The sequence below is a fragment of the Amborella trichopoda genome, chromosome 1, assembly GCF_054954075.1.
Source record: "Amborella trichopoda isolate Santa Cruz 75 chromosome 1, AtrichopodaSantaCruz75HAP2 v2.0, whole genome shotgun sequence".
Classification (NCBI taxonomy): domain Eukaryota; kingdom Viridiplantae; phylum Streptophyta; class Magnoliopsida; order Amborellales; family Amborellaceae; genus Amborella; species Amborella trichopoda.
Genome location: NC_142336.1, coordinates 41,173,015 through 41,245,103, shown reverse-complemented (window position 1 = coordinate 41,245,103; position 72,089 = coordinate 41,173,015). Strand labels below are relative to the sequence as shown.

General features: G+C 34.1%; 2 protein-coding genes, 1 long non-coding RNA gene and 1 pseudogene across 3 annotated transcripts; 3 read left to right on the top strand and 1 right to left on the bottom strand.

Annotated features, from left to right (window-relative positions):
- Nucleotides 1-6,624: 6,624 nt before the first annotated feature.
- LOC18425654 (uncharacterized protein At4g22758) lies at nt 6,625-8,323 on the top strand. The gene is made up of 3 exons (XM_011631079.3): nt 6,625-7,139; nt 7,373-7,568; nt 7,946-8,323. Exons 1-3 carry the CDS (start codon nt 6,972-6,974, stop codon nt 8,122-8,124), a joined length of 543 nt encoding a protein of 180 aa, XP_011629381.2. The 5' UTR covers nt 6,625-6,971; the 3' UTR covers nt 8,125-8,323.
- Nucleotides 8,324-16,417: 8,094 nt separating this feature from the next.
- LOC110006499 (uncharacterized) lies at nt 16,418-18,209 on the top strand. The gene is made up of 3 exons (XM_088854999.1): nt 16,418-17,035; nt 17,255-17,491; nt 17,917-18,209. Exons 1-3 carry the CDS (start codon nt 16,910-16,912, stop codon nt 17,920-17,922), a joined length of 369 nt encoding a protein of 122 aa, XP_088711125.1. The 5' UTR covers nt 16,418-16,909; the 3' UTR covers nt 17,923-18,209.
- A 2,234-nt stretch (nt 18,210-20,443) lies between these two features.
- On the bottom strand, nt 20,444-20,960 carry LOC105421935 (histone H4-like; annotated as a pseudogene).
- Nucleotides 20,961-34,163: 13,203 nt separating this feature from the next.
- LOC148783833 (uncharacterized) lies at nt 34,164-35,343 on the top strand. Its single transcript, XR_016046929.1, has 2 exons — nt 34,164-34,429; nt 34,967-35,343. It is a non-coding gene; the product is annotated as an uncharacterized LOC148783833 (long non-coding RNA).
- The last annotated feature ends 36,746 nt before the right edge of the window (nt 35,344-72,089 follow it).

Here is a 72,089-nt window from a genome sequence, read left to right as displayed (position 1 = left end):
TGAATCACATTTAAATCACAAAAATTCACGAAAAAAAAAAGTTTCAAACATTTTTGCAATTCCAAGTGGCTCATTTTGGGCTATTTCAAATCCGAAAAATCGTCAAATAAAATTCAATTCAAATGTTAAATGACTTTATTTTTTATACTTTTCTGAATTAATATTGAATCACAATAAGATTTGGATCAATTTGAAATGATTCAGCCGAAAATCAAAGAGATTGCAATTCATAGAAATGGGGCTCCAATTCTAAAAATAGAGCTATTGATCTTCTAGATTGATGATGAACAACTAAAACTACAACTTTTTTGGGACCTAAAAGGCAGATTTTCAACAAGAATTTGACAGCGAGAGAAGCATTTGGGTGTTCAAAACAAGCCTTAACAATTAACCTTGTAAAATTGTGGCAATTCCTAAAACACAAGCAAAAAACAGGAATCGTCCAATTCTTGTGGAAAATTGCAAGGGCGAGCCCCTGGTCCATAGGCATTGGAAACCGATGGCCCTCTTGTTTCGAGTCAGGCGATGGCCATCGGACAACGATTGTCTAAACGCTATAAGAAACACCAAACTTCTTGCACATGACATACAATAATAGTTATTTGTTTTCAAAAAATTAGGTGTAGGAAAAATAGAGCCCCAAAAAGTTGTCTAAGTGAAAAAATATATGGTTGGTTCAGATCTTAATAACTAAAAAAAGTAAGTTTCCAAAAACAAATGTGAGTCGGTGGGAATTTGAGCCAATGCCCTTTGTTAAAAATGGAGTCGGAGACTTCATTATAGAACGACTTCATTATAGAACTCGTTAGTACTACTGTAAAAGCCCCAAACCAAATCAAATTCCAATCGAGTAGTACACAACAAGACCACTTACTACTAATATAAGAATAGTGGAAGGTCATAATCATTCAAATCGAGCAGTTGAGGGTGCATACAATCCCTAATTAGATTTGCAATGCAACATACCCATCCAACTAATAATAAAAACTATCCACAAAAACATAAAACAAGACAAGGGAACTTCCTCTTCTTCTGAATAACTCAACAAACAAAGAAAAGGTCCAAGCCCAATTAGAAATCTTGGAGATATGCATCGTATTTTATGTAGGGAAATATATTCAAATATCTATGAGAGATGAACTATTTAACATTCTATAAATATCTTTTGATTTAAATTCAAAATACACATACAAATGAATACTTGCAAATGGTTGTGATCAATAGATTTTATACTTTTATGGGAGTACATTGTCCATTTACTCCATTAGGTCAAACTCAATTTAAGAATAATTTTAGGACCTTAAATTTTGCGGATATAACCTCTTCAAATTCAGGCTAAACTCAGTAAAAGAATTTCCAAATTGCACTCTCAATGCACTTGAAAAAAATAATATTGCAAGATTAAGTAAAGTATCCAAGTTTTGGAGGGTGAGATCTAGGTGCTAAACAACTCAAAAAATCAATTTCTTTTGTTTTGAAAATAGTTATCTATCGATTCTTGGGTGGTTCTCAAAATTTCATATTCAAAAAATCCTATCAAGTTGATCTACTAACTTAGGTAGTAAATGTACAGTGCATACTCCCACGGAAGCATAGAGAGAGAGGGGAGAGGAGAGAGAGAGGGGAGAGAAGAGAGAGAAGAGGAGAGAGAATGAGGGGTAGAGAGAGAGAGCTCAAATTGCATATGGAAGAGGGAAGAGTGGGTCTGTGGGCTTTCACATTTTCAATTACTCACATGGTGTATTCATTACTTCTGAGTTTCAAAATCCGAATTGATGGGGGTAGATTGTCCACACCATGTTTGTTTGTTGGATTGGTGGAGGCCTGATCTGGATTGATCAGAATCGATGATCTAAAAAAATATAAAAATCAAAAGAAATTTTTTTACATAGAGTATTGTATGGAGGATTTAGGGAGAGAAAAGAAAGCATTATATATGCTCAATATAAAAAAAGGAAAAAGATAAAAGAAAAAAAAATGATAGGGAGTGTTTTAGGAGGGGTGTGGGTTAATAGTGATATCTTCATTAATTGTTTCGATCCTAACCAATTTGTTGTTCATATTACAATCCGAATTGAAAATTTCTATGATTTCCAACACTAGATTACTCATAAAAGGAGCGCCCTAGTATGCTCCCACAGTATCACATTTTGAACTTGCTTCCTCAAGCAGAAGGTCACCTTAGGCTGGTGTTTTGTCAATTAAATTTTTGGGGTTCACTAATCACCTAGATGAGTAATTAAAAAGAAAAAGAAAAGATAAAAACAATTTAATCTAGTTTACACCTAGGTCCAAAAATAGAACCTCTATACGCATATAAAATATTTAATGCCAAAAGGATTCATGCTCCTGAGGGAGCATACTGTCCATTTACTCCCTCAAGTAAAACACACAAGAATTTTTAGGACCCTAAATTATGGGGATGTAACCATATCTATGATATACCCAAATTATGGGAATGTAACATTATCTACGATATGCCAAACTCAATATTAAAATTTTCCAACTCGCATTCTCAATGAGTTTGAATAAAATGAAGGTAAATATCCCCGTGGACTTCATTTTCAACTTTTATTTCTTCCTAAACTTAAAATTTCAAACCTATCTTCTAATCTTCAAATAACTTTATCTATTTTTATTCAAACTTTTAACCCAAACAAATTAAAAAGACATCTTTTTTCTATCTCTGTCCTTGTGTGTTTCTCTCTCTAGACTGTCCACGTTTAGGACATCAGATTCTCTCTTTCTATGCCATCCTCTGTCTCTCTGAAAGAGTGTTTAGAAATGGATTTTCCGGCGAGGTCCCTGCAATCTCCTTTATCAGCTCTAGTGGAAACCTCAAGGCCTTGAGCCTCTCGAGAACAATCTCAGTTTTCCGGTGGCTGAAATATTTTCATATGGGTCAAGCTTTAAGTTTCAGAGCCATGAACCTCTCGAGAAACATCTTTTTATAACTCTCTCTCTTTACTTGTTTCAATCTCTCTCTACATATATCAAGAGCGAGGGGTTTTCCTTTGAGTTGGTATTCCTTTTTCTAACCCCCAGAGATGAACGCATCGAGATCGCTAGAAAAGTATTCGAAAAAAGAAATGGGGTTTCTTTTCCAGCATCGATGGTGTTTTCCGTCGGACGGGTCAAAGGGAAGGTGTAGTTTTCCAATGAGTAGGTACCGAGGGAGGTGTAGTTTTCCGGCAAGCAGGTGACCGGGGTAGTGTAGTTTCTCGATGAGTGGGTGAGGGGGGAGATAGAGAGAGAAAGAGGGGTTTAGGAGGTTGATGGGGGCAGAGAGAGAGGAAATCATGCCAAGAGAAAAAGGAGTTTAGAAACAATGTTTTTTTTAAATTTGTTTGGGTAAAAAAAACTAATAAAAAATTAATAAAATATGTTTATGGGATTAGGAGATATAATAGAGTGAATTTCTATATAGTAAGATATGTTTTGCAATCTTAGGTCAATGGAGAAATAAAAGTTGAAAATGGGGTTTATAGAGATATTTTTCCATAAAATAATACCCCAAAATTGAATAGAAACCATCTAATTTTTTAAGAATGACATCTACGCATAAAAAAACTTAAAATTCAAAATTTTTTCTTTTGAACATTAGATGATTCCCAAAATTTTTGAATAAAAAAGATATTCCTAAATAAATTATCTACCCAAGAGAATAAGTGTACAGTATACTCCTGCAGGAACATAGATATACAATCATATTTAAATCTTTTGTTTTCCTTTTGGAAGTTCCGGTGCGGTTTGTATAGAGCTTAGGCTCTAAACAATCAAATTACAACCTACCTTCAAATAGTGTCAAGAAATGTGGTTTAATTCTTATAAATCTTTGTGATAGCCTTAAAGTATATTTTTATATTTATTTATAAATTTTAAAGTTTCAAAAATAGTATAGATCGATATATATGTGAAAACTTGAAAATATTGAAAATTGATAGTCCAAAAGTACCTTACAAAATACACTATATCCAAAACTTGCAATCTATTTTTTTCTCATGTCCTTGCATCTTGATGTCGAGATGATCAATTTAAATATATTTTAGCATTAAAACAACATCTTTTAATAAAATGTTTGAGGTACGTTCAAATTTGATTGTTTAGAGCCTCGGCTCTGTATAAACTTTTTCCTTAGAGTTCCCAAGAGTTGTGACATTACTGTCGAAGAGAGCTTTCCCACGGGGCAGAATAAAGGATATGGTCCCGCGGGACCGTTGTTTTTAACGACTGCCCATTTTATATGCGCCAAAATGACGTTCCTGATTTGCCGGTGGGGTCCTCCTTGCCTCGTAGGTCAGCAACCACATAACATATTTGGCGTAGTATTAATTAAGGACGCGGTTAGCATGTGGGCCAAGCCCGCATATGTAGAAATGCGGGCTCCTAAATAAAATTATTTTTAAGATAGAGTTTTTAACTTAATTTTTAAGGATACACATATCTCTAACAAATAGATCATATTAAATAGATAAAATTTAAAAATTAGAAATAATAATCCTATTATTTAGACTGTTCATTTCAATTGTTTTTAGATGAACCAAATATTTGCATCCATCTTTAATGTGGATGCCGTATACTTTTGAACGGCATATGTCAAAATGCGATTCAACACGTACGAAACAATTTTCCATTAATTAATCCATAACTAGAAATCAAGACAAGTTTCTTTAGGAGCTGTACGCTAATGGGCAGCCACAGATCCCCTAAACCTCCACATGTTCCACTGCACCCATAGAGCACTTATTTGGCAGCCGTCTGTGTAGGCTTCGCGCCGCCCCAACCCAACCCAGCCCAACCCAACCCAGCCCAACCCAGCCCAACCCAACCCAACCCAACCCTGATCCTTGAGGAGATTTGCAAAAGGAAAGTTGCTTACTGGGTGCTCCTTGGAAGTTTGGAGTGGATTGAAAGTTCTTGGGGTGGGATGTTTGTGAGAGTGCTTTGTGGGGAATTTTTGGGTCTTCAGTGGTGGGTGGTTTTGGATCCTTTGAGTTTGAAGAAATGTTTGTTTGGAAGTTTTGGTTGTTCATTTATGGAAATAGGGAGTACAACTTGTATTTTTTTTTTTTTTCTTTTTTTTGCTTTGTACTTTTGGAGTTCGTCTCCTTTGATTAATTAAACTTTTATTACCGTTTAAAAAAAAAAAAAAAAAAAAAAAAAAAAACCCTATACAGCATTTTTTGAGCCCCACCCGACATAATCTTTCAAGTTTCCAACATATAGTACTCTTCTCCTCTCTATAATAAATTCTCTCTACTCTTTTTCTATAATTATCCTCTCTCTCTCATGGATTCATCTTTTGTTTAATGAACCAATCAATTATTTTGCCATGTCAAATTGAACTGTATACATACTGCTCTCTCTCTCTCTCTGATTGAGCCTAGGCTGTGATTTAACATGTCAAATGTGAATCTATATTTCTCTGCGTTCTTGGTACATGAAATATTTTATGTTCCGTATTTCTTGCATTTTGAATTTGGAGGCAACCATGGTTTCCTTTTCATCAAGGGTTGAAACCAAAAACTTAGGATATCTAGGCTTAAATTTTAAGATTAAACAAAAAGTTTTAAGCAGCATAAATTTATGGGAACTCGCACGGTTCAATATAGAGCTGGTGAGGCCAATATTGTCAACCATATAATGAGAGATAAATTAAATATGAATAAAAATAAAGACATATCTATAGAGAGAGTTAAATGCAACACCTCTAGAGAAATAAAGTATTATTTAAAAATAAAATGAAAATAAATAAATAAATTAAGAAATTAAATTTCAAAAAAAGGGAAAAATAAAAAATTAATAGGTACGATCCCCTATCTTTACAAGTGCAAGTGGCATTGGAGATTATAGAAATACAAAAATAAAAATAAAAATAAAAATTGATTTAAAGATTTCTATTTTATTGCAATGAGTTGCATTTTAAACTTCATTTTGTCTACAAAATAAATATAATGGTCAACAATACTCAAATATGAAACAAGTTATCAGTGTTTACAACTTTAAAATAAAATATTAAAAATCCATAATGTGATACCTCAATCTTTTTGGAAACTTAAAATATAGATTTTAAGAAATATTAGTAATTTATGAAATAACTTTAAGCTCAGATTGGGCCAATCCACCGATTTGGATTATCAATTCGCTAATCAAGATCGATTTCCATATAGTCGATTTGGATCACCGATCCAAGCTTTCAAATATTGGGAGCAGTGGTTGAAAACATCGATCAATGGGGTGGATCGTTCACCCACATATCCATATTGGATCGTTCTATCAACGACTCGAATCGGTGATATAAAAATATAGAAAAATAAAATAAAAAATTAAAATTTTTTGGTGAAATTTTAGAAGGGACAAAACATTAGATAAATATCATGAAGAAATAAAAATATAGAAGGGAGGGTTTAAGGAGAATTGAAGCCGGAACCTATATCGTCTCGAGAGGAAGTTGGTCCGGACTTCTGGAAACGCGCGAATCGGGGGGAAAAGAGATGCGTTTGCGCGTCCGTACATAGGTGCAGATGGGCCCACGAGGTCCATTCCTAAATAGGTTTCGAGTCCCGCTGGACGACCAAGCCTCCTGCCTCACACATATAACAATAATAAATAAAAAAAAAACCTGTTGCATTGCCCCTTAATACGATTCCTCTCTCCTGATGCCATGCCCACGTTCTGAGTGCTGCCTTTGGTTTTGTTAATGGTGGAGGTGGGTGTAGTGTTGATGGTGCCTCATTCTCTCCAGTCCCGCAGTTGCCTCTTATTCCATTCCTCTCCAAGCTTGAATCCTCGGGCAGCTGCAACAAGTGCTGCCGTTACCGATGTCGCCTCGATCCTTTTAAGTTTTTTCCACTAACATTAAATTAATGCCCCAATTTGTTTCCCTTACCTAAATTAATTCGTTTCCCTTCTCCCTCTCTCTAGGTTCTGCGTCTTCTTCTCTTTCTACGTAGCTCTTTCCCTCTCTAGACATGGCGGTTTCTATGCCCTCGAACCAGGTGAACGACGGGAAAAAACCCATGGGAGCTAAACGTGTAAAGATGGGGGGTCTATTGAGGTCTCTTTCTTTCGATGTATTCCATCATTCTTCTCCATCACCTTTTTCCCCTACAAAACAGACATTCCGCAAAAAGAATCAGGTAAAATCTGTCTCTTTTCATTTGTTTCTTTAATTTTCTGTCCTTTCCCCCTAGCTTCTCTCTCATCTCTCTCCTTTTCTTTGATTCCCTTTTTCTTTCTCTTTCTTCTCACTTTTTATGTTAATTCTTCTCTCCCTTGGTACTTTTTTTTAGTTCTTGGAATTAGTTATCCCTTCCTCTCCTCTCCAGAAAAGATTTTGTAATATTGGGTATTGGGTTTCAAATTAGTGCAGGTTGCAAATCTCATGCTTATCAGCATCAATGTCCAGGAGAGCACAGGCCCTTTGCGTTTTCTTGTTAGGGTGGATGATACGGTTGGCTCTGTTATTGACACTGCGCTTCGATCCTATGCTCGCGAGGGTAGACTCCCCGTCCTCGGCACTAATTTCAACAATTTCTACCTCCATTGCGCCAATTCTGAATTCAAAGGTTTGATGCCTCTCGTTATCAATTCCCTTATCGATTCCAGTTAGCATGTTTTCTATTTTGCACTCCATCTCTCGTTTATAGCTCCGATGGCTGAGAGCTTTTCTGTTTGTAGTGAATCCAAACATATTGGTTTACAAACACAAACTCTCTTATAGTTTTCTCGAAAAACCAGACCCAAGATAATTTATCTGCCCCATTTTAATTACTCTCTCGATCAGATTATTATGTCGTCTCATTATTATTCCCCATGATATCCCATATTTGTAAATGCTATTTCCCTTTCATTTTCATTGTTTCTGATCCTGTTTAAGGTTAAAACCACACATTCTCTGAACGCAAAGGTTTCAATGGGTTTGTGGATGTGATTTGAAATGCAGCTCTGAGTCCAGTAGAGCCCATCGGGATGCATGGAGGGAGGAACTTTGTCCTCTGCAAAAAGCAGCAGCAGGAACACATTGATGAAGAACATCAGCAACAAGGAAGAAGAGGAGGAATGCTCAAAAGGCACTGGAAGCTATGTATCAATAAATCTCTCTCCTTCAATCTTTCTCACTGAGGTTTCCCATATAAATAGTGTTATTGCATTATAATTTCTCATTATTTTACTATAAATATTTAAATAATGAGAACTTCTCGGAATGTTTTTTATTTATTTTTATAGTAAGACAGTGCAAGTTGTTGTAATAAAGTAGATCTTTTGACTACTCAAATTTTTACAGTGAATAAAAGGACTTTTTATTTAATAGAGACAAAAAGAAGGCTAGGATCTTAATGACTTATTGTATTTTTGGTTAATCAAAATGGTAATTAATTACCTATTGTTTTTTTAGTTAGTCAAAATGGCAATTGAGACAGGAAGGCGTTGGGGTCGTAGTGGTAGCATCTCTTTATCAATTAATACCTTTAAAATGTAACTCCCTAATGTATTGAAAAAAAAAGTAGGGTTTGTCTTACCCACTGATTAATAAAAAAAAAAAAAAAAAAAAAAAAAAAAAGAAAAAGAAAAAGAAAAAAAAAAAGAGAAAAAAAAAAGAAAGAAGGGCAGTTGAAAAATAAGCTATGACCCTCTATTTCTGAAGTAAACTCCGAAGTTTATTCACGCCGAAAAACAAAAATTTTATTGACGCCAGAAAGAAGTGATCGAGAGAAAGAGAAATTGTCACACACGGGTAGCTGAGGGAGGCAATCCCTTCCATAAAAAGGGTTTAACACTTATACCTCATTAAAGCATGATTCACCTACTCATACCTAAGTTAAGGTATTTACACGTGGGCTGGGGGTGGGGTTGAAGAGTTCGAAAAATGGAGAAGTATACAATGAGACTATTTATTTTTAGTACAAAGTGATTACAAATAATAATAATCTTGTAAAATTAGTTGGATGAATGATGCTATTGACTAAGCTCAAACTTCGAAAGAAATTTTTTGAATTTTGTGACACACTCAAGCTATCGGATTTCACATTAATTGTATGTCATATTAATTATTATTTTCTTGTATCAAAAGTATACAATACCTTGAAAATAAAAGGAAAATGATTTGATAGGGCTGCAACCCTATCAAAATAAGTAACCTCATAACTCATCGGAAATTGCAAGTCAAGCATTAGAAAACTTTTATATTGAATCATCTCGAGTTGAACATTATGGTTGTGAAAGGAATTAGGATTTCAAACTTTAAAAATAGTATGTATTATAACAAATTATCTAAACTGTCTATTTCACCTTAAAAATAATTGTTCATAGATCCGCAAGATCTATATCTTTTTTTAGTTTCAAATTTTATTGCTGGTGTTGGAAATTGATTTTAGAGCCATCATAGAGATTTTCGTCACCGAAAATATTTTTCAGATCAGGATTTGAAGTGTGGCTCTATTTTGTTTTCATAAAGCCTAGGCTCTATAGAAACCTCATCTAAAATAAAAATACCAAAAAGATAAAATATGGGGTGGTCCGCTCCATATTTTAAAAAAGAGAAAAGAGAAAAGAGAAGTGTGTAAAATTCTCTGATTCACTGTAACATAACATTCCCTATAACAGAACAGTTTCAGTTTTTTTTTTAATTTAAGCCTGTTTTTTAATTTAAGCAAAGGTTTTTAGTCTTATTTGTATGCATAAACGATTTGAAAATAGGCAATTCGGATTGGAATTGCTTATCCAGAGAGGGAAGTGGTAGGGGTTCCCAGTCAAAACCGGAAATCTATCCTGTTCCGTGGGAGCCAACTAGATTTGTGAACCAGTTGGTTATATCTGCCTCGTTCCCATAAATGTTATTCCTTTCATTTTTTGTTAGTTTTTATTGATTAATTCTTTTGGACCGATTCACATCCTTGGGAATGATGAGAATCGGTGAGATTGTCGAATCGGACTGGTTTCCCTAGCGGCAGGTTTACATAACCGATTCAGCTTTATGCATTATCCACAAATGAACAAAAACAAGGGTATAAAAGAACATTCTTATTTTTTTAAAATTTAGGGTTTAAAAAAATATTTTTATTTTTTTAAAATTTAGATAATACTTACCATCTTTACAATCTACTTCTCTACCCAATTTGTCACGGTTTTCCTTTTTGTGGCGGAAATAATCTTCACAACCCCTACTTTATCACGTACCTCGTACGTGAATATCTCTTAGGCCATGATGTCAATGAACTTACTTATTTGACTATCATAGCCTTAATAGAACTGTGATGGTCCTTCAAAATACAAGGGAATATCAAGGCTCTAACGGAGCGAGCCATGATTCTCACTTATCATAGCCTACTCGGACCATGATGGTGCATTATGTTTCGACAGACCATCACAGGTCTATTAAAACCATGATGGTCCATGAATAAGCCCTTTGATCATCATGATCCCATTAGGACCGCCTTGCCATCAAGAAAGATTGGGATGAGAGGTCCTTGATAAAGCATCATGGACCTAATAGGTTCATGAACAACATTTCTAGCAAAAAAAAAAAATTAAAAAAAAGAAAGGAAAATCGTAACATAATGCATGAGGATATAGATTTTAAAAATTTTAGGTATTAAAATAGAGATATTTTCTATAACTACCTTAAAAATAAAAACTTTAGAACATAAAAATTGTAATATTTCAATTTTAATGTTTAAATTCCGACGATTTCACCTTTGATGTTCGTTGATCTGGTGAGCAAGGTATGCTGGCTTCGCCTCCGGGTATGCGAAGCAAAACACATTCACAAAAGACAAATGTTAACAGGATTAAGGTCAGCTAAATTTAGTTTTTATTTTCCAAATTTTCACAAATTCAATTTTAAATTTTTAAGAAATTTCTTCCAAGGCTATATATTGGTGGGGGATTTTGGGGTTTCTTTCGTATTTCCTATTCAATTGAATAGTAAATATATGAAACATTCCCAGTTGGTGTTTCCGTGGAGTGGATCCTCTACTTTGCATATCTGTATCAGATTGGTCTGAATCGGCGATCTGAAAAATATTTAAAAATAAAAAATTAAAATCACCCATGGGGTTGGGGGAACCTAAAAATATATTGGAAAAGCTTTTTTGTTAAAAAAGATTAAAATGAAAAGGAGGTTATCAGAGGGGGACTAGGCCATTATGGACAACTTTCCATAACCGGTTCAGTCTTGGTTGATATTTGGTCTAGATCAATGATTCCCAGTCTAGATCACTGGGTTTTGAAACACTGTTCCTAATTATTATCTTATCTTTATATTTTATTTACTTGTTTGTTTTCAGCCAATTTTTACCCATCACTTGTTTAAATCTAGAGTGAAAAAAAGATAATCCCAGCTTGTGAGCTCATGGAAAGTGTGTGTCCAACCGTCTAAATTGAATTTGAGTCGATCTAATAGCCAACATAATAGCTTACCAGATCATATTTTTTTAAAAAAAATATGAAGGACCTCAATAAATGAGGGCACACGGGCCATCTGACCAATGCATATGAAAAATTAGAAAGGAAATACACAAAAACAAATTACTTCATTCTTATCCGCCATTTATCTACTTATGTTCCAATATGAATGGTTGGCCTAATACTATTCAATCAGTCGTAACATAAGTCTTATCATTTCTAGGGGATTTACGTGCATTGCACTTGCAATGTAATAAGATATAAAGGAAACGAAATACTTAAAATTACAAAATTCAACAATATAATTCTAGTATATTTATAGAAGGGAAAAGTTTATATAGAGCCCGGACTCTAAACAATCAAATTTGAGCCTACCTCAAAAATTTCATTAGAAGAGGTTGTTTTGATGCCCAAATATCTTCAAATTGATCATCTCGACATCAAGATGCATGGACATGAGAAAAAATGGATTTCAAGTTTTGGAAATAGTGTATTTTATAATGCATTTTTGGATCGTCAATTTTCAAGATTTTCAAGTTTTCATAGATCTATTGATCTATAAAAATTTTTAAGCTTTAAACTTTATAAATATATAAAAATATATTTTAAGGCTATTACAAAGATTTTCCGTATTAAAACCACATTTCTCGACACTATTTGAAGGTAGGCTCTAGTTTGTTTTTTTAGAGCCTAGGATCTATACAAATCGAACCTTTTATATAATGGGGAATGATTTCATGCAATGGTTCTATAGTAATATAATGAAACAACCTTTGAAAAACATGTTAGGGTCATTTCTTTGAACCAAATTTTTAAATATACAATTATTACATTTTAGTGAACACTCACAAAAAAGAAAAATTTGGGAACACACCATAGAAAGTGTTTTTCTCAACGTAATAGGTCATTCATTTTGGTGAGATGCTTAGATCTTGGCATTAGAAATATACTTTTCGTTACCAAATTTTTTAAATGGCTCTATTATCATTATATGAATAATGTTAAAAAAAATCATTTTGAGTTTGTAAATCATGGATCTAGAAATTCATCAAATGGATGGTCCAGATTTATTATTTGAGGGGACTCATTTTGACCATATATAGGATGCAAATTGAATTTTGTTTTTCAAATTGATTTCTGGGATGAAGAAGAAGCCAACCCCAAATAGTTAGAAAAAGGCTCTGGTGATGATGATGATTATTGGGATGAAGAAATGATGTATGCAATTTTTGGGATTATGTAAATGCTGCTAATATGGTCTTCTAGAAGTGTGGCTTCGTTATATTACAATGTCGCGTTAACATGAGATTATTCCCCATAATATACGGTATAAAAAAACACATTTTGTCAATAAATTTAATTACAAAAAACAACTAGTAAATATCTATGCATTATCGAAGGAGGGATTCAAAAGGACTAAAAGCACATTGAAATAATAAATGGCAAATACATGCAAATTAAATTTTAAAAAGATGCAATTAATCAGAAAAACAAAACCCCATTTTCATTGTAATAACCAACAAATACATGCAAATCCCTTTCCCCTCAAGTAAATTAAATAAGAACCCTAAGTTCATATCATTAAAAAATGCTAAGATATTTGGTTGACCTTAGAAAAACATAATATATTTTTTCTTTATTTAAGGGAAATGTTTCTATGTGGCCCCAACAACATGTAAGTTATATGTGACCCCACTTGTTAGCCGTTCGATTTAAATTGAACGGCTATGATTGTTCATACCCCCAATGTCACGCCAAATGCTGTTTTATTTTTCTACAAAACATTTTTGGATGAAATTTTGGGCGTCCCATCATAAAATTAGGGCGAACTTGAGAAAAAATAAAAAATAAATATTTTCTATAAACATAAATGACCAAAATGCCTCTTGAAATTTTCAGGGGTATTCTAATAATTATTCATCATCAAAAATATTTTATTTTTATTTTTATCATGTGCACCCCAATCAGATCTATGCATGCCCCAATATTTGCTTTAAAATGATTTATAGAATAAAAATTAAAAATAAAAAGCTCTGAGCTGTCCGATCAAGATCTGACGGTTAATAATCAATTTGTGACATTGTGACTCAAGCCATCTTAGCCATCTATTTAGATCTGATAGCTGAGACTGGGGATCCCACACATTATATATTTGGGTGGGGTTTTCATTCATGTTTTTTAAAGGGGATCATAATAACATTTTGCATTAAGAAGGGGGGAACATACCTGGACATTGAAGCAAAAATATTGAATGATAATTGAAGGATGGAATGATTATTACAGCACTGAGAGAGGAGAGCAATAGTGGATTGGAGGTTGGGGGAGTTGGGAATGAGCGCAGTAGGGGCCTGTGAGAACAGTGTGTGGGTTCGAGAGGGAAAGATTGAAACAAGGAAGGGAAGTGAGAGAATCGGCTCCCTTGTGTACAAAATAACTCTTTCATCGGGGTTAGAACATGGATTTCCGACATGCTTGTGGCTTCACAAGTAAATCGAATCGGAACTCCAAGTTCTTACTTGAAAATTTGAGAAATATAACAATTCAAAACTCTATATTCTGGTCTTGTGTTTTGACAAATAAACTAGGTTGGAACCCATGACCTAGTTTTGTGATAAACTGATCAGGTTGGTACTCTGAGTTTTGATCTGTCCTGCGAGTTGTGACCCAGGGGCATTTAGGATAATAAAAAGAAGAAAAAAGTGGGTATGGACTTGGACTGTATCATATGACAGATTTTATAGTTCTACTGGATAGATCTCTAAATTTGCTTGATTTGAACCAAATCCACTTGATTGAAACTATTTTTAAAAATTTATAATTAGAGATAAATAGATTGTTGTCCATCCTAAGAATTTTTAACATCAAAATTGTTTCGTATGACAAAGTTTGGACATGCAACTTACTTTGATTATTTAAAGTTGCAACCTTATGTAAACCACACCCATTTAATATAGCATAAAAATAAATAATTATGAAAATTTTCCTTAAACTAAAAAGATCTTTCCGAATATGTGCTTGCTCAGAGGACTAGGTATTCATTTGCTATAGAGTTTGTATATTATGAGACCATTTACCATTGTCGCAAAGAAGTCACAATCACTCATATTTATTAGAACTCAAATTGGATATAGTCATTCTTGACATCAAGATGCATGGACATGAGAAAAAAATAGATTTTAAGTTTTGGAAATAATATATCTTGTAACGTATTTTTTAGACTGCTAATTTTTAAGTTCTCATAGATCTGCTTGATCTACATTATTTTTGAATCTTTAAATTTTAAAATTAAAGGCAAAAATATATTTTAAGGCTATCATTCTCCATACTATTTGAACGTGGGCTCTAATTTGATTGTTTAAAACCTCGGCTCTTTACAAACTGCGGCCATACAATATTTTGCCACGTCAAATTGTCAAGTATATACGTACTGCTCTCTCTCTAAATGATCCTAGGCTGTGATTTAACATGTCAAAGGTGAATCTATATTTCTCTCTTCTTGGTGCATGAATTATTTTAGGTTCTATATTTCTTCCATTTTGAATTTGGAGGCAACCATGGTTTCCTTTTATTAAGGTTGAAACCTAAAATTAGGATATCTAGACTGAAATTTCAATATTGAACAAAAAATCATTTAAGCAGTGGCACGTTTGGTTTACATGAAATTATTTTTAGGAAAATATTTTCATATGAAAAAATTCTCTCATGTGGTTAAGTGTGAAAATATTTTTATGTCAATTAGTTGCCAAATGCTATGAAAAGATATACTAAGACCAATTGGTATGAAAATATTCCACACTTAACAACGTGTAAGAATTTTTTTTCAGGTAAAAATATTTTCTAAAATCCAATCTCACGCAAACCAAACATACCACAGGGTCCCGATTGTTTAGAATAGGGAACTAAATTAGGCCCATAAATTTATGGGAATCGGCATGATTCAATATAGAGCAGGTGATGCCAACATTGAAAAACGTATAATGAGAAATAAATTAAATACCAATGAAATAAATATGTAGTTCTAGAGAGATACCTCTAGATAAATAAAATGTTAATAAAAAAATGAAATGAAAATAAATAATTAATTTAAGAAATTAATTTTCAGAAAAAAAAAAGAAAAGTAGGTATGACCCCTATCTTTACAAGCGTAAGTGGGATTTGAGATTATAGAAATACAAAAGAAAAAAAAGGGATTTGAGATTATAGAAATACAAAAAAAAAAAAAAAAAAAATTTAGAGTGATCTATTTTATTGGAATGAGTTGCATTTTAAACTTCATTTTTGTTTACAAAATAAATGTAATGGTCAACAACATTCAGATACGACACATGTTCTCAGTGTTAACATATTTTAAAATAAAATATTGAAAATATGTGATACCTCTGTTTGTTTGGAAACTTAACAAACTGATTTTTTTTTAAGAAATTTTAGTAATTTATGGAAATTTTTAAGGCCGGATTGGGCCAGTCCACCAATTTGGATCGTCGGTTTACTGATCAAGATCCATTTTTATATGGCCAATTTGGGTCACCAATCCAAGTTTTCAAATATTGGGAGAAGTGGTTAAAAAAAACCGGGATTAATGGGTGGATTGTTCACCTACATGTCTATATCAGATCGCCATATCAGTGATCCGGATCAAGTTTTAATCAGTGATCAAAAAAATTTAAAAATAAATGAGAGAACAAAAATTAAAAATAAAAGTTGATGGGATGGAAATTTAGGGGAAAAAACATTAAATAAATATAGAAACATAAATAACATATATAACGGAAGGTTTCAAGGGGAAACCTATACGGTCTCCAAACCAATTTGGCCCCGACTTCCGGAACAGAAATCTGGATAAGAAAACGACGGGTTTTAAAAAGCGAATCGGGAGGGAGAATGTTGCAAGGGCGTGGGTACATGGCGGCAAGGAGATTGGGGCCCACAGCTAAATGGGTATCTAAACCGGTGGACATCCTACCGACTGCCTCAGACGTATAAAACCCCTTTGCATTGTCCCTTAAAGAATACGATTCCTCGCTCTACTTTTGGCCTTCTCTCTCCTCATTCCCATCCCACGTTCACGTTCTTGTTCTTGTTCTTGCCGATCCTTTTACTTTCTCATGCATTTCTCTTTTTCGTTCTTTTACTTTCTCTTGCTGCCTTTGGTTTGTGGATGGTTGGTGGATTTGTGTGTGCTGTTGATGGTGGCTCATCCTCTCCCTACCAGTTCGAGCGAGCCAGTCGCGCAGTGGCCCCTTATTTCATGCCTATCCAAGCTTTAATCTTCAGCGTCCTGCAACAAGGGCTGGCCTTACCGCTGTCTTGGTTTAGATCTTTTTTTTTTTACTTAAGCCCTAACCCCTAGTTAGTTTCTCCTTAGGTTACATTTTCTCCCCTCTCTCTAGGTTTTCACTTAAACCCAAACCCCGAATTAGTTTCTCTCTAGGTTCTGCGCCTTCTTCTCCCCTTTCTCTAGGTTTTGCCTCTTCTGTGCCTTTTTCTCTTTCCCTCTCTAGAAATGGCCGTTTCTCAGCCCTCTAATCAGGTGAATGTTTGGAAGAAACCCATTGGAGTTAAACTTGTGAAGAAGTGGGGTCTATCGAGGTCTCTTGATGTATTTCATGCATTCTTCAAAAATGATCAGGTAAAATCTCTCTCCCTCTCTCTCTCTCTCTCTGTTTTCATTTGTTTTTCTATTTTCGTGTCTTTTCCCTGGTTTCTCCCTGATCCCTCCCGATTTCTTTGATTCCCTGCTCTCTTTCTTCTCTCCCTTTGCACTCTTTTTTTTGTTAATGTCCTGTTCTTGGAATTATTTCTCCTTTCCTCTCCAGAAAGGTTTTTCTAATTGGGTTTCTTGCTGCAGGTTGCAGAACTCATGCTTATCAGCATAAAAGTTCAAGAGAGCGCAGGCACCCTGCGTTTGCTTGTGAGGGTCGATGACACAATTCGCACTGTTATTCAGACTGCGCTTCGATCCTACTCTCGTCAGGGCAGATTCCCGGTCCTCGGCAGCAATAATTTCGACGACTTCTTCCTCTACTGCGCTAATTCTGACTTCATAGTTTTGATGCCTCTCTCCTCAAGAATTCCCTCGTTACATGTTTGCTATTTTGTTTTCTATCCGTCTTTGCTACGAGCTTCTCTACTCCCCCTATATATTTTTTTCCAGTTTCTATCTCTCTTCAAATGGTAGATAACCCCTAAGCATTAAGCAATGTAGGTTGAGACTCCACAATTATTTTATTACATCTTTTCATTTTTTCTCCTCTAAATCGGGATCAATTTTACTCTCTCTGTGCATCTAATTATTTGTCTACTTCTTATTGTTGATATTTCTCTACCCCATTTTAATTACGCTCTCTCTCTCGATCTGATTATTATGCCTCCTTATCATTCCCCATCAAATGACTGACTGGTTTCTTAATGCTATTTCCCTTTCACTTGCATTGCTTTTGTTCCATATATACTGCTTAAACCCACACACACTCTGCATGCAAAGATTTTAATGGGTGAATTGAAATGCAGCTCTGAGTCCAGTGGTGCCCATCGGTAGGACTGGAGGGAGGAACTTTCCGCTCTACAAAAAGAAGGAGGAATACTACTTTGGTGAACAACATAAACAACAACGAAGAAGAGGAGGAATGGTTAAAGGCACGCCAAGCTATGGATTAATAAATCTCTCCTTCAACCTCCTTTCTCACTGAGCACTGTAATTTTTCATTATTTCACTAGAAATGCATAAATATTGAGAACCACTCTCATGTAGAAGTGTTTGATGTTTAAAGTGCCAGTTGTTACAATAAAATAGATCTAACTCACATTTTTAGTACCCATGGAATAACAATTGATTAATAAATGGCTATTTCAAAATATTTATTTTTAACTTGCTGTGCCCAGTATTTTTCATTACAAGTATACATTTATTTGTTTATTTTGTATATAATGAGACCATTTACCTTTGAAACAATGAGGTCACAAGTACTTATAACCATTCGATGTGAAATTAGATAGCTTAGATGTGTTATAAGGATCAATAAAATTTATTTTGACGTTTGAACTTGGTCAATAGAATAAATTTAGCCATCCTATGGTCAAAATTAATTGTCACTGCCTTGCATCAAAAGTAAATACTTTCATTGTATACGTTTCCTATTCTAACTCTAGAGTTTACGGGAAAAGAGTCATGCTTAATTTTAACCCTACCAGGGGTTGGGCCTTAATTCCTACCGGGGGGGGGGGGGGGGATCCAAAATTTATTCCCACCCATTGGGGACCCGAGGGAGGCAATGAATGCCACCCTTCTATAAAAAGGCCTAACACCATACCGCTCATACCTCATTAAAGCAAGGTCAACCCACTCATCCCTAGGTTAAGGTATTTACACGTGAGCAGGGTGGGGTTCAAGAGTTTGGAAAAAAGAAAGGTATTTACACGTGAGCAGGGTGGGGTTCAAGGGTTTGGAAAATAGAAAATTATATAATGAGATTATTTAATTTTGGTTCAAGGTGGTCATAAAATAAAACACTGAATGTGAAATTAGATAGATGTATTTATTTCAAATTCTAAAAAAAAATATATTCAAACTTTGTGATACATCCAAGCTATCAAATTTTATATAGTATAGTTGTAAGTAATTGTGATCTCCTTATTCAAAAGTAAATGGTCTCTTTGCCTACCATCTTTTGAAACATAAAAGGAAAATGGTTTGATAGGGCTTCCTTTGAAAATAAAAGAAAAATGGTTTGATAGGGCAGCAGCCATATCGAAATAAATAAATTCTCTCCTCCTTGTACAAAATATAAATAGTCTTTTTGTATACAATCCCTAAAAAAAAAATTAAAACAAAAGGGAAAAAGAAACAATAGGGTTTGTTTTAAGAGGGGCATGGGCTAGTACTTATGTCTTCTTGGTATTGTTCCGATCCTGACCAATTTGTTGCTCACATCAACAATCCGGATCGAAAATCTCTAGATTTTCACACTGAACCACTCATATAAGGATCGAAAATCTCTAGATTTTCACACTGAACGACTCTTAAAAGGAGCGCCCTAGCGTGCTCCCACAGTATCATACTTTAAACTTGCTCCTTCATGCAAAATGGCACCATAGGTGTTTTGGCAATTAAATTTTGGGGTTCACTAATTAATCAGATGAGTATTTAAAAAGGAAAAAAAAGAACAATTTAATTTAATGCCAAAAGATTTTATAGTCTTGAGGGAGCATACTATCCATTTACTCTCTCAAGTAAAATCCAACTTAAAAGAATTTTTACGACCCCAAATTCTGAGGATATAATATCAAATTTTAAATTAATTTAAATGAAGAAAATTATCATAAATAAACTTTTATTTTTATCTAATTAGAAAAAAAATCATGCTTTCATTAACCTCGTCCATACCATTTTTTGTTTTTTTAATTACGTAATGCTAAAAGGCTTCATTAGAATACTCTAAGTTCCGCAGTGCTAAAAAAATTTAAATTAGTTTTTTTTAGAATAATCATACAGTGATTCTATGGTGGTTATCAAAATTTTAGATAGAAAAAATCCTCTCAAACAAATCATCTAAAGAAGGGAGTAGTAAACTATGCACCCGAGAAGCATAGTATACGTGTTTTAAAATACTGTATATAAAATGCTTTTACATCCATTCATCATCCATTTAAGAATTTCCAAAAGAAAATATTCATATCGATTTTCAAGAGAGAAACCATAGAGCAGAAAGACAAAAACCGAGAGAGCGCGAACGTCTGTCGTTTGATTATAACCCATCCTACATGAAAAGAAGAGACAGAAAATATAGATTCGAAACTGATTTTCCATTAAGATAATGGAAATTAAATTCATCAAAAAAATAACTTAAAGGACACAAGGAAAGAAACAGAGCAGGAAATTAGAATTAAAAAAAAAACCAAACACGAGCGGCATTAAAAAAACCCTGAATTCTGAATCACAAAGAAATTGGAGGTTCAGAGATACAAAACCCGTAAAAAAACGCATCATGGAAGCACAATAACTATCTCCAACAATTAAGAAACACAAATTCAGAACGAATTAAAACAAAGGAATCTCTGCATTACTGCACTCATTCCACTGAAAGTCAATTAATCCTTGCTTTCATCGCCAAAAGGACGAAATCAAAACAATTGAATCGCAAACAACCAAACTCCGAACTCTAAAAAAAACTATAAAAGACAAAGGAGAAAAAGATAAGGGCCATGATCCATGAGAATTTACAGAACTGAACCCTAGGAACCAGAGGCCAAAACCTAACCGCCAAATCCATAGAGAGTGCGGCCCTGGCGCTTTAGCGAATACATTAGATCCATGGTGGTCGCAGTCTTCCTGCGAGCATGCTAAGTGTAGATAACAGCATCTCTGAGAAGATCTGGAGAACGCCTCTGGTTTCTTCATGGATGAGACCACTGATACGTTTCACTCCTCCCCTTCAAGCCAAGCGGCGAATTGTAGGCTTGGTGATCCCCTGAATGTCATCATGGAGCACCTTCAAGTGCTTCTTCGCTCCTCCCTTGCTCAGCCCCTTTCCTCAGTTTCTTCTTCTCATTTTCATTCTCTAGAAAAGCAACCTTTCTTTTTAGCTGTACGTAATATGGCAACCGTCAAAGCTATTTCGATAAAAAATATATATATAAAAAAAAAAGTATGATCAAGGTTAATAAAAGGTTTTTTATTTGGAAAAATTACAAAAAAAAAACCACAAGACTACACTTTCTATGCAATTTACTTCTAACTTAACTTTTTCTTTTACTCTTTTTTCCAAAATATACTTTCTATACAAACACCCCTAACTAAATAAAAAATAAATAAAAAAGCCTAAACTACCCTCTTTTACTTTTTCCTAACCCACCTCTCTATCCTATATATCCCACTAAATAGGGGCTCTGGCACCGTGTAAGTGCCAGTGCAGTCCAATAAGGCTTCGGCACTATGTAAAATGCGGTCCAGGGCTCCATCATTGTATAAAGTGCGGTCTAGCAGTAGGGCTCTAACACTGTGTAAAGTGTGGTCCGACAGTTGCTAATGTGGTCCGACAGTTGCAAAAGGTAGTCCAGCATTTGCAAAAGGCGGTCCAGCATTTGCAAAAGGTAGTCCAGCATTTGCAAAAGGCGGTCCAGCATTTGCAAAAGGCGTTTCAGCATTTGCAAAAGGCGGTCCAGTAGTTACAGACTTTGATTGCGATCCCTTGACTCATCGGTCAGACTTTGATGACCACTAATGAGCCCCTGCTTGGACTGTGGGTCATGGAAAATACTGGATTGGTCGGATAAAGCAAGTGTGGTCCGTAGTCCGCAGTTGAAGGTGGAGTGACCCATGATTGTTGATTCAATTCCTAAACTATATGGATCATTTTTTCATCAAATTAATTTAATTGTGTTTATTTTATGACAATAATTATTTTAGAAACATTACTTGAATTTTTATGAACCACTAGATATTTTATTTAATATTTTTTGATTTATATTTTAAATTTCTTTTATTAATATAAATATACCATGGATGACCATTGTGCACATGGGCCCACCATATTTCTAGAAGGTGGGGCTCATGAGTGCCTCCCATGGGTGGCAAACCCCACCCTTATTCTCTTTCCTATTTTTGTGGTGATGTGGCATATGACTATATAGTTGGAAGATATCGACTAATTATTGACTTGATATATCTTTGAAAGATTTTGTGGAAAGATTGAGTAGACTTGTGTTATTTTATAGTATGCATAACATTTTGATTAAACTTATTTTATCTAAATTCTATTGATTGAAAATAGTTTAGGAAATGGGGATAAGGGTTCATGCACCTTCCATACTGTTGATGGCATATCTATGGAATGGATGGCTCAGATCTCTCACCCCACAAGTTACTCTCGATCGACGGTCAATGTTCAATCTCACAAGAAGAGGTAAACCAAAGAAAACCTTGAAAGACCCTAATCTTGTTCAAACCTATAAAAAAAAAAAAAATTTGTCTTTACCAAATAAATCACTACACCTTATATTTCTATCTCTCTTAAGAAAGTTTCACTCTCTCATTGTTTGATCTCTCCCTCTCCCACATTGTAAAAATGGGCTAAAGGTTTAGGCTATGAAGTTCTTCTTTCTCCCAACTATGGATTTATGGCTAAGGGTTTTAGAGTTAGCAAATATAGAATCCATCTCTCTCAAACTAGAATGCTAAGGGAATTCACCTAGGGTTTGAGTTTGTGATCAAAGGGGTTCATGTTCGATTGGTGTGGCTTGGCTTAAACTTGCTTTCCCGGTTTGAGATTGAAGCAAGATCGTCGATCCCACACTATTGGATGGTGGTGACTCGGTGTGGGGTGTAATAAGCCTGGTTGAGGTAATCCCTAGCACTCTTGTCTTTTATTTATTGTAATCTTATCTTTTATTTTCAAGCATAGTACAAGTTATTTCAATGGCATCAAGTTTTTAGAGCTTGGTTTTATTAAGTTGATTTTGTTTTGAAGTATATGTTGTTTTAATAAGACGACCTGTAAGTGATTTTTTGCAAAAGAGAAAGGGGTGTAATTAAAAAAAAAAAAAAAAGAAAAAAAAGAAAAAAAAGAAAAAAGAAAAAACACAAAAAGAAGAAAAATATATATATATATATATATATATATATATATATATATAATTCTTCGGTAAAAGATCACATAGGTTTTTCTTTCATTAGTATTAGAGCTATTAATACTTGATGTCTTAAGTTGTTTTTTCTCTTTATTGAGTTTAGATCAAGCTTGAGTTTAGATCAAGCTTGAGTTTAGTCAAACAATACACCCGCGATTGATAATTATTGAAATATTCTAACTCCGAAATAACACTCTGCATAATGGGTATTCTGGGCTATTTTGGAGTAGTGATATGAAAAAGATAATGAGGTATTTTTCTATTACATAATCAGTGATATTGTGTGTCTTTAAGAGTAGAATCTACCTGCAAAATTTAAGTGCGAGATCCTAAGGGAATTGAGAGTTATGGGCTCAACAATGAAATGTGTCAGTTCTGATCCTACAAAATCCAAGAACTATCCATTGAGTTCTGTGTTTTGTCTCATCAATCATATGATTTTGTTTCTTGTAATTTTCCTGTAACTCATAAAATTGAGTTTACTTTCAAATAAAAAAAGTTTCATCAATAAATTTCTTCTGGTTTGAAAGATATGATCAATTTATTGAAGGGTGTATAAGTCATATTTTCTGCAACGAAAACTATATCCTTGACTTAGACGTTATGATTTTATTTCTATTCTTAACAGAATTTTTTATTGCTCACACTAAGTTTTCAAACTTTTATTCAGAGTCTAATTTCTAATAAATTTTATTTGAGAGAGAAATATCTATGGTAAGAGAGGAATAAAGATTTTGGATTGAAGAGAGGTCATCCTGAATTTTCTGTAAATTGGTCGGTTCTTCACTGAGACATGAATAGCTATATTTATCAAGCCTGTTTAACAGAGTGATATGATGCTTGTGGAAACGTATGTGTTACTATTATGTGTCTACTTTCAAACAAAGTTGGTTTGAATGGGAAACGTCATGAGGGTAGAGAGAAAAGATAATTTTATTAGAGAATATTCATCATGGAATTCTGCAGTATGATTTATTTTATGACATAAATGTTACTTATTTATTTCTCTGAAGAAATGCATTATTTGGGATTCACACCATGATAGTAAGATTTGGTTTTGAGTCTAGTTTTCAACACCAAAGATTTTATGAAGAAATTTTTTGAGAATTTAGATAAACAAATTCTTATTAAGAGGCGCTCAACCTGATTTTCTGTTGAGAAAATTGCATTATGATGTAAAAGTCACTAAAACGAAGACTTAATAGGTGTAATCTAAGGATGGAACTTAGCACTATTTTATATTTTTGAGTCTATTTCAATACTCATAAGGATTCGGAGATAAGCTCTTTATAAGTTGAGAGATATCACATTTTTATTATGGGATGCTCATGTTCTATTCCGCAGTAAATTAAAAATATGTGGTATGTTAAGGCACATATTTAGATTCCTAATTATGGAGACATTTTAGGGCTCATTTAAAAAGGTTTTAGAGTGTACCATGGGAATGTCTTATTCCAGTAAAACTTTAATGTGAGGTAATATAGAGATGGCGAGATATGACACTCTATATGAAAAATGTTCAATCTAGGAATAGCAGAAAGAAGAAGAAACATAGAGAGATATATAGAGAGACTTGATGGTAGCAAGAAAATTTAATAGATTAGTGGGAGAATTAAATTTGTGATATTTAAATAATGGGATGAAGAATAGTATTTTTTCACAGTGTGAGAAAGGGAGAATCCAAGTCTCGAAGAAATCGACACGACATGTGAAACCGATGACCAATATATTCCTATCAGTTGTGTGCTCTTCTAAGATCACAAAACCTTGTTAACAAGTAAGAGCAAAGAATCAAGAAATCCCAGGTACCACTACATGGTTTAGTGGTAAGAAATTTATCTTATATTACATTATAAGATCATATAAGAAAAGAGGATTCAATAACCTATTTATTTTAAGTTTCATATATTTCTTTGGTTTTTGGCTATTTTTTTTATGAATATACATGGATTGTGTGGACATTAGGTGATACGAGCTAACAAATTTGAAAAAACCAGTTTTGAAGACCCTGTGCTTTTTGTGCTTCCTTGTACTTGAGTGTGAATTATTTAAGGTAGTGATACACATGGAGATGTGGTTTGATCGAGGGTTTTAAGCCTAAGTATGAAACACGAGAGATAGGTGTGGATTATTCAAATACGTAAGCACGAAGGGAGTGTTTAGATAGAACTCGGTCTTAGTAACCATCCTCTCAATAATGTTTATTATATGATGTATTGCATGTGATGATAAATTTTTAATAAAATCTCCACAGTTGTCAAAAAGGAAGTATTTTGTCAAGGCTTTAATAACCATTCTTCAGTCATGTTTTATTTTGGATAAAATTATAAGATAGTATTTATGATTTGTTTTTTGTGGCCATGAATTTGACTAGGTAGGAAATTAAAGGTGAATGCGGCAAAGTGATTTATGAAGGCTAAACATGTATTTTAAAATTAAAAATGGATGATTTGAAAAAAAACCCAACTCTATGAATATGGTTTTGAAAAAAACCACACAGTCTTGCAAGGTCTACTAAGTCTTTATGAAAATCATTTTAAACCGTCATTCTATTATCCAACTATTGCTTGTGAATGTATATATACATATACCAAGTCAATGGTTTTCTTATTAAAGAGAAAAACATTGTGTCTTGAAGGTATTTATAAAATTGCCCATATTCCTTGACCCATGTTTCTAATAATTTAGAATCCCCGATTACCGAAAACCTTGAACTATAGGAAATGTTGTAGAAAGGACATCTTGTTAGGCTTCCTTGACACACGTTGTATTGATTAGATAACTTGGTTTGTATGGATTTACTACCGAGACGACTAGTGTGATTGAACATATGTAGTTCAAGAAGGTTTTCCATATTGTGAAACCAACGGGCATTAAATCACATACTGCATGAAACTTGCAATGTTGCCTCATGATATAGGAATATGAATGTTGAGAATATATATGTTATATGTGCAATAATTGAGTGGGAGCTGTTACAGTCCCACATTTCTTTTAGCTGCTGGGATATTCAGAATTACAAATGCAAGCTATCTCACGGATCTAGAAGATGCGAAGTCTATATCAGGATATGCCTTCATGCTTAGAGGAGGTACAGTTTCTTGGAAATCAAATAAACAGGATGTGTAGAATTGTCCACCTTAGAGGCAGAGAACGTGACATGCTGTTGGCAGTCAAGGAGGCCGTAATTTCCTAATTGACTTGACCTTCACCCTGTGTGTTGTGAGGTAGTAAGGATTTTATGCGACAACACGGTGGTGATATGCGTGTCAAAAGAGCCACGACTCCATAAGGGCTCCAAGCATATAAAATTATGTTTCTATCACCTGAGAAATGAGTCGAGAATAAGAAAGATCGATATCCGCATAAACTAAATATTACAGTGGGAGAACCTACTAGCATTTGACATGCCAAATGAAATCATAGACTATAATGTTGTTCACCCATGGAACCTGGTTGTATGGCTACAAAAGGGAGCAACTTATTTGAAGAACTCCTTCGAGCCTACGACCCCATACGATGAAGATACAAGATGGACTTTTGCGACAACAAATTTTGTGATTCGCGATGTGATATGAAAGATAGGCTACGACTACTTTTGGGACGAGATTCGAGCAGCAAAGAGAAAAAAGGCGTTCCCTCTATAAGTCTTTTTGTGAAAAGATTGATGACGAAAGCTATGATTAATGTATTACGAGAGAATAAGTGAAAAATGCTTGAGAGAGATGTTGTAATTAAGAGAGAGAAATGGGGATGAAAAAAAGTGAGGAAGAGATGATGTAAGGCCCTCAAAGGCCAAGTGGGAGATGTTGGGTTTATGTGGCCTTTAAAGGCTTTATGAGTGCTTGTAAAATGAAATGATATAGCGGAACATGTACTCAGTGGGACTGTGGTCCCTCGTGGATCATACTAAGCAAACGATGTTTGTTGATATCGATATGTAGGCCAGTCGGTTGGGAAAAACCCATGTAACCTAGGCATAAAAAACAAACCGAGAAGAGTTCTAATGTGTTAGCCCTTGATGAGGTCGGAGGATATGCCCGAATGAGTGAACCGATGGACTGTGTGACCCTTGTGTATGATGGTGGCCTATAGAGACGGGGGTCAAAGCCTCATCCATGTGCCATCACACGACATGCATATCGATAGATCCTTCAGAAAACCTAGAAATCCACATTTTAGAGTAGAACATATGCATGTACGAGACATACCCCTATGACCATAGAGTTGTGGTAGCATCAGGTCTTGGTGGCCTTAACTTTGTAATCCATAGACTGTGATTGCGACCCTTTGGAACTTCAGTCAGATTTTGGTGACCCACTAATGAGCCACTGCTTAGACTATGGGTCATGGGAAGCATTGGGTCGGTCTGATAAAGCAAGTGTGGTCCATAGTCCGCCGTTGAAGGCGAAGTACCCCATGATTGTTAATTCAATTCCTAAACCATATGGATAATTTTCCTATCAAATTAATTTAATTGTGTTTGTTTTATGACAATAATTATTTTAAAAACATTATTTGAATTTTTATGAACCGTTAGATATTTTATTTATAATTTTTGGATTTATAAAATTAAATATATTGATTTTACAATGGTTTAAATATTCAAATAATATTTTAAAATTATTTTCTTAATATAAAAATACCATGGGGGGTCATTATGCATATGGGCCCACCATATTTCTAGAAGGTAGGGCCCTGTGTGCCTCCGTTGGGTGGCACACCCCACCCTTATTCTCTTTCCTATTTTTGTGGTGATATGGCATGTGTCCATATGGTTGGAAGATATTGACTAAATACTGACTTGATATATCTTTGAAAGATTTTGTAGAAAGATTGAGTAGACTTGTGTTATTTTATAGTATGCACAATATTTTGGTTAAATTTATTTTATCTAATTTCTATTGATGGAAAAGTGGTTTATGAAAGGTTGACAAGGTTTCATGCACCTTCCATAATGTCGATGATCCATCTATAGAATAGATGACTCAGATCTCACATCCCACAAGTCACCTTCGATCGACGGTCCATGTTCAATCTCGTAAGAGCAGGCAAAGCTAAAGAAAATTCAGAGAAACCTAATCTTGTTCAAGCCAATGTATAAAAAAAAAAAATTGTTTATACCAAAAAATTTCTAGACTATATCTTTCTATCTCTCTCTTATGAAAGTTTCTCTCTATCATGTTTGATCTCTCTCTCTCTTCCACATTGTGAAAAAGGGGCTAAGGGTTTAGGCTATAGAGTTCTTCTCTCTCTCATCTCTCAACTATGAATTTATGGTTAAGGATTTTAGGGTTAGCAAAAAGGGAATCCATCTCTCTTAAATTAGATTGCTAAGGGAATTCACCTAGGGTTTGAGTTTGTGATCAAAGGGTTCATATTTCATTGGTGTGACTTGGCTTAAACTTGCTTTTCCGAATTGAGATTGAAGCAATATCGTCGATTCAGCGCCATCGGATAGTGGTGACTCTGTGTGGGGTGTAATAAGCCCGGTTGAGAAAATCTTTGGCACTCTTCTGTTTTATTTATTGCAATCTTATCTTTCATTCTCAAACATAGTGCATAGTTATATCAATGGCATCAAGTATTAAAATCTTGGTTTTATTGCTATGTTGATTTTTTTTTGAAGTATATATTGTTGTAATAAGATCACCTGTAAGTGATCTTTTACAAAAAAAAAAGGGTAAAGTTAAAATAAATAAATAAATAATTATTGTTTTTTGGTAAAAGATCACATAGGTCTTTCTTTCAGTGTGACCTTATTTGGTTTCACGTAGCCTAGGTCTTATAGAAACTTCATTCCTTCTATTAACACTCATACATCATTAAAGCAAGGTTGACCCACACACTCTTTCTTTTATTTTAAGCCAACTTTTCAATTTAAGCAAGGTATATTTAGTCTTATTTGTATACATAAAGGATTTGAACATAGGATATTCGGCTTGGAATTACCCAATCTAGAGGGGGAAGTAGTTGTGATTGACTTGGTTCCCATTTGAAACCAGAAATATGTCATGTTCCATGGGAACCAACGAGATTTGTGAGAAAACGAGTCAGTTCTGTCAGCATGGTTCCCACAATTTTATTTATTGATTCTCTTGACAGTTAAATTGTTTATTCGAACCGTTTTCCTTGGCAGCAAGTTTACATGACTAATTCGGTTTTAAGCAATGTCCACAAATGAATAAATAATAATAAGGGTAATTATAAAAAATATTATTATTTTTATTTTTTAAAAATTAAATAATACTTAAATTTTTTAAAGGTACATCTCTACTCATTTTGTTACGATTTTCCTTTCTTTTTTTTTCTTTTTTTTTTCTTCGAAATAACCTTAACAGATCATGCTTAATCACGTACCTCTTACCCGAATCTTTCTTAGTAGCCAAGGCTCCGGCCATGATGTCAAAGGGCTTGTTAGACCATCACCGTCTTAATAGAACCTTGATGGTTGTTCAAGATACAAGGAACCTCAAGGCTCTAACAAGCAAGCCGTGATTCTTAATCACTTGTCATGGTCTATTCGGACCATGATGGTGTGTTGCATTTCGACGGACCATCATGGTTCTATTAAGACCATGACGGTCTATGAATAAGTGCTATGATCAATGTTCCTTTTAGGGCCCTTGCCATCAAGAAGATTGGGTAGAGAGTATCTTGATAAAGCATCAGGGACCGAATAGGTTTGTGAAAAGTTTTCTGGCAAAAAAAAAAAAAAAAATCGTGACGTAATTGGTAAGGATGTAGATTTTAAAAAGTTTAAGTATTATTTGATTATTATTTTTTAAAATAGAGATATTTTCGATAACTACCTTAAAAATAAAAACTTCGGCACATAAAAATTGTAACATTTCAACTTTGATGTTTAAATTCCGACCATTTCAACTTTGATGTTTATAATATCACATGTTTATAATGTGCATGTATGAATACATACCAGCCCACACACATACAAAAATTTATGCCCATGTGCTCCCACACACCTACGAAAATTTATGCCCATGTGCCGACATAAATGCTGGAGTCATAGCCCGTTAGAATATAGAGGAAAAGATCTATTTTCATGTGGAAGAGGGAAGAGTGGGATTGCTTAGCTTCAGGTTTCAATTACTCATTACTCCCGTGTTTCAAAATCCGGATTGGTGGGGGTAGATTTTCCGCCTCATGTATCTTTGTTAGATTGGTAGAGTGCTGATATAGATTAATATGAATCAATGATCTATGAAAATATAAAAATTAAAAGAAATTTTTTTAAATAGAGTATTATATGGGGGATTTAGGGAGACAAAGTAAAATATTACATAAACATAGAAAAATGGGATTGTTTACAAAAAGACCATTTATCTTTTGGTTGTGGTTTCTATATGGTTGCAATTTTAAACGATCCAATTAAGGCGTACCTCCATATTTTATTAATTTTTATGTAAAAATTTCTTAGGATTATCTGAAAATATATTTTGATCTCTAACTATAAAATTTTAAATTAAAAAAATTAAAACCAAAACATTTGAACGTCTTGAAAATTGACGGTCTAGATAATGTGTTGCAAGATGCACTATTTCTAAGAATCAAAATCTTTTTTTTTTTTTCATATTCGTACATCTTGATGTCGAGATGATCAAATAAAAGGATTTTTAATACTAAAAAAAATTCGATGGATTTTTGAGGTGCATCTTTAATTCTACATTTTAAGGTTGCAAACTTATATAGATTTTTTCTTTTATCTTTTGTATAAGGAGGTCACAATCTCTGTTGTATTTTAAATTTCAAAATGGATGGTTGTAAGAGTGTCATTGAATAGATACAAAGATCCAAAATTTTTTTTCGAACTTTGCGACTCGATCCAAACCATCCAATTTGACATCTAATGAATGTGAATGGTTGTGACCTCCTTGTAAAAAAGATAATCCCTAAAAAAAAACATTAAAAAAAAGATAAGAAAGCAATAGGGTGTGTTTTAGGAGGGGTATAGGCCAGTACTTATATCTTCCCAATATTGTTCCGATCCTGAGCAATTTGTTGTTCAGATTGACAATCTGGATTGAAAATGTATAGATTTTCACTATGAAATACTCATAAGAGTAGCGCCCTTGCGTGCTCCCACAGTACCATACTTTAAACTTGCTCCGTCAAGCAAATGGCGGCTTAGGTGTTTTGTGTTTTGGCAATTAAATTTTGGGGTTCACTAATTACGCAGATGAGTATTTAAAAATAAAAAGAAAAGAAACAATTTATTCTAGTTTACACTTAGATGACAAAAAAAATGGGAACGTCTTATTCACATTTATAATAATGCCAAAAGATTTTATGCCCCTGAGGGAGCATACCATCCATTTACTCCCTCAAGTACAACTTTTAGGACCCCAAATTCTGCGGTTGTAACCTAATCTACAATATGCCAAATTCGATATTAAAAGTTTCCAAATCGCATTCTCCATGAACTTGAATAAAATAATGCCTCAAGATTAAATAAAAATCATCTAATTTTTTAAGAATGAGGTCCAAGCATCGGAAAAATCATAATTCAAAAAAAAAAAAATTCCCTTTGAACGTAGTCATCTAGTGATTTTTAGATGAATCCCAAAATTTGCAATAAAAAAACGTAAACAAGTCTTCTGCCCAAGGAAGTAAGTGTAGAGTATACTCCTGCAACATAGTATATGTATTCATACTTAAATCTATTGTTTCTTTTTTAGAAGTAATTGAATTAGAGTTCCCGCCCTAGAGTCGTGAGTGATGACATCTTAGAGAGAGAGCTTTCCTCAGGGGGATAATAAAGGACGAGTTTCCAACCTATAGTATTCTTACCCTCTCCATAATAACTTCTCTCTACACTCTCTCTATAAATTCTCTCTACTCCCTCTCATGCATTCATCGTTTGTTGAATGAACTAATAAAATACGGAAAAAAATTATACAGAGTCAACCTCTAAAATTTCACTTGAAGAGGTTGTGTTGTTGCTCAAATATCCTCAAATTGATCATCTGGACATCAAGATGATAGTTGATATACATCATTTTGGATATCTCTCTCTCTATATATATATATACCTCTAAAATTTCACTTGAAGAGGTTGTGTTGTTGCTCAAATATCCTCAAATTGATCATTTGGACATCAAGATGATAGTTGATATACATCATTTTGGATATCTCTCTCTCTCTATATATATATATCTTGATAAGGTTAGGTATCTAGAACATAAAAACCAGATAGAGATCAAGTTAGTTGGTCATCAGGTTATCATACCATAATTATCTCCTCTAATTATGTGATTATCCTTTATATATAGAGTTATTTCTTGATGTAAACATTCATCCAAAAAAATGAAGATGTAACTGGTTAAGGCTTTGGATCCGTGGACGTAAAGCTTCGACGTGAACCACGTAAATATTGTGCATGTACATGTATGCTCCCACGATTTCTAACACAAGATGCATAGACATGAAGAAAAAAATAGATTTCAAGTTTTGGAAATAGTACATCTTGTAACGCATTTTTGGACCGTCAATTTTCAAGATTTTCAAGTTCTTATAGATCTACTCGATCTACATTATTTTTTAATCTTTTAATTTTAGAATTAAAAATGAAAATATATTTTAAGGCTATCACATAGATTTCAAGTATTGAAACTACATTTGTCCATACCATTTAAAAGTGGGCTCTAATTTGATTGTTTAGATCGTCGGCTCTATACCAACCGCACCCCATAAAATATTTTGCCATGTCAAATTATCAAGCATATACGTAATGCTCTCTCTCTCTAAATGAGCCTAGGCCGTGATTTAACATGCCGAATGTGAATCTATATTTCTCTCTCTTCTTGGTGCATGAATTATTTTACGCTCTATATTTCTTCCGTTTTGAATTTGGAATCCATTTTGAATTTGGGCGCAACCATGGTTTCCTTCTAATAAGGTTAAAACCAAAAATTTAGGATATCTAGACTGAAATTTCAGGATTGAACCAAAAAAAATTTAAGCAGTGGCACGTTTGGTTGGCATGAAATTATTTTTCAAAAAACATTGTCATATGAAAAAATTCTCTTAAGCGTGAGAATATTTTTATACCAATTAGCTGCCAAATGCTATGGAAAGATACACTAAAACCAATTGGTATGAAAATATTCCACACTTAACAACATATAAGAACTTATTTTTATGTGAAAATATTTTCCAGAAAATAATCTCACACGAACCCATATAGCCCTCTCTTTCTCTCTCTCTTCATCATAATGGGTTAGAATAGGGAACTACTTTCGGCCCATAAATTTATGAGAACTGGCACGGTTCAATATAGAGCAAGTGAGTCCAACATTGACAAACGTATTATAAGAAACAAATTAAATACGAATGGAATAAATATGTACTTCTAGAGAGATTACCTCTAAAGAAATAAAATATTACTAGAAAATGAAATTAAAATAAATTTAAGAAACATGGACCTTATCTTTACAAGAGCAAGGGGATTGGAGATTATAGAAATACAAAAAATAAGAAAAAAATAATGAAGAAGTTAGAGAGATCTATTTTATTGCAGTAAGTTGCATTTTAAACATTATTTTGTCTACAAAATAATGTAATAGTCAATAACATTTAGATACGAAACATTTTCTTATTGTTTGCATATTTTAAAATAAAATATTGAAAATCCATAATGTGATACCTCCGATTTTTTGGAAACTTAACAAAGAGATTTTTAAGAAATTTTAGTAATTTATGAAATTTTTTTAAGGCCGGATTGGCCAGTCCACCAATTTGGATTGTCGCTCCACTTATGAAAATCCATTTCCATATGGCCGTTCTAGGTCAAGGTTGATGGGATGGAGATTTAGGGGAAAATATATTAAATAAATAAATAAATAAAGAAATAAATAAATAAATAAATAAATAAATATAAATATATATATAGATAGATAATGGAAAATTTTAAGGGGAAACCTATGGGAAACGTTTCTATACTTTCCTTATAGCATAGAAGATTTATGCGTCCCCGACCATCTAGCCGTCCAATTTTTATCAAGAGAGCCGCTCACCTTTTGATCTTAGATCCGACTTCTCAAAGTATTTTATTTTGTTTTTTTTTTTTTTTCTTGTCCTTTCCCTGTCTTCTCTCTGATCCCTCTCCATTTCTTTGATTCCCTGTTTCTTTCTCTTTCTTCTCTCCCTTTGCATTTTTTTTTTCCGTTAATGTCTTGTTTTGGAATTTTTTTTCCTTTCCTTTCTCTCTCCAGAAAGGTTGTTCTAATTGGGTTTCTTGTTGCAGGAGTTGCAGATCTCATGCTTATCAGCATAAACGTTCACGAGAGCACAGGCCACCTGCTCTCGTGCAACCTGCGTTTTCTTGTGAGAGTCGATGACACTGTTATTCAGACTGCGCTTTGATCTCACGATCATCACGGTAGACTCCCTTGTCCTCAGCAAAAATTTCGATGACTTCTTTTTCTACCGCGCCAATTCTCACTTCATAGGTTTGATGCCTCTCTCTTCATGAATTCCCTTATCAGTTAATTCCAGTTGCATGTTTGTTATTTTATTTTCTCTCTCTCTATTTGCTGAGAGCTTCTCTACTTCTTCCCCTATATTTTTTCCCCAGTTTCTCTCTCTGCAAATTGTAGATAACCCCTAAGCATTAAACAATGTAGGTTGAGACTTTTATTACATTTTTTCATTTTTTTTCCTCTAAATCGGGATCTGTTTTACACACTCTCCGCATCTAATTATTTGTCTACTTCTTATTATTGATATTTCTCTACCCCATTTTAATTTCTCTCTGTCTCTATCAGATTCTAATGCCTCCTTATCATTCCCCATCAAATGACTGACTGGTTTCTTAATGCTATTTCCCTTTCACTTTCATTGCTTTTGTTCAATATATACTGATTAAACCCCCACACACCCTACATGCAAAGGTTTTAATGGGTGAATTGAAATGCAGCTCTGAGGCCAGTGGTGCCCATCAGTAGGACTAGAGGAAAGAACTTTCTGCTCTACAAAAAGAAGCAAGAGGAATACTACTTTGGCGAACAATATAAACAACAAGGAAGAAGAGGAGGAAAGGTCAAAGGGCGCACACGCCACTAAATGGAAGCAATGGATCAACAAATCTCTCTCCTTCAACCTCCTTTCTCACTGAGCACTGTAATTTTTCATTGTTTCACTAGAAATACATTAATATTGAGAACCTATCTCATGTTGGAGTGTTTTTTATCTATTTATTTATTTTATAGTTAGATTGATGTTTTAAGTGCAAGTTGTTACAATGAAATAGATGTAACTTTAACATTTTTATAGTGAAGAAAAGGAAGTGTACAATAATCTTGGACCTTTTGATTTAATAGAGAAAAAAAAAAAAAGAGCTATAATCCTCATAATGACGTGTTGTATTTAATCAAAATAACAATTGAGGAACAAGTAACGATCCAATCAAAATAGCAACTCAGGAACAAGTTACCACCCTCCATTTCTGCTTTCTCATTGCGCATGCTTTTTCTATTCCAAAGTTATTTTTTGACAAGTTTTTTCTAAAAGTACACAACCTCAAATTTCATATTAATTAATTTATTTACATGCTTTCTCTATTCCAAAGTCTTTTTTGACAAGTTTTATTTTTTAAGTAAACAATCTCAAATTTTCAAATTAATTAAAATTATTTCGAAAGCCTTATGGCAGATTAAGCTAAATTATTTCCGAAGCCTAGTCGCATGGTTATAATTACAAAAGGAATTCCCTCCACAATAGCAACAAAACCTAAGAATTCCCTCCTCAATAGCAACGTTACCATCTTCTTTATTCTTTTTTCTTTTTCTTTTTCAAAATATGTTGTCAAATAAATATATATAAGCTGTAATAATTAGTACCCCTTGAAATAATAGTTGATTAATAAATGGCTATTTCAAAATATTTGTTTTTAACTTGCCCTTCCCCAGTATTTCTCATTACAAGTATACATTTATTTGTCAATTTCCATTTGTATATAATGATGTGATTTACCTTTGAAACAAAGAGGTCACAAGTGCTTATAACCGTCCGATGTGAAATTTGATATCTTAGGTGTGTTACAAATATCCATAAAATTTCTTTTGAAGTTTGACCTTGGTCAATGGAATAAATTAAGTCATTCAATGGTTAAAATTAATTGTGACTACCTTGTATGAAAAGTAAATGGTTTCATTGTATACCTTTCCTATTCCAACTCCAAAGTTTATAGGAAAAGAGCCAGGGCTTAATTGGTTTGCACACCAGGGGTTGTGGTTGATGATTTGCAAGACAAAACCCTAGGCTTAATTTTTACCAAAAGTAAGGGGCCCTCTCCACACTGACTCATAAAAATAAAATAATAATAAATAAAAAATACAAAAACCTTTATATCGATCATCTCGACTTGAATATTATAGTTGTGAAAAAAATTTAGGATTTTAAACTCTAAGATACTGTATATTTTAATCAATTTTCTAGATTGTCCATTTTCCATTAAAAATAAGTATTCAAATATCCACCAATTTTATAGGATATTTTGATATTCAAATTTTATTGTCGGTTTTGGAAATTAATTTTAGAGCCATCATGAAGATTTTTAGGTCCCAAAGTGATTTTTTGACGAGGATTGGAGGTGAGACCTTATTAGGTTTTCACTTAGCGTAGGCCTTATAGAAACTTCATCCTTTCTATTAACACTCATATATCATTAAGGCAAGGTGGACCCACTCACGAGTAGGTTAAGCTATTTACATATGGGTTGCTGGCTAAGATTTGTGATTCACTGGAATCATTTTTGGAAAAACCGTACGATCTAACCAGTTCCCGCCCCGGTTAGATTGGAACCTGCCTGTTTTGGACACTTTTGGTTATCAGCCGGAATTTAATAATAAAAAATTAAAAAAAAAAGTATATTCTTTACATTATGGTAAAGATTAAAATTCGTATTGGTCATTAATACTCACTTTTATATTTTCCCATTTTTTCAGAAAATTTTAAAAATACCCTTAGACGCAAATCGAATCTTTAAAATCCATTTTTTCATAAATTTTCAACTTCATTTGAATGTGTGTTGTTTTAATCGTTCTTGATATGTTTTTCATATTTTAGTAGATTTTTTTTGTATCTTTTACTTTTTTTTAACACGTTTTTGACTACTCGGGATTTGCCAGGTTAGAACGGTTGAATCGACCGATTTACCGGTTAGGCCGGTTAAACGGCTTTTGGATCGACGTCCGGTTAACCATTCCGATTTGATTTTGCCAACACTGATTGGAATAGAACATTCACATTCACTGCAACAAAACAATTTCACTCTTTCTTTTAATTTATGCCCACTTTTCAATTTAAGCAAGGTATATTTAGTCTTATTTGTTTATATAAAGGATTTGAACATGGCTACTTGGCTTGGAATTACCCAATCTAGTTGGAGGAAGTAGTAGTGATGGACTTGATTGATTCCCAGTAGGAACCAGAAATATGCCATGTTCCATGGAAATCAACTAGATTTGTGAGAAAACGAATTGGTTCTATCGGCGTGATTCCCACAAATTTTATTTCTTCTAGTTTTTTATATTTTATTGATTGATTCTCTCAGCAGTTAGATTGTTGATTCGGACCGATTTTTTTTGGGTAAGTAACCAACTATGTTTGCATGTTTGCATACGCATGGAGAGAGAGGTTACCCAAAAAAAAATTGGAGAGAGACAGAGGCGTTTGGGAAACACGTGGAGAGAGAAAAAGAGAGAGAGTTGGGTAACAAAAGACATGTCTTCTAAAATTTGCTTAGTTTAAAAAAAGAGAGTCAAATTAAATAAAGTTGGTCTAGGGGATTATAAGAAATAATATATGGGATCTCCATGCATCAAGATATGTTTTAAAACTTTGGCTCAAGTGAGAAATGAAACTTAAAAACTGGGGTATGGAGATATTTTCTTTTTTTTTTTTAAATTAATTCTCTACTCATTTTGTCACGGTTTTTCTCTTTTTTTTTTCTGCCCCGAAATAACCATAACAAATCATGCTTTATCACGTACCTCCTACCCGAATCTTTCATAGTAGCCAAGGTTCTAGCCATGATATCAAAGGGCCTACTAAACCATCACCGTCTTAATAGAACCGTGATGGTCCTTTAAGATGCAAGGAACCATAAGGCTCTAACAAAGCAAGCCGTGATTCTTAATCTTGTGTCATGGCCTACTCGGACCATGATGGTGTGTTGTATTTCGAAGGACCATCATGGTTCTATTAAGACCATGATGGTCTATGCATAAGCCCTATGACCATCATGATCCCATTGGGACGTGATCATCCTTTTAGGGCCCTTGCCATCAAGAAAGATTGGGTTGAGAGTTCCTTGATCAACATCATGGACCTAATAGTTCATGAATAGTTTTCTTGCAAAAAAAAAAAAGAAACAAAAATTGTGACGTAATGGGTAAGGATGTAGATTTCAAAAATTTTAGGTATTGTTTGAAGTTTAAAAAAATAGAGATATTTTCTATTACTACCTTACAAATAAAAACTTTGTCACATAAAAATTGTAACTTTCAGCTTTGATGTTTAAATTCCGACCATTTCACCTTTGATGTTCATTGATCTGGTGAGCAAGGTATGTTGGCTTGGCCTTCGGGCATACTACGCAAAATACAACCACGAGGTATGTTGGCTTGGCCTTCAGATAATCTCGCAGCTTGAAGCTCTTCTATTACTTTTGGAAGATGTCTATATTTCCATCTCTAGGGAAGATTAGATTATTTGGAGAAATAAAAATGACGATCTCTTCTCAGTAAAATCAGCATATGGGCTCATCTATCACTACCAGCTAAGATGGTCTTCTACTAGGCTACACGTGATTTGGAAATGGCCACCGGCTAAGATGGTCTTCTACTAGGCTACACGTGATTTGAAAATGGCCGTCGGCTAAGATGGTCTTCTACTAGCCTACATGTGATTTGGAAATGGCCAATTCAATTGAAGATTCAGGATTTTCTGGAGGTGGCTATGTAAGACAAAATCTTAACAATGGATAATCTATGCAAAAGGGGCAGGATATTGTCTAACCTTTGCTTGATGTGCAAACATGCAGAGGAATCTAGTGACAACCTTTTCTTGCTTTGCCCCTTTTCCATAGTTATCTGGAATTGGGCTTTTCAAATTGTGTGTCTCAATCTTGAGATTCCCTCTGAGGTTATCTCAATCTTAAACCTTTATACCACCTGGACTTTCTCGCTAAAGTTATCTGGAAGATCTTTAGAAGTGCATTACTTTGGTAGATTTGGCAGGTAAGGAAAAGGACTTTTGATGGGGTGTTTTTGGATATCTCAAGTACTAAAGATAAAATTCTACAAAATTTTTGGAATTTGTATTCCCTCATAAAAGAGGGGTGAGGAGTTACAAGGACATATATCTTTATTAACCAGAGTTCACTGTCTTTTTCCTTTGTGCTCAAGACCCAGTTATTTGCCCCTTGGTTGCCTCCTACTTTGAGTTGCTTCAAATTAAATTTTGATGGCAGTTCATTAGGGAATCCAGTAGAATTGGGGGATTCTTAGGGATCACTGTCATGTAACTTTTAACCTTATCTTCTGGGAAGCAAATACTAAAGCTGATCGACTTGCAAAATTTGGGGTTCACTTGCCGACTCTTTCCTTTTTTGACGTTGTAATCCCTCCTATGTAACTGATGCATTCTAAGAAGCTTCTTAATAAAAGTATTTAATATTGTCAAAAAAAAAAGAAAGGTTGGCTAAATTTAGTTTGGACAAGCTTTCTATGTTTTCCCCTATAACATAAAACTTATATATTTGCCCTCTATCCAACCGTCCATTATTAATGGAGGGCTTAGATGGCCCCAATCATAATGTCACCCTCCATACTATTTTATTTTTAATATTTTTTATGCAAAAAATGTTGACACCATAATTTGGGCACCCCATCCTCACTTGAACTCGCACCTATAGAAAATATAAAAACTGTACTCCGAATAAAATAAAAGGACTAAAATGCCCCTTTATTATTTTAAATTATCAAAACTATTTTTTAATATTTTATTTAGGTGCGCCCCTTTGAGGTGATGCCACGTACCAAATTTCATGCTCATATAGTTAGTAAAAAAAAAAACTAAAAGTAAATTTTGGAAAAATTTCTTCCAAGGCTATATATTGGTGGGGGATTTTGCACTTTCTTTAGATTTCCTATTCAATTGAATTGCAAATATATGCAACATTCCCAATTTGTGTTTCAATGGAGTGGATCATTGACTCCACATATTTGTGTGGATTGGACTGAATCGGCGTTCTAAAAAATATTGAAAAATAAAATATTAAAAGCACCCCAGCGGGTTGGAGGAACCTAAAAAAATATTGGATAAACTTTTAAAAGAAGGATAAAAAAATGAAAGGGATGTTGTCGGAGGGGGGGACTGATTCGGCAATCTGCTACTGTGTCCAAAAGTCAACGTCAAATCTGTGCAAAATGATTTTTGTGTACGGGAAAGGCATTTCTATCTTAAAAATGAACTTTTTCCTTTGGGGGGTACTGCATAGAAAGTTTGTTTTGGGTAAAAAAATGAGAGAAAAAGTTAGGTTGGGGTAAGTTGCGTAGAAAGTGTGGTCTTGGTTTTTTTGTAAATTTGCTTCTTCTTTTTTTTTTTCTAATTAAGTGAATTTATGATATATTTTAAATAATTTCCCTTTAAATTATTTCTAAAGGCTGTTGCAGACCTAATTGGGCAGCAACCTAAAAATAAATATTTTGAAATAGCCATTTATTGAACTATCGTTATTCCAACTCCAAAGTTTATTAACGTTGTTCACCTAAAAACAAAAAGGTTTATTTACACCATAGAGAGAGAAGGAGAAATGGTCACACATGGGGATCAGGGACGCAATCGACACCGCCCTTCTAGAAGGAAAATGGTTTGATAGGGTTGTAGCCCTATCAAAGTAAATAAAGGCACACACCTAATAACTGTCAAAAATTGTAATTCAAGTTTTGGGAAACTTTTATATCGATCATCTTGAATTGAACATAATGGCCGTAAAAAAAATTTGGATTTTAAACTCCAAAAAGTAGTGTATATTTTAATCAATTACCTAGACTGTCCATTTCGCCCAAAAAATAAGTATTCTAATATCCACCAGATTTATAGGATTTTTGAGATTCAAAATTTATTGTCGGTGTTGGAAATTAATTTTAGAACCAAAGATTTCCGTATCTAAAAGTGATTTTCAGATGAGTATTAGATGCGTGTGTTGGGTTTATGTGGCCTTTAAAGGCCTTATGAGTGTGAAATGATATAGTGGAACATGAACTCCATGGGAGTGAGGTCCCTCATGGACCATTCTAAGCAAATAATATTTGCGGATACCGATATGTGCTAGACGATCTAGGCCAGCCGGTTGGAAAAACCCCATGTTACCTTGGCATAAAGAATAAACCGAGAAGGGTTCTAATGGGTTAGCCCGTGATGAAGTCAGAGCATGTACCTGAATGAGTGAGCCGAAGGATTGTGTGACCCTTGTGTGTGATGGTAGCCTACAGAGACGGGAGCCAAAGCCCCATCTATGTGCCATCACACGGCATGCATATCGATATATTGTTCGGGACAGCAAAAAATTCACCTTTTAGAGTGAAGCGTATGCATGTGCAAGAGATACGCATGTGCGCCATAGAGCTATGGGCATATCAAGTCTTGGTGACCTTGACTCCTCTTTATGGGAGGACCTAGTAATACACAGCTTGTGATTGCAACCCCTTGGCTCATCGGCCAGACTTTGGTGACCCACTAATGAACCCCTGCTTGGACTTTGGGTCATGGGAAACACTGGGTCAGTCTGATAAAGCAAGTGTAGTCCGTAGTCCGTAGTTCGCAGTTGAAGGTGGAGTGACCCATGATTGTTGATTCAATTCTTAAACTATATGGATCATTTTTCCATCAAATTAATTTGATTGTGTTTGTTTTATGACAATAACTATTTTAGAAATATTACTTGAATTTTTATGAACCACTTGATATTTTATTTATAATCTTAAAAATATTGATTTTACAATGATTTTAATATTAAAATAATATTCTAAATTTCTTTTATTAATATAAAAATACCATGGAGGACCATTGTGCATATGGGCCCACCATATTTCTAGAAGGTGGGGCCCCTGAGTGCCTCCCTTGGGTGGCACGCCCCACCCTTAATCACTTACCTATATTTGTGGTGATATGGCATGTGCCCACATGGTTGGAAGATATTGACTAATTATTGACTTGATATATCTTTGAAAGCTGTTGTGAAAAGATTGAGTAGACTTATTCTATTTTATAATATACACAATATTTGCTTAAATGTATGTTATCTAATTTCTATTTATGGAAAAATAGTTTAGGAAATTGGGATAAAGGTTCATGCACCTTCCATAATGTTGATGGCTTATCTATGAAATGGATGTCACAGATCTCTCACGCCACAAGTCACTCTTGATCGACAGTCCATGTTCAATCTCACAAGAAGAGGCAAGCCAAGGAAAACCCTAAGAAAACCTAATCTTGTTCAAGCCTATAAAAAAACATAAAAAAAGATTGCTTCTACCAAAAAAATCTCTACACCTTATCTTTCTATCTCTCTCTTAAGAAAGTTTCTCTCTCTCATGTTTGATATCTCTCTCCCACATTGTGAAAATGGGCTAAAGGTTTAGGCTTTAGAGTTCTTTTCTCTCCTTTCTCTCAACTATGGATTTATGGCTAGGGGTTTGGGGTTAGCAAAAAGAGAATTCATCTCTCTCAAACTAGGATTCTATGGGAATTCATCTAGGGTTGAGTTTGTGATCAAAGGGTTTCATGTTCAATTGGTGTGGCTTGGTTTAAACTTGTTTTCTTGGTTTGAGATTGAAGCAAGATCGTCGATTTTGTGCCATCGGATGGTGGTGACTTAGTGTGGGGTGTAATAAGCCTAGTTGAGGTAATCTCCGACACTCTTGTCCTTTATTTATTGCAATCTTATCTTTTATTCTCAAGCATAGTACATAGTTATTTCAATGACATCAAGTTTTTAGATGTTAGTTTTATTGTTATGTTGATTTTATTTTGAACTTTATGTTGTTGTAATAAGACCACCTGTAATGAGGTATTTTTCTATTACATACTCAATGACATTGTGTCTCTTTAAGTGTAGGATCTACCTACAAAATTTCAGCACGAGATTCTAAGGGAATTGAGAGTTATGGACTCAACAATGAAGTGTGTCAGTTCTGACCCTACAAAGTCCAGGAACTATCCATTTAAATCTGTGATTTTTTCCACCAATCATATGATTTTACTTCATGCTGAACTTTTACTGTGACTCAAAAAATTGAGTCTACTTTCAAACGAAAAAGGTTTCATCAATAAATCTCTTCTGGTTTGAAAGATATGATCAATTTATTGAAGAGTGCACAAGTGATGTTTTCTAAAACGAAAACTATTTATATGACTAGGAAGTCGTGATTTTATTTCTATTTCTAACAGAATTTTTTTTGGCTCAGACTTAGTTTTCAGACTTTCATTCTGAGTTTAGTTTCTAATAAAAAAATTTTGAGAGAGAAATATCTGTGGTAAGAGAGGAATAAAAATTTTGGATTGAAGAGAGGTCATCCTGAATTTTCTGTAATTTGGTATGTTCTTCATTGAGATATGAATAACTATATTTATCAAGCCTACTTATCAGAGTGATATGAGGCTTGTAAAAAATATGTGTTGCTCTTATGTATCTACTTTCAAACAAAGTTAGTTTGAATGGGAAACTTCATGAGGGTACAGTGAAAAGACAAATTTACTATGTAATGTTCATCGTGGAATTCTGCAGTATGATTTATTTTATGACATAAATATCACTTATTTATTTGTCTAAAGAAATGCATTATTTGGGATTCACACCATGATAGTAAGATTTGGTTTGGAGTCTATTTTTCAACACAAAAGATTTCTTGAATCAATTCTTCGAGAATTGAGATAAACAAATTCTTTATTGAGAGGCGTTCAACCTGATTTTCTGTTGAGAAAATTGCATTATGAGGTAAATTCACTAAAACGAAGACTTACTAAATGGTATAATCTAGGGATAGAACTGCGAATTATTTTATATTTTTAAATCGATTACAATACTTAAAAGGATTCGGAGATAAACTCTTTATAAGTTGAGAGATATCATATTTTTATTATGGGATGCTCATATTCTACTCTGTAGTAGATTAAATAGATGTGGCATGTTAAGGCACATATTTAGATTCCTAATTACGGAGACATTTTTAGGGCTTAGTTAAAAGGTTTTAGAGTGTGCCATGGGAATGACTTATTATAGTAAAACTTTAAAGAGAGGTAATATAGAGATGAAGAGATATGACACCCTATATTAAAAATGTTTAATCTAGGAATAATAGAAAGAAGAAAAAACACAATATTATAAAAGCATCTTGGTTTCTTCGAAATGAATGGATAGATAGAGAGACTTGGTGGTACCAAGAAAATGTTATAGATTAGTGGAGAATTGAATTTGTGATATTTGAAATAATAGGATAAAAAATAGTCTTTCTTTACGGTGTGAGAAATGGAGAATCCAAGTCCCGAAGAAATGGAAACTTTGTGACATGTGAAACCGATGACCAATATATTATCCATCAGTTGCATGCTCGTCGAATATCACAAAAGCTTGTCAACAAGTAAGAGCAAAGAATCAAGAAAGCTCAGGTACCACACTCCATGATCTAGTGGTAAGAAATTTATTCTATATTAAATGGTAAGATCATATAAGAAAAGATGATTCAGTAACCCATTTATTTTAAGTTTCATATACTTCTTTGGTTTTTGGCTATTTGTTTTATGTATATATATGGATTGTATGGACATTAAGTGATAGGTGCTAACAAATTTGATAGAGCCGGTTTTGAAGATCCTGTGTTTTTTGTGCCTCCTTGTGCTTGAGTATGAACTACTTAAGGTAGTGATACACATGAAGATGTGGTTTGATAGAGGGTTTTAAGCCTAAGTATGAAACACGAGAGATGAGTGTGGCTCATTCAAATATGTAAGCACAAAAGGTGTGTTTTGATGGAACTCGGGCGTAGTGACCATCCTCCAAATAATTTTAATAATATGTTATAATGCATGTGATCATAATCTCTTGATAAAATTGCCATATTTGCCCAAAATGAAGTATTTTGTCAAGGCTTTAATACCCATTCTTTAGTCATGCTTTATTTGGGATAAAATTATAAGATGTTATTTATGATTTGTTTTTTGTGGCCATGAATTTGACTTGGTAGGAAATTAAATGTGAATGCAGCAAAATGATTTATGAAGGCTAAACATGTATTTTAAAATTAAAAATGGATGATTTGAGAAAAACCTAACTCTATGAATATGGTTTTGAAAAAAACCACATAGTCTTGCAAGGTCCACTAAGTCTTTATGAAAAATCATTTTAAACCATCATACTATTATCCATCTATTGCATGTGAATGCATATATACATATACCACGTTAATTTTTTTCTTATTAAAGAGAAAAACATTGTCTCTTGAAGGCATTTTTAAAATTGGAAGAAAAACTGTCATGACTTTTTTTTTTTTTTTTAAATACCCATATGCCTTGACCCATGTTTCTAATAATTTAGAATCTTCGATTACCTAAGACCTTGAATTAAAGGAAATGTTGTAGAAATGTCATCTTGTTAGGCCTCCTTGATACATGTTGAATTGATTAGATAATTTGGTATGTATGGATTTACTACCAAGACGACTAGTGTGGTTGAACATTTGTGGTTCGAGAAAGTTTTGCATATTGTGAAACCAACGGGCATTAAATCACATATTACATGAAACTTGTTATGCTGCTTCATGATATAGGCATAAGAATGTTGAGAATATATATGTTATATATGTAATAATTGAGTAGGAGCTGCTACAGTCCCACATTTCTTTTAGCTGCTTGGATATTCTGATATACAAAGGCAAGGTATCTCACGGATCTAGAAGATTCGAAGTTAATATATGGATATGTGTTCATAGTTGAAGGAGGTACAATTTCTTGGAAATCAAAGAAATTGGATGTGGTGGAATTGTCTACCTTAGAAACAGAGTATATGGTGTGCTGTTTGACGTTCAAGGAAGCCGTAATTTCTTAATCGACTTGACCTTTACCGTGTGCGTTGTGAGGTGGTAAGGATTTTCTGCGACAACACGACGGTGATTTACATGTCAAAAGAGTACGATTCCATAAGGGCTTCAGTGGGAGCATCTGCTAGCATTTGACATGCAAGATGAAACAACATACTATAATGTTGTTCACCCATGGAACCTAGTTGTATGGCTACAAAAGGGAGCAAGTTATTTGAAGAACTCCTTCGAGCCTACAACCCCCTACGATAGCATGATGTTCTTTTGCGACAACATGTTTGTGATTCACGATGCGTATGAAAGATATGCTACGACCTCTTTTGGGACGAGATCGGAGCAGCAAAGAGAAAAAAGGCATTGCCTCTATAAGTCTTTTTGTGAAATGATTGATGGTGAGAGCCATGTTTAATGTATTGAGAGAGAATAAGTGAAAAATACTTGAGAGAGATTGTAATTGGGAGAGAGAGATGGGGATGAGAGAAAGTGGAGAAGAGAAAATGTAAGGCCTTCAAAGGCCAAGTGGGAGATGCTGGGTTTATGTTGCCTTTAAAGGCATTATAAGTGCTTGTAAAATGAAATGATATTGTGGAACATGAACTCAGTGAGACTGTGGTCCCTCGTGGATCATACAAAGCAAGCGTTGTTTGCTGATATCGATATGTGTTTGACGATTTAGGCCAGTCGGTAGGAAAAAACCCGTGTTACCTAGGCATAAAGAACAATCCGAGAAGGGTTCTAATGGGTTAGCCTTTGGTGAGGTCGGAGCATATACCTGGATGAGTGAGCTGAGGGACAATGTGACCCTTGTGTATGATGGTGGCCTATAGAGACAGGGGCCAAGGCCTCATTCACGTGCCATCACACGGCATGCATATCGATATATCATTTGGGAAAGCCAGAAGTCCACCTTTTAGGGTAAAGCGTATGTATGTGCAAGAGATACCATTATGGCCATAAAGCTGTGGTCGAATCAGGTCTTGGTGACTTTGGCTCGTCTCTAGGGGAGGATTTGTAATCCACTGACTGTGATTGCAACCCTTTGACTCATCGGTCAGACTTTGGTGACCTACTAATGAGCCACTGTTTGGACTGTGGGTCATGAAAAGCACTGGGTCGGTCTGATAAAGCAAGTTTAGTCCGTAGTCTGCAGTTGAAGGTGGAGTGCCCCATGATTGTTAATTCAATTCTTACACCATATAGATCATTTTCCCATCAAATTAATTTAATTGTGTTTGTTTTATGACAATAATTATTTTAGAAATATTATTTGAATTTTTATGAAACACTAGATATTTTATTTATAATTTTTGGATTTATAAAATTAAAGATATTGATTTTACAATGGTTTAAATATTCAAATAATATTCTAAATATTTTTACTAATATAAAAATACCATGGGTGGTCATTGTGCATATGGGCCCTCCATATTTCTAGAAGGTGGGGCCCATGCGTGCCTCCCTTGGGTGGCACACCCCACCCATATTCTCTTTCTTATTTTTTTGCTGATATGACATGTGTCTATATGGTTGGAAGATATTAACTAAATATTGACTATATATATCTTTGAAAAATTTTGTGGAAAATTGAGGAGACTTGTGTTATTCTATAATATGCACAATATTTTGATTAAATTTTTTTTCTAATTTCTATTGATGGAAAACTAGTTTATGAAAGGGGGATAAGGGTTCATGCACCTTTCATAATGTCGAAGGCCCATCTATGGAACGGATGGCTCAGATCCCTCACCCCACAAGTTACCCTTGATTAACAGTCAATGTTCAATCTCATAAGAAAGAGGCAAAGCCAAAGAAAATCCTGAGAAACCTAATCTTTTTCAAGCATATTAAAAAAAAAAAGAATTGTCTCTACCAAAAAATCTGTATACCTTATCTTTCTATCTTTCTCTTAAGAAAGTTTCACTCTATCATGTTTGATCTCTCTCTCTCTCCCACATTGTGAAAAGGGGCTAAGGGTTTAGGCTATGGAGTTCTTCTCTCTCTCATCTCTCAACTATGGATTTATGGTTAAGGGTTTTAAGCTTAGCAAAAAGAGAATCCATCTCTCTTAAATTAGATTGCTAAGGGAATTCGCCTAGGGTTTGAGTTTGTGATCAAAGGGGTTCATGTTCAGTTGGTGTGACTTGGCCTAAACTTGATTTCCCAATTTGATATTGAAGCAAGATCGTCGATCCGGAGCCATCAGATGGTGGTGACTCGGTGTGGGGTGTAATAAGTCTGATTGAAACAATCATCGGCATTCTTCTCTTTTATTTATTGCAATCTAATCTTTTATTCTCAAGCATAGTACAAAGTTATTCAATGGCATCAAGTTTTGAAATCTTTGTTTTATTGCTATGTTGATTTTATTTTGAAGTATATGTTATTGTAATAAGATCACCTGTAAGTGATCTTTTGCCAAAAAAAAAGGGGTGAAGTTAAAAAAAATAAATAAGTAATTATTATTCCCCAGTAAAAGATCACATAGGTCTTTCTTTCAGTGTGACCTTATTTGGTTTTCACATAGCCTAGGTCTTATAGAAACTTCATTCCTTCTATTAACATTCATACATCATTAAAGCAAGGTTGACCAACTCATGCTTAGGTTAAGCTATGTACATGTGGGTTAACGGCTGAGTTATGTGATTCACTGGAACCATTGTTGGAAAAACTGGGCAATCTAAATGGTAACCGCCTCTGTCACACCCCAAGAATTTACAATACTGTTATTCTTGAGATGTGACAGACAAAACATATATACATCTATTGATAGGACAAATTTACAGTGGCGAGGTCTTACAAAGTAACAAAAGAAAGCTAGTACAACAACAATATCTTCCAAGGTTGATCTTAACTAGCGCTCAAAATGAATCCGCAGTTATCCTGAAAAAATGTTTACCATAGTTTGATGAGTTTGGCTACTCAGTAAGTGATCATCATAATCCTAAATATAATCATGATTGAAAGATATCAATATTTGCCAAAATAAGATCTATTAACAGAAATGCATCAACAGTTTCACTTTCAATAAATGCATAATTAAGTATAATCCGAGTAATTGAAATGCTTATAACACTTTTAATGGCAGTGCATCATTCAAAGGATTTCGCAAAATACCGTACTGGCGTCCCAAGTAGGTCACCTATATACGCCATCAGCTTCCTGATGGGTCCACTTAATCCCTATCGGCGTCCCATATAGGTCCACTTAATCCCTGCAGGTCCACTTATACCTCATCGACGTAGCGGATGAGTCCACTTAATCCCTACCGGCGTCCTAGATAGGTCCACTTATACCTCACCGGCGAACCGGATGAGTCTACTTGCATACTTAAATTATTTCTAAATCTCTTTAAACATTCGAAAGCAGCAATATCATGTACTCAACATATCACTGAAATCATTAATATGAATTTCACTTGAACCATTAATAACAGTCACTCTCTATAACATTTCAAAAAAAACCAATGAAATATTTTGGGCTCAAATTTAGAAAGGTAGCTGTTTGTAAAGGCATTCTAGCATAATTGCCAATTTAATATGTATAGAAAAACTCTTATAGAAATTCAAGAATACGGAATTATCACAATTTATGGGATATCAATCCACAAATAAACATTTCACAACAATACTATAATCAATAGCAAAAATGTCAATTTTTAAATAATAAGGCAGTCATTTGCACATGAATTTTACAATGTCTAAATATTCAAAACAGTAGAAAGAAATATCACAATTTTACTAAAAGCAGAAATATCACATTTATTTCTAATAATTTGATAGTATCTAAAATTTTCTAACAATAGCCAAGAAAAATAAATAAATTTATTTTTCTAAGAATTTACAGCATTTAAAATTTCTAACATAGATAAAATATCACAATTTTTATTAAAAAGACTATTTTTCAAGATAATGAGGTCGTGCGCGCATAAAATTTATCGCACCTAAAATTCATGATAATAAGCAGAAATAATTATTTCATTTTATTTTTAAAAAGAATGGATTATTTTTCGAGACAATGAGGTCACTTACACATAAAACTGATAAAATAAAGATCCTAGACGGAAATATCACTATTTATTAAAAATAGACTATTTTTCAGGAAGACGATGTCACTTACGTAAAATATTTGAGAAGGAGCTTCTGATAAGAATTCGGCTAGAGAGAGAGTGAAAACCCTAATCAAATCCATTGCAGTTTTCCTGAACTTCTGTGATGAAGACACAGGAAAGAGCTTCACACCCCATCTCAACAAAGCTCTTATTGATTCCACCGCCTTTTTCTCACCCACACAACAACAATGGAGAAATGGGTTGAAAGAAATTCCTGATCTTTCTAGTTGGGACATGAAGAATTACAGGAATGAAGAGCTAGTGATTAGGGAACTTGTTAGGCATGTTTCAGTCAAGTTGGAGTCTCTTGCATGTTGCTGCTCGCCTTGTTGGGCTCTATTCTCAGATTGATGCACTAAATGTTTAGAGAGAGAGAAGGACGAATAAAAAGAAAACACCTTAATGCAAGGTGTTGATTAAAGGAGTGTTGTTGTAAAACTTTTAAGGTGGTGGACCTAAAGTCCACTCAAGTAAAATTGAACCATCAAATATATTAACAATAATATCTTTTATTTATTCTTAATATCAAAGCAACAATATCCTAACAGTATATTAGTATTATTATTATTATTATCATTACTAATATATACTTATTATTTTATTTATGTATTTATTTATTTATTTATTTTATTTATTGATTTATTTTATTTATATATATATATATATATATATATATATATATATATATATATATATATATATATATATATATATATATATATATATATATATATATTTGTATTTATTTCTGTTAACAACCTTAATATTATTATTATTATTATATATATATTTTTGAAAGTTTAGGAGTGTTATATTCTTCCCCCCTTAACGAAATTTAGTCCTCTAAATTTATGTACCTGATTACTGAAAAAGATAGGGGTATTTTTCTCTGATTTCGTCTTCTCGTTCCCAAGTCAACTCTTCTCTTGAATGGTACTACCATAATACACGGACCAAAGGAATCTCCTTGTTACGCAACACTTGCACCCTTCTATCCAGTATCAGAATTGGCTGCTCAATGAAGGATAAGTCCTTCCTGATCGGTAAAGGTTCATATTTTAAGATATGGGATGGGTCGGGCTGATATTTTCGTAGTGAAGATACATGAAAGACATTATGGACGTTTGCCAATTCGGATGGTAAGGCAAGTCTATAAGCGACACCTCCGATTCTTTTCAGGATTTTAAATGGTCCGATGTAACGTGGGCTCAACTTTCCTTTCTTGTCGAATCTCATAATGCCCTTTATTGGTGAGATTTTTAGGAAAACTCGATCACCTTCCTCAAATTCAAGATCTCTCCTTCGGTTATCGGCATAACTCTTTTGCCGACACTGCGCTGTCCTGAGCCTTTCACGAATTAATGCTATTTTATTTGTGGTTATCTGGATCTGGCCCCAAAAGTTTTCTTTCACCAACCTCGTCCCAACATATGGGTGACCTGCATTTCCTTCCATACAGGGCTTCATATGGTGCCATCTGAATACTGGCTTGGAAGCTATTATTGTAAGCAAACTCAATCAGGGGTAAATGGTCATCCCAGCTTCCTGTAAGGTCAATAATACAGGCCCTTAGCATATCTTCCAAGGTTTGGATGGTCCTCTCCGATTGTCCATCAGTTTGGGGGTGAAAGGCAGTACTAAAGGTGAGTCTCGTCCCCATGGCTGACTGTAGTCTAGCCTAAAATTTAGAAGTAAACCGAGTATCCCTGTCCAATACAATACTGACAGGAACTCCATGCAACCGCACTATTTCCTTAATGTACAACTGAGCCAGTCGATCCAAAGTGTACGTCGTGCGAATCGGTAGAAAGTGGGCAGCTTTGGTCAACCGGTCCACAATGACCCAAATGTTATCATGTCCTGAATTTGTTCTAGGCAAGCCAGAGACAAAATCCATAGAGATGTGCTCCCACTTCCATTCTGGCACGGGTAAAGGCTGTAACAACTCAGCGGGCCTTTGATGTTCAGCTTTTACTTGCTAGCATGTTAGGCATTTAGACACAAATAGTGCTACCTCTTTTTTCATATTATTCCACCAAAAGGTTTTTTTCAGATCCTGATCCATTTTAATACTTCCGGGATGTATTGTATAACGAGAATGATGTGCTTCTTCTAAGATAGCTTTCTTTACACTCTCATCATTCGGGACACAAACCCGACCTTTGAATCTTAGCAAATCCTCACTACAAATAGAGAATTCATCTCTCTTTCCTTGCTTCACCTCTTCTATAATTGTTATAAGCTGAGGGTCTTTCTTTTGTGCTAATCGAATCTGTTGGATTAATTAGGGTTCCGTCTTAATATTGGCAATCATACTTACCACACCATTAATGGACGGAGTTGGATGCCAATCCACTATTTCCTCTAACAATCGCATTTCTTGGATCATTAGATGAGCTAAGACTCCCGTAGATTTTCTACTTAGAGCGTCGGCCACAACGTTAGCTTTTCCTTAATGATAATGAATTGTGCAATCATAATCTTTTAAGAAATCCATCCATCTTATCTACCGCATATTTAAATCCTTCTGAGAGAAAAGGTATTTCAAACTCTTATGATCCGTGTATATTACGAATTGCTCACCATATAGATAATGCCTCAATATTTTCAAAGCGAATACTATTGCAGCTAGCTCCAACTCATGAATTGGATATTTTTTCTCATATTCTTTCAACTGTCTGGATGCATATGCCACTACTTTTTCATATTGCATTAATACACAGCCCAAACCTTTATGTAAAGCATCACTATAAATCACAAATCCCCCACTCCCCTCAGGAATAGTTAAAATAGGTGCTGAAGTTAATCGAACTTTTAGTTCTTGAAAACTCTCCTCACATTCACTTGTCCACTCAAATTTGACATTTTTCTGTGTCAATCGAGTCAATGGGGTTGCGATTCGAGAAAATCCTTCTACAAATTTTCTGTAATATCTTGCCAATCCCAAAAAGCTTCGAACTTCAGTCACATTACTTGGTTGTTTCCAATTAACAATGGCTTCAACCTTTGAATGATCAACTGATAGACCTTCCTTTGATATGACATGTCCTAAAAATGTCACTTGTTCAAGCCAAAATTCACATTTACTAAGTTTGGCATACAATTTCCTTTCTCTTAATATTTGCAATACCATTCTTACATGTTGCTCATGTTCCTTCTGATTCTTGGAATAAATTAAAATATCATCGATGAATACCACAATAAATTTATCCAAAAAGGGCATAAAGATCTGATTCATCAAATCCATAAATGCAACTGGTGCATTGGTTAATCCCAAAGGCATGACTAAAAATTCATAATGGCCATACCTTGTTCTGAAAGCTCTCTTGAGTACATCTTCACTTTTAATCTTAAGCTGATGGTATCCAGATCTAAGATCAATTTTTGAAAACACTTGTGATCCTTGTAATTGATCAAATAAATCATCAATGCTAGGTAATGGATACTTATTTTTCACTGTCACTTGGTTCAACTGTCTATAATCAATACACAATCTCATAATCCCATCTCTCTTTTTGACAAACAGTACTGGAGCACCCCAAGGTGACACACTGGGCCTGATAAAACCTTTATCTAATAATTCTTCTAATTGTTGTTTCAGTTTCTTAAGTTCTGCAGGAGCCATTCTGTAAGGTGCCTTAAAAATTGGTGCTACCCCTGACAATAATTCAATGGAGAATTCAATTTTCCTGTCAAGCGGTAATCCTGACAATTCTTCTGAAAAAACGTCGGGAAATTCTCGGATAACCGGAGTGGTATCCAAATTTATTTCTTCCTTCCTATCTTCTTTAATATAGGCAAGAAAGCCTTGACACCCTTTTCGAAAGAGGCGATTAGCTCCAATACAAGAGATTAAATATGATGGGGAGTCTTTCTTGACACCATTGAAGTAAAATACTGGTTGATTCAGAATACTAAAGGTAACAATTTTCTTATAACAATCAATACTTGCATGGTATGCAAAAAGCCAATCCATACCTAAGATTACATCAAAATCTTGAATTTCCAGGAGTATTAAATCAACCAACAGTTCCTTTTCTTCTATCTTTATTACACATGATTTGTACACTATATTGGTGTTAATTGAATCTCCCATCGGTGTGGCTACCTCTAGAATGTATTCTAATTGTTCTGGTTCTACCTTTAAGTGGCATGCAAAGTGTTGTGACACAAATGAATGAGTCGATCCAGGATCAATCAAAACATGAGCTACTTTTTGGAAGATAGTGAGAGTACCTTGGATCACTGATTTTGAGGCCTGAGCGTCTTGCTCGGTAATCGTAAATACTCTTCCCTTCATCTGAGGCTTTGGAGCTATCTCTCCCTGCTTTGGAAGCTGTTGTGTCTGTAAGCTAGGACATTGTCTAATCTGGTGTCCCAATTTTTCACATTTAAAACAGGCTCTGGTATTCCAATAACAAGGGCTTGATCCATGATTTTTCCCACATTTTCTACATGGTTCTATTGGGTTTTGAAATGGCGAGGGCCTTGGCTTCTTGTTTGGCCTTTCAAACTGTTGTCGATTAGATGATGTAGGTCTAACATGACTGTTCTGATTTTTCGTCTTTTGGTAATCTTCAAAATCTTTTTCGACAATTTGGGCACGATCCACTATTTCAGCATAAGTTCTTAATTTCAAGACTGATATTCTGCTTCTAATAGCTGGTCTGAGACCCCTTTCAAATATCTTCACCTTTCTTACCTCATTGTTAATCATATGTGGTGCAAACCTGGCCAATTCAGTAAATTTGGCCTCGTACTGTGCTACTGTCCTATTTCCTTGGATTAATTCTAGAAATTCCATTTCTTTTTGGTCTCGAATAAAATCTGGGAAATACTTTTCATTAAATGCCTCTAGAAATACTTCTCAAGTCAAGGTTTTATTTTCTTTGACCAACACTCCTTTTGCCATTCGCCACCAGTGTTGTGCCTCACCTTCTAACATAAAAATTGCCAAGGCCACCTTCCTATCATCAGGACATTCCATAACCTCGAATATTTTTTCCAATTGCATAATCCATCCCTCGGCTTCCAGTGGGTTTACAACACCCTTAAAAGAAGGTGGGTTTAATTTCTTAAATTGTTCGATATTACTCCCACCATTTCCTGTAACTGACTGCCTGGGTGGATTGTTGTTTTCCATCTGATGTTGCATTAGAGCAACCATATTTTCCAAGGCTTTGTGAATTCCTTCCATATTGGCTTCAGCTATTCTAGATCTTGACTTTATCCCGGTCTGTACACACAATAAATGTGATTTTAAGTACATTCTTTTTAAATTTCCTAAGAATCTTAAACCTATTGCTCTGATATCATAATTGTCACACCCCAAGAATTTACAATACCGTTATTCCTGAGATGTGACAGACAAAACATATATACATCTATTGATAGGATAAATTTATAGTGGCGAGGTCTTACAAAGTAACAAAAGAAAGCTAGCACAACAACAATATCTTCCAAGGTTGATCTTGACTAGCACTCAAAATGAATCCGCAGTTATCCTGAAAAAATGTTTACCATAGTTTGATGAGTTTGGCTACTCAGTAAGTGATCATCATAATCCTAAAAATAATCATGATTGAAAGATATCAATATTTGCCAAAATAAGATCTATTAACAGAAATGCATCAACAGTTTCACTTTCAATAAATGCATGATTAAGTATAATTCGAGTAATTGAAATGCTTATAACACTTTTAACGGCAGTGCATAATTCAAAGGATTTCGCAAAATACCCTACTAACCGGCGAACAGAATGAGTCCACTTGCATACTTAAATTATTTCTAAATCTCTTTAAACATTCGAAAGCAGCAATATCATGTACTCAACATATCACTGAAATCATTAATATGAATTTCACTTAAACCATTAACAACAGTCACTCTCTATAACATTTCAAAAATAACCAATCAAATATTTTAGGCTCAAATTTAGAAAGGTAGCTTCTTGTAAAGGCATTCTAGCATAATTGCCAATTTAATATGTGTAGAAAAACTCTTATAGAAATTCAAGAATACGGAATTATCACAATTTATGGGATATTAATCCACAAATAAACATTTCACAACAATACTATAATCAATTGCAAAAATGTCAATTTTTAAATAATAAGGCAGTCATTTGCACATGAATTTTACAATGTCTAAATATTCAAAACAGTAGAAAGAAATATCACAATTTTACTAAAAGCAGAAATATCACATTTATTTCTAATAATTTGATAGTATCTAAAATTTTCTAACAATAGCCAAGAAAAATAAATAAATTTATTTTTCTAAGAATTTACAGCATTTAAAATTTCTAACATAGATAAAATATCACAACTTTTATTAAAAAGATTATTTTTCAAGATAATGAGGTCGTGTGCGCATAAAATTTATCGCACCTAAAATTCATGATAATAAGTAGAAATAATTATTTCATTTTATTTTTAAAAAGAATGGATTATTTTTCGAGACAATGAGGTCACTTACACATAAAACTGATAAAATAAAAATCCTAGACGGAAATATCACTATTTATTAAAAATAGACTATTTTTCAGGAAGACGATGTCACTTAACTAAAATATTTGAGAAAGAGCTTCCGATAAGAATTCGGCTAGAGAGAGAGTGAAAACCCTAATCAAATCCATTGCAATTTTCCTGAACTTCTGTGATGAAGACACAGGAAAGAGCTTCACACCCCATCTCAACAAAGCTCTTATTGATTCCACCGCCTTTTTCTCACCCACACAACAACAATGGAGAAGTGGGTTGAAAGAATTTCCCAATCTTTCTAATTGGGACATGAAGAATTACAGGAATGAAGAGCTAGTGATTAGGGAACTTGTTAGGCATGTTTCAGTCAAGTTGGAGTCTCTTGCATGTTGCTGCTCGCCTTGTTGGGCTCCATTCTCATATTGATGCACTAAATGTTTAGAGAGAGAGAAGGACGAATAAAAAGAAAACACCTTAATGCAACGTGTTGATTAAAGGAGTGTTGTTGTAAAACTTTAAGGTCGTGGACCTAAAGTCCACTCAAGTAAAATTGAACCCTCAAATATATTAACAATAGTATCTTTTATTTATTGTTAATATAAAAGCAACAATATCCTAATGGTATATTAGTATTATTATTATTATTATCATTACTAATATATACTTATTATTTTATTTTTTTATTTATTTATTTTATTTTATTTATTTATTTATTTATTTATTTTATTTATATATATATAGATATATATTTTTTTGTATTTATTTCTGTTAACAACCTTAATATTATTATTATTATTATTATTATATATTTTTTAAAGTTTAGGATTGTTACAGCCTCGTTACTGGCCGGTTCCGATTTTGGGTAATTTTGGAGATCGGCCGATAAATATAAAAAAAAAAAAAAAATGTATGTCCTTTACATTATGGTAAAGATTAAACATTGTTTTGTTCATTAACACTCACTTTTAGTAGTCTTTTTTTGTATCTCTTAAATTATTTTCAACACTTTTTTTACCTCTCAGGACTTGCCCGGCTAGCATGGTTAAATCAGCCTGTTAAACCGGTTTTGGGCCAATGTTCGGTTAACTGTTTCGATTCGATTTTGTGAATACTAACTAGAACAAAACAATAGGTTAGAATGGTTATATCAGTTGGTTTACCGGTTAGGCCGGTTAAACCGGTTTTGGGACAATGTCCGGTTAACCATTTCGGTTCGATTTTACGAATACTAACTGGAACATAACATTCACATTCACTGTGACATAATAGTTTCACTCTTTCATTTACTTTAAGCCCGCTTTTCAATTTTAGCAAGGTATATTTGGTCTTATTTGTATACATAAAGGATTTGAACATAAGATATTCGGCTTGGAATTACCCAATCTAAATGGCGAAGTAGTTGTGATGGACTTGGTTCCCATTTGGAACCAAAAATATGTCACGTACCATGAGAACCAACGAGATTTGTGAGAAAACAAGTCAGTTCTATCTGCGTGGTTCCCACAAATTTTATTAATTGTTTCTCTCGACAGTTAAATTGTTGATTCGAACCGATTTCCTTGGCAGCAAGTTTACATGACCAATTAGGTTTTAAGTAATGTCCACAAATGAATAAATAATAATAAGGATAATTACAAATAATAATATTATTAATATTTTTAAAACTTTAGATAATACTTAATTTTTTAAAAGTACATCTCCACCAATTTATTCATTATTTTCCTTTATTTTTTTTTTCTTTTTTTTTTCCCGTAATAACCTTAACAGATCATGCTTGATCACGTACCTCTTACCCGAATCTTTCTTAGTAGCCAAGCCTCCTACCATGATGTCAAAGGGCTTATTAGACCATCACCGTCGTTAATAGAACCTTGATGGTTCTTCAAGATACAAGGAACCTCAAGGCTCTAACAAAGCAAGCCGTGATTCTTAATCACTTGTCATGGTTTACTCGGACCATGATGGTGTGTTGTATTTGGAAGGACCATCATGGTTCTATTAAAACCATGACGGTCTATGAAAAAGTGCTATGATCAATGATCCTTTTAGGGCCCTGCCATCAAGAAAGATTGGGTAGAGAGTTTCTTGATAAAGCATTAGGGACAGAATAGATTTGTGAATAGGTTTCTAGCAAAAAAAAAAAAAAAATCGTGACGTAATTGGTAAAGTTGTAGATTTTAAAACGTTTAAGTATTATTTGATTATTATTTTTTTAAAACAGAGATATTTTCTATAACTACCTTAAATATAAAAACTTCGGCACATAAAAATTGTAGCATTTCAACTTTGATGTTTAAATTCCGACCATTTCAACTTTGATGTTTATAGTCTCACACGTTTATAATGTGCATGTATGAATACATACCAACCCACACATGTACGAAGATTTATGTCCATGTGCCCCCACACACATACGAAAATTTATGTCCATGTGCCCACATAAATGCTGGAGTCATAGCCCGTTAGAATAGAGAGAGGGAAAGATCTATTTTCATGTGGAAGAGAGAAGAGTGGGATTGCTGACTTTCAGGTTTCAACTACTCATTACTCCCGTGTTTCAAAATCCGGATTGGTGGGGGTAGATTTTCTGCCTCATGTTTTTTTGTTAGATTGGTGGAGTGCTGATATAGATTAATATGAATCAATGATCTATTAAAATATAAAAATTAAAAGAAATTTTTTTAAATAGAGTATTGTATGGGGGATTTAGGGAGACAAAGTAAAATATTATATAAACACAGAAAAATGGGATTGTTTACAAAAAGACCATTTATCTTTTGGGTGTGGTTTCTATAAGGTTGCAATTTTAAACGATCCAATTAAGGCATACCTCCATAGTTTATTAATTTTGGTGTAAAAATTTCCTAGGATTATCTGAAAATATATTTTCATCTCTAATTATAAAATTTTAAATTAAAAAAATTAAAATCAAAACATATGAAAATCTTGAAAATTGACGGTCTAGATAATGTGTTGCAAGATGCACTATTTCTAGGAATCAAAATCTTTTTTTTTTTTTTCATATTCGTACATCTTGATGTCGAGATGATCCAATAAAAGGATTTTTAACATTAAAAAAAAATTTAGATGGATTTTTGAGGTGCATCTTTAATTCTACATTTTAAGGTTGTAAACTTATATAGATTTTTTCTTTTATCTTTTGTACAAGGAGGTCACAATCACTATTGTCCTTTAAATTTTAAAATGGTTGGTTGTAAGAATGTCATTGAATAGATACAAAGTTCCAAAAAAATTTCTTGAACTTTACGACTCACCCCAAACCATCTAATTTAACATCTAATGAATGTGAATGGTTGTGACCTCCTTGTAAAAAAGATAATCCCTAAAAAAAAACATTAAAAAAAAAGGTTTAAAAAAAGGTAAAAAAGCAATAGGGTGTGTTTTAGGAGGGGAATGGGCCAGTACTTATATCTTCCCAATATTGTTCTGATCCTGACCAATTTATTGTTCAGATTGACAATCTGGATTGAAAATCTCTAGATTTTCACTATGAAATACTCATAAAAGTTGCGCCCTTGCGTGCTCCCACATTACCATACTTTAAACTTGCTCCGTCAAGCAAAAGGGCACGTTGGGTGTTTTGGCAATTAAATTTTGGGGTTCACTAATTACTCAGATGAGTATTTAAAAATAAAAAGAAAAGAAACAATTTATTCTAGTTTACACTTAGATGACAAAAATTGGGAACCTTCTATTCACATTCATAATATTTAATGCCAAAAGATTTTATGCTCCTGAGGGAGCATACTATCCATTTACTCCCTCATGTACAACTTTTAGCACCCCAAATTCCGGGGTTGTAACCTTATCTACAATATGCTAAATTTGATATTTAAAGTTTCCAAATCGATCATTTGGACATCAAGATGATATGATATGGATATATCGGGTTTATATTGACATACATCATTTTGGATATATATATATATATATATATATATATATATATATATATATCTTGATAAGGTTAGGTATCTGGAACTTAGCAACCAAATAGAGATCAAGTTACTTGGTCATCAGGTTATCATACCATAATTATCTCCTCTAATTGTGTGATTATCCTCTATATATAGAGATACTTCTTGATATAAACATTCATCCAAAAATAGTGATTATCCTCTATATATAGAGATACTTCTTGATGTAAACATTTATCCAAAAATAGTGAAGATGTAGCTGGTTAGGGCTTTGGATCTGTAGACGTAAGGCTTCGGCGTAAACCACGTTATGCTCACACAATTTCTAACACAAGATGCATAGACATGAGGAAAAAAATAGATTTCATGTTTTGGAAATAGTGCATCTTGTAACGCACAATTTCTAACACAAGATGCATAGACATGAGGAAAAAAATAGATTTCATGTTTTGGAAATAGTGCATCTTTTAATGTATTTTTGGACTGTCAATTTTCAAGATTTTCAAGTTCTTATAGATCTGCTTGATCTACATTGCCAAATGCTATAGGAAGATACACTAAGATCAATTGGTAAGAAAATATTCCACACTTAACAACATATAAGAACTTATTTTTATGTGAAAATATTTTCTAGAAAACAATCTCACACGAACCCATATAACCCCCTCTCTCTCTCTCTTCATCATAATGGGCTAGAAAAGGGAACTACTTTCGACCCATAAATTTATGAGAACTGGCACGGTTCAATATAGAGCAGGTAAGTCCAACAATTACAAACGTATTATGAGAAACAAAGTAAATACCAATGGAATAAATATGTACTTCTAGAGATATTACCTCTAAAGAAATAAAATAGTACTACAAAATGAAATTAAAGTAAATTTAAGAAACATGGCCCCTTATCTTTACAAGGGTAAGGGGATTGGAGATTATAGAAATACATAAAATTAAAAAAATAATGATGAAGACGAGAGTTAAAGAGATCTATTTTATTGCAATGAGTTGCATTTTAAACTTTATTTTGTCTACAAAATAATGTAATAGTCAACAACATTCAGATGCAAAACATTTTCTTATTGTTTGCATATTTTAAAAGAAAATATTTAAAATCCATAATGTGATACCTCCGAATTTTTGGAAACTTAAAAAATAGATTTTTATGAAATTTTAGTAATTTATGAAATTTTTTTAAGGCCGGATTGGGCCAGTCCACCAATTTGGATCGTCGCTACACTTATGAAGATCCAGTTCCATATGGTCGATTTGGGTCTCCAATCCAAGTTTTCAAACAATTGAGAGAAGTGATTCGAAAAAACCCAGATCAATGGGGTGGATTGTTCACCTACACATCCATTTCAAATCGCTATATCAGTGATCCGGATCGAGATTTAATCTTTAAACATAAATAATTTAAAAAAATAAAAAATAAAATAAAATAAAGGTTGATAGCATGGAGATTTAGGGGGAAAAAAATTAAATAATAAATAAATAAATATATATATATATATATATATATATATATATATATAAAATGGAAGTTTTAAGGGGAAACCTATGGGAAAAGTTTCTATACTTCCCCTACATATCATAGAAGATTTATGCGTCCCCTACCATCTAGCCATCCAATTTTGATCAAGAGAGCCGCTCACCGTTTGATCTTAGAACCGACGTCTCAAAGTATTTTATTTTTAGTTTTTTTATGCAAATTGTATGAATATGAAATTTGGTACATGCCATCTTCTCAATGGGACGCACCTATAAAAAATATTAAAAATAAATTTTTGAAAAAAATACCCCTTGAATCATTCAAAGATATTTTAGTCATTTTATTTTATTGAAAATATTTTTTTTATATTTTTCGCTAATGCGAGTTAAATAGAAGGATGGACGTACAAATTTTCGTGTATCAGAGAAATTACGAAATGTCAAAGCCAAAAGTGCTTCTTTGTCCATTCATCCAATCCTACGACTCAATTCATCACAAAACCATGTAATCCTTCTTCATCGTATATCCATTTCTACAAAAAGTTAACAACTTAAAATCAATACACACAAATCCAAAACCGAATACTGGTAAAAAAAAAAAAAACAGAAAGAAATATGTCGTGTGGAAGAAACCTAAGGGGTGACTCGTCCCCGCATATAGCCCATAATAATCAAATTCCTAAAAAAAAGACTGCCGGGGAAAGAGATCGATGGGGAATCTTGATTACTGTTATGGAGTTGGGTTAGAGAGAGATGGGGATGAATCTTGGTTACGGTTATGCAGTTGGGTTAGAGAGAGATTTGCGGGTTAGAGAAAGAAATGCAAATATCTCAGTCGGAAACAAGGAAATCTGGCTCCGAGCGGAAGAAAGGTCTCCGTTAATTGGGAAAATTAGCCACCGTCGTTAGAGATAAAGTGAAAGAATTGTAGAGGAATTAAGATATGAATTGGGCTTCCAATATTTAAAACGTGAATGGGGAGGGAGAGGATCGCAAGCCAGTCCGTATATCACGGAAGAGATTGGGGCCCACGTGGTCCCGTATTTAATCCCGTTGGACTTCCCGCCTTAGTGCCTCCCACATTCTCCCTTCAGACAACTTTTCGCCTTCTCTCTTCTCATCCCCATCCCTCGTTCTCAGTTTTCTTTCATTTTTGCCAATCTTTTTACTTTCTCTTCCATTTTTTGCTGCCTTTGGTTTTGTGAATGGTGGATTTGATGGTCGCTCATTCTCTCCCTACCGGTGCCCAGTGCGCCCCTTATTTCTTCCCCCTCCTGCAACAAGGGTGGCATTACCGTTGTCTTGGCCTAGATCCTTCAGAATTTATTACCGCTCGATCCTTTGATTATTTTCTTTCACCACAAATCAGTTTCTCGGACTGAAGCCCTAACCCCAAATCAGTATCAGTTTCTCTCTAGGTTATGCGCCTTCTTCTCCCCTCTCTCTCTTGGTTTTGCGTCTTCTGTGCCATCTTCTCTTGCCCTCTCTAGAAATGGCGGTTTCTCTAGAAATGGCGGTTTCTCTAGAAATGGCGGTTTCTCAATGCTCGAACCAGGTGAATGTCCGGAAGAAACCCATGGGAGCTAAACGTCTGGAGAATGGGGGTCTATTGAGGTCTCTTAATGTATTCCATGCATTCCACCAAAAGAATCACGTAAAATCTCTCTCTCTCTCTCTCTCTCTCTCTCTCTCTCTATTTTCATTTTTTTTTATTTTATTTTCGTGTCCTTTCCCTGTCTTCTCTCTGATCCCTCTCCATTTCTTTGATTCGCTGTTTCTTTCTCTTTCTTCTCTCCCTTTGCATTTTTTTTTTTCTGTGAATGTCTTGTTATTGGAATTTTTTTTCCTTTCCTTTCTCTCTCCAGAAAGGTTGATCTAATTGGGTTTCTTGTTGCAGGAGGTTGCAGATCTCATGCTTATCAGCATAAACGTTCACGAGAGCACAGGCCACCTGCTCTCGTGCAACCTGCATTTTCTTGTGAGGGTTAATGACACAGTTCGCACTGTTATTCAGACTGCGCTTCGAACTCACGCTCGTCACGGTAGATTCCCTATCCTCAGCAAAAATTCCGACGACTTCTTCCTCTACCGCGCCAATTCTGACTTCATAGGTTTGATGCCTCTCTCTTCATGATTTCCCTCATCAGTTAATTCCAGTTGCATGTTTGTTACTTTATTTTCTCTGTCTCTATTTGCTGAGAGCTTCTCTACTTCTTTCCCTTTATTTTTTTCCCAGTATCTCTCTCTGCAAAATGTAGATAAGCCCTAAGCATTAAACAATGTAGGTCGAGACTCCACAACTATTTTATTACATTTTTTTCATTTTTTTCCTCTAAATCGGGATCGGTTTTACTCGCTCTCCGCATCTAATTATTTGTCTACTTCTTATTATTGATATTTCTCTACCCCATTTTAATTTCTCTCTCTCTATCAGATTCTTATGCCTCCTTATCATTCCCCATCAAATGACTGACTGGTTTCTTATTGCTATGTCCCGTTCACTTTCATTGCTTTTGTTCCATATATATTGATTAAACCCACACACACTCTGCATGCAAAGGTTTTAATGGGTGAATTGAAATGCAGCTCTGAGTCCAGTGGTGCCCATCGGTAGGACTGGAGGGAGGAAGTTTTTGCTCTACAAAAAGAAGCAGGAAGAATACTACTTTGGTGAACACTATAAACAACAAGGAAGAGGAGGAGGAATGATCAAAGGGCACGCCACTAACTGGAAGCAATGGATCAATAAATCTCTCTCCTTCAACCTCCTTTCTCACTGAGCACTGTGATTTTCATTGTTTCACTAGAAATACATTAATGTTGAGAACCTATCTCCTGTTGGAGTGCTTTTTATGTATTTATTTATTTTATAGTTAGATTGATGTTTTAAGTGCAAGTTGTGGCAATAAAATAGATGTAACTAAACATTTTTATAGTGAAGAAAAGGAAGTGTACAATAATCTTGGACCTTATGATTTAATTGAGAATAATAAAAAGAAAGCTATAATCCTCATAATGACGTATTGTATTTAATCAAAATAACAATTGAGAAACAATTAACGATCCAATCAAAATAGCAACTGAGGAACAAGTTATCACCCTCCATTTCTGCTTTCTCATTGCGCATGCTTTTCCTATTCCAAAGTTATTTTTTGACAAGTTTTTTCTAAAGTACACAGCCTCAAATTTCATATTGATTAATTTATTTACATGCTTTCTCTATTTCAAAGTCTTTCTTGACAAGTTTTATTTTTTAAGTAAACAATCTCAATTTTCAAATTAATTAAAATTATTTCGAAAGCCTAATGGCAGATTAAGCTAAATTATTCCCAAAGCCTAGTCGCATGGTTATAATTAAAAAAGGAATTCCCTCCACAATATAGCAACATGACCTAAGAATTCCCACCTCCATAGCAACGCTACCGTCTTCTTTCTTCTTTTTTCTTTTTCTTTTTCAAAATATGTTGCCAAATAAATATATATAAGCTGTAATAATTAATACCCCTTGGAATAATAGTTGATTAATAAATGGCTATTTCAAAATATTTATTTTTAATTTGCCCTGCCCCAATATTTCTCATTACAAGTATACATATATTTGTCAATTTCCATTTTTATATAATGATGTCACTTACCTTTGAAACAAAGACGTCACAAGTGCTTATAACCGTCCGATGTGAAATTTGATAGCTTCGGTGTGATACAAAGATCAATAAAATTTCTTTTGAATTTTGACCTTGGTCAATGCAATAAATTAAGTCATTCAATGGTTAAAATTAATTGTGGCTACCTTGTATTATTCCAACTCCAAAGTTTAAAGGAAAAGAGCCCGAGCTTAATTGGTTTGCGCACAAGTGGTTAGGGCTGAGGATTTGCAACACAATACCCTAGGCTTAATTTTTACCAAACGTAGGGGCCCCTCTCCCCACTAACTCATAAAAATAAAATAATTATAAATAAAAAAATAAAAAAACCCTTTATATCGATCATCTCGACTTGAATATTATAGTTGTGAAAAAAAATTAAAATTTTTAACTCTAAGATATTGTATATTTTAACCAATTATCTAGATTGTCCATTTTCCCTTAAAAATAAGTATTCAAATATCCACCAACTTTATAGGATTTTTTTATATTCAAATTTTATTGTCGGTGCTGGAAAATAATTTTAGAGCCATCATGAAGATTTTCAGGTCCCAAAGTGATTTTTTTATGAGGATTGGAGGTGAGACCTTATTTGGTTTTTACATAGCCTAGGTCTTATAGAAACTTCATCCCTTCTATTAACACTCAAATATCATTAAAGCAAGGTTGACCCACTCACGAGTAGGTTAAGCTATTTACATGTGGGTTGCTGGCTAAGTTTTGTGATTCACTGGAATCATTTTTGAAAAAACTGGACGATCTAACCAGTAACCGGCAGGTTAGATTGGAACCGGCCGGTTTGGGAATGTTTTGGTTATCGGCCGGTATTTAAAAATAAAAAATATAATCTTTACATTATGGTACAGATTAAAAATGTTTTTGGTCATTAATACTCACTTTTATATTTTCCCATCTTTTTCTGAAAATTTTAAAAATACCTTTAGATGCAAACCGATTCTTTAAAATCCATTTTTTCATAAATTTTCAATTTCATTTGAATGTGCGTTGTTTTATTCATTCTTGATATGTTTTTCATATTTTAGTAGACTTATTTTGTATCTTTTACTTTTTTTTTAACACTTTTTTACCGCTCGGGATTTGCTCGGTTAGAACAGTTTAATTGGCCGATTTACTGGTTAGACTTGTTTAACCTCTTTTAGGTCCACGTCCGGTTAACCGTTCCGATTCGATTTTGCGGACACTGACTGGAACAGAACATTCACATTCACTGTAACAAAACAGTTTCACTTTTTCTTTTAATTTATGCCCGCTTTTTAATTTAAGCAAGGTATATTTAGTCTTATTTGTATATATAAAGGATTTGAACAAGGCTATTTGGCTTGGAATTGCCCAATCTAGATGGAGGAAGTTGTAGTGATCGACTTGATTCTCAGTAGGAACCAGAAATATTGCATGTTCCATGGAAATCAACTAGATTTGTGAGAAAACGAATTGGTTCTATCCGCGTGGTTCCCACAAATTTTATTTCTTTCAGTTTTTTATATTTTATTTATTGATTCTCTCAGCAGTTAGATTGGTTATTCGGGCCGATTTTTTTTGGGTCGTTTGCATGTTTGCATACGCATGGAGAGAGAGGTTACCCAAAAAACAATTGAAGAGAGAGACAGAGAGGGGTTTGGGAAACACTTGGAGAGAGCAAAAGAGAGAGAGTTGGGTAACAAAAGACATGTCTTTTAAAATTTTCCTAGTTTAAAAAAAGAGAGTCAAATTAAATAAAGTTGGTCTAGGGAAAGAAATAATATATGGGATCTCCATGCATCAAGATATGTTTTAAAACTTTGGCTCTAGTGAGAAATGAAACTTAAAAACTGGTGGGTATGGAGATATTTTCTTTCTTTTTTTTTAATTATATCTCTACCCATTTTGTCACGGTTTTTCTCTTATTTTTTTCTTCTTGAATTAACCTTAACAAATCATGGTTTGTCACGTACCTCCTATCTGAATCTTTCTTAGTAGCCAAGGCTCTAGCCATAATGTCAAAGGGCTTATTAGACCATCACCGTCTTAATAGAACCGTGATGGTCCTTCATGATGCGAGGAACCTTAAGGCTCTAACAAAGCAAGCCGTGATTCTTAATCACTTGTCATGGCCTACTCGGACCATGATGGTGTGTTGTATTTCAAAGGACCATGATGGCTCTATTAAGACCATGATGGTCTTTGAATAAGCCCTATGATCATCATGGTCCCATTAGGACCGTGATCATCCTTTTAGGGCCCTTGCCATCAAGAAAGATTGGGTTGAGAGTTCCCTGATAAAGCATCATGGACCTAATAGTTCGTGAACAGTTTTCGAGCAAAAATAAAATAAAAGCAAAAGAAAATTGTGACGCAAAAGGTAAGGATGTAGATTTCAAGAATTTTAGGTATTATTTGAATTTAAAAAAAAAAGAGATATTTTCTATAACTACCTTAAAAATAAAAACTTTGTCACACTATAATTGTAACTTTCAACTTTGGTGTTTAAATTTCGACCATTTCACCTTTGATGTTCATTGATCTGGTGAGCAAGGTATGTTGGCTTGGCCTTCGGGCATACAAAGCAAAATACAACCACAAAGTATGTTGGCTTGGCCATCAGGTAATCTCGCAGCTTGAAGCTCTTCTATTACTTTCTGAAGATGTCTATATTTCCATCTCTATGGAAGATTAGATTATTTTGAAAAATAAAAACGACGGTCTCTTCTCAGTAAAATGACGGTCTTTTCTCGCTAAAGGGGCCTTTATCTGGAAGATCTTTAGAAGTGCATTACTTTGGTAGATTTGGCAGGAAACAAAAAAGGACTTTTGATGGGGTGATTTTGGATATCTCAAGTATTAAAGATAAAATTCTACATAATGTTTGGATTTGGTATTCCCTTACAAAAGAGGGATGAGGAGTTACTAGGACATGTATCTTTATTTACCAGGGTTCACTTTCTTTTTCCTTTGTGCTCAAGACCTAGTTATTTTCCCCTTGGTTGCTTCCTTCTTTGGACTGCTTCAAGTTCAATTTTGATGGCAGCTCATTAGGCAATCTAGTAGAATTGGGGGATTCTTAGCGATCATGAAGGTGCAACTATCTTCTCTTATGCAGGTCCATGGGGTTCCACTACGGCTAAATAGGCAGAAATCATCTCTCTTCTCAAGGGAGTAGAATTTGTTTGTTAGCAATTGTTTTTCTGAAACTATCCTTATAGAAGGGGACTCTCTTAACTATATCAACTGGTGTACCTTGAAACAACGAGTCCCTTGGTCTCTTCATGGATATTAGATCAAGATCACAGACTTGCACTTATCGCCTTCAATTCACGTAAATTTGAACCATATCTTCTGGGAAGCAAATACTAAAGCTAATCGACTTGCGAAATTTGGGGTTCACTTGCCGACTCATTCCATTTTTGACTTTGTAATCCCTCCTATGTAACTGATGCTTTCTAAGCTGCTTCTTAATAAAAGTATTTAACATTGTCAAAAAAAAAGGGATAGGTTGGCTAAATTTTGTTTGGACAAGCTTTCTATGTTTTCCCCTATAACATAAAACTTCTATATTTTCCCTCTATCCAACCATCCATTATTAATGCACGGCTTAGATGGCTCCAATCATAATGTCCCCCTCCATATAATATTATTTTTAATATTTTTTATACAAAAAATGTTGGCACCATAATTTTGGGAGCCCCATCCTTTGTTGAACTCGCACCTATAGAAAATATAAAAACTATACTCCCAATAAAATAAAATGACTAAAATGCCCCTAAAGTTTTAGTGGTATTTTTGTCATTTTATTCTATCAAAATTATTCTTTTAATATTTTATTTAGGTGCGCCCCATTGAGGTGATGCCACATACCAAATTTCATGTTCATATAGATGGTAAAAAAAAAAAAACTAAAAATAAATTTTGGAGAAATTTCTTCCAAGGCTATATATATGGTGGGGGATTTTACCCTTTCTTTAGATTTTCTATTCAATTGAATTGCAAATATATGCAACATTCCCAATTTGTGTTTCAATGGAGTGGATCATCGACTCCACATATTTGTGTGAATTGGTCTGGATCGGCGATCTGAAAAATATTGAAAAATAAAATATGAAAATCACCCCAGCGGGTTGGAGGAACCTAAAAAAATATTGGATAAGCTTTTAAAAGAAGGATAAAAAAATGAAAAGGAGGTGGTTGAAGGGGGGGACTGTTTCGGCAATCTGCTATTGTGTCCAAAAATCAACGTCAAATCTGTGCAAAATGATTTATGTGTACAGGAAGGGCATTTCCAACTTAAAAATGAACTTTTTCCCTTGGGGGGTTTTTGCATAGAAAGTTTGTTTTGGATAAAAAAATGAGAGAAAAAGTTAGGTTGGGGTAAGTTGCATAGAAAGTGTGGTCTTGGGGTTTTTTTGTAAATTTGCTTCTTCTCTTTTTTTCTAATTAAGTGAAAATTATGATATATTTCTAATAATTTCCCTTTAAATTATTTCTAGAGCCTGTTGTAGACCCAATTGAGCAACAACTTAAAAATAAATATTTTGCAATAGCCATTTATTGAACTATCGTTATTCCAACTCCAAAGTTTATTAACGTAATTTATCTAAAAACAAAAAAGTTTATTTACGCCATAGAGAGAGAGGAGAAATGGTCACACATTGGGATGAGGGACGCAATTGATACCGCCCTTCTAGAAGGAAAATGGTTTGATAGGGTTGTAGCCCTATCAAAGTAAATAAAGCCTCACCTAATAACTGTCAAAAATTGTAATTCAAGTGTTGGGAAACCTTTATATCGATCGTCTTGAATTGAATATTATGGTTGTAAAAAAAATTTGGATTTTAAACTCCAAAAAGTAGTGTATATTTTAATCAATTACCTCAACTATCCATTTCATCCTAAAAAATAAGTATTCCAATATAAACTAGATTTATAGGATTTTTGAGATTCAAATTTTATTGTCGGTGTTGAAAATTAATTTTAGAACCAAAGATTTTTGTATCTAAAAGTGATTTTCAAACAAGGATTAGATGTGTGTGTTGGGTATATGTGACCTTTAAAGGCCATATGAATGCTTGTAAAATGAAATGATATAGTGGAACATGAACTCCATGGGAGTGTGGTCCCTCATGGACCATACTAAGCAAACGATATTTGCTGATACCGATATGTGCTAGATGATCTAGGCCAGTCGGTTGGAAAAACCCCATGTTACCTGGGCATAAATAATAAATCGAGAAGGGTTCTAATGGGTTAGCCCTTGATGAAGTCGGAGCAGATACCCGAATGAGTAAACCGAGGGGCTGTGTGACCCTTGTGTGTGATGGTGGCCTAAAGAGACGGGGGCCAAAGGTCTTATTATTGGAATTTTTTTTCCTTTCCTTTCTCTCCAGAAAGAATGTTCTAATTGGGTTTCTTGTTGCAGGAGGTTGCAGATCTCATGCTTATCAACATAAACTTTCCCGAGAGCACAGACCCTGCTCTCGTGCAACCTACGTTTTCTTGTGAGGGTCGATGACACAGTTCGCACTGTTATTCCGACTGCGCTTCGATCTCATGCTCGTCACGATAGACTCCCTGTCCTCAGCAAAATTTTTGCCTATTTCTTCCTCTACCGCTCCAATTCTAACTTCATAGGTTTGATGCCTCTCTCTTCATGAATTCCCTTATCAGTTAATTCCAGTTGCATGTTTGTTATTTTATTTTCTCTCTCTATTTGCTGATAGCTTCTCTACTTCTTCCCCTATATTTTTTGCACAGTTTCTCTCTCTGCAAATTGTATATAACCCCTAAGCATTAAGCAATGTAGGTTTAGACTCCACAACTATTTTATTACATTTTTTCATTTTTTTCCTTTAAATCGGGATCGGTTTTACTCACTCTCCGCATCTAAATAGTTGTCTACTTCTTGTTATTGATATTTCTCTACCCCATTTTAATTTCTCTCTTTATTAGATTCTTATGCCTCCTTATCATTCCCCATCAAATGACTGACTGGTTTCTTAATGCTATGTCCCATTCACTTTCATTGCTTTTGTTCCATATATACTGATTAAACCCACACACACTCTATATGCAACGGTTTTAATGGGTGAATTGAAATGCAGCTCTGAGTCCAGTGGTGCCCATCTGTAGGACTGGAGGGAGGAATTTTCTGCTCTACAAAAAGAAGCAGGAGGAATACTACTTTGGTGAACAATATAAACAACAAGGAAGAAGAGGAGGAATGGTCAAAGGGCATGCCACTAACTGGAAGCAATGGATCAATAAATCTCTTTCCTTCAATCTCCTTTCTC

What these genes read in the sequence shown, in the direction of transcription:
- LOC110006499 (XM_088854999.1), top strand. Translation starts at nt 16,910, where the DNA reads ATGGCCGTTTCTCAGCCCTCTAATCAGGTGAATGTTTGGAAGAAACCC. An exon ending in CATTCTTCAAAAATGATCAG is followed by an intron (nt 17,036 to 17,254) that starts GTAAAATCTCTC and finishes TTCTTGCTGCAG; the next exon opens with GTTGCAGAACTCATGCTTAT.
- LOC18425654 (XM_011631079.3), top strand. Translation starts at nt 6,972, where the DNA reads ATGGCGGTTTCTATGCCCTCGAACCAGGTGAACGACGGGAAAAAACCC. An exon ending in CATTCCGCAAAAAGAATCAG is followed by an intron (nt 7,140 to 7,372) that starts GTAAAATCTGTC and finishes AAATTAGTGCAG; the next exon opens with GTTGCAAATCTCATGCTTAT. An exon ending in CGCCAATTCTGAATTCAAAG is followed by an intron (nt 7,569 to 7,945) that starts GTTTGATGCCTC and finishes TTTGAAATGCAG; the next exon opens with CTCTGAGTCCAGTAGAGCCC.